The 63,532-nt window shown below is 46.3% G+C and overlaps 4 protein-coding genes and 1 pseudogene across 8 annotated transcripts; 1 reads left to right on the forward strand and 4 right to left on the reverse strand.

Annotated features, from left to right (window-relative positions):
* Positions 1 to 4,807: 4,807 nt before the first annotated feature.
* On the reverse strand, positions 4,808 to 9,342 carry LOC119533925 (annotated as a pseudogene).
* A 218-nt stretch (positions 9,343 to 9,560) lies between these two features.
* Positions 9,561 to 12,899, forward strand: RARRES2 (retinoic acid receptor responder 2). 2 transcript variants are annotated; one of them, XM_037835861.1, is made up of 6 exons: positions 9,561 to 9,666; positions 10,687 to 10,884; positions 11,140 to 11,244; positions 12,191 to 12,286; positions 12,449 to 12,612; positions 12,773 to 12,899. In XM_037835861.1, exons 2-5 carry the CDS (start codon positions 10,711 to 10,713, stop codon positions 12,566 to 12,568), a joined length of 495 nt encoding a protein of 164 aa, XP_037691789.1. In that variant the 5' UTR covers positions 9,561 to 9,666; positions 10,687 to 10,710; the 3' UTR covers positions 12,569 to 12,612; positions 12,773 to 12,899. The 2 variants fall into 2 exon arrangements, with proteins under 2 accessions (XP_037691789.1, XP_037691790.1); XM_037835862.1 differs by having other exon boundaries at positions 12,452 to 12,612.
* Positions 12,900 to 13,191: 292 nt separating this feature from the next.
* Positions 13,192 to 30,290, reverse strand: LRRC61 (leucine rich repeat containing 61). 3 transcript variants are annotated; one of them, XM_037835859.1, is made up of 3 exons: positions 30,212 to 30,259; positions 26,296 to 26,416; positions 13,192 to 14,757 (listed from the first exon to the last, which is right to left on the reverse strand). In XM_037835859.1, exon 3 carries the CDS (start codon positions 14,632 to 14,634, stop codon positions 13,855 to 13,857), a length of 780 nt encoding a protein of 259 aa, XP_037691787.1. In that variant the 5' UTR covers positions 14,635 to 14,757; positions 26,296 to 26,416; positions 30,212 to 30,259; the 3' UTR covers positions 13,192 to 13,854. The 3 variants fall into 3 exon arrangements, with proteins under 3 accessions (XP_037691787.1, XP_037691786.1, XP_037691788.1); XM_037835858.1 differs by lacking the exon at positions 30,212 to 30,259 and adding an exon at positions 26,906 to 26,921; XM_037835860.1 differs by lacking the exon at positions 26,296 to 26,416 and having other exon boundaries at positions 30,212 to 30,290.
* ZBED6CL (ZBED6 C-terminal like) lies at positions 20,353 to 30,267 on the reverse strand. Of its 2 annotated transcripts, none has more exons than XM_037835857.1 (3): positions 30,212 to 30,267; positions 26,296 to 26,416; positions 20,353 to 24,903 (listed from the first exon to the last, which is right to left on the reverse strand). In XM_037835857.1, exon 3 carries the CDS (start codon positions 24,207 to 24,209, stop codon positions 20,892 to 20,894), a length of 3,318 nt encoding a protein of 1,105 aa, XP_037691785.1. In that variant the 5' UTR covers positions 24,210 to 24,903; positions 26,296 to 26,416; positions 30,212 to 30,267; the 3' UTR covers positions 20,353 to 20,891. The 2 variants fall into 2 exon arrangements, with proteins under 2 accessions (XP_037691785.1, XP_037691783.1); XM_037835855.1 differs by lacking the exon at positions 30,212 to 30,267 and adding an exon at positions 26,906 to 26,921.
* Positions 30,291 to 48,701: 18,411 nt separating the features above from the next.
* On the reverse strand, positions 48,702 to 56,090 carry ATP6V0E2 (ATPase H+ transporting V0 subunit e2). Its single transcript, XM_037835863.1, has 4 exons — positions 55,778 to 56,090; positions 54,318 to 54,365; positions 51,867 to 51,982; positions 48,702 to 50,642 (listed from the first exon to the last, which is right to left on the reverse strand). Exons 1-3 carry the CDS (start codon positions 55,879 to 55,881, stop codon positions 51,889 to 51,891), a joined length of 246 nt encoding a protein of 81 aa, XP_037691791.1. The 5' UTR covers positions 55,882 to 56,090; the 3' UTR covers positions 48,702 to 50,642; positions 51,867 to 51,888.
* Positions 56,091 to 63,532: the final 7,442 nt, after the last annotated feature.

A 63,532-nucleotide genomic window follows, 5' to 3' on the forward strand; every position in this document is an offset into this window, starting at 1 on the left:
AAGCCAGTGAGTATCAGTTATTGGTGGCATATCTACTAAAAGCCAACCTTGAGGTGGAAATAAAAAAAAAAATTCTAAACAGAGTCTCACAGTCTTGGTAATTTAGTAGGAGCCAGGTGTATTTTCCAGTGTTTTGTTTCACATGGGTGGTATGTGCCGCTGTTTGTGAAAGCCATCTGTACGCATTTACCAAATAACTAAAATATTTCCTCAATCTTACCTCATTCCTACCCAGATTCCTTTCATATAAAATCACTTGAGTGACCTGGAGGAGTCAGAGTATAAGTCAGGCATCCTGGCTTCAATTCTGTGCCCTCAGATCTGCCTCCAACACCAAATCTGGGTCACAGTTAAGTTTGGTGCCTTCAGTATTGGCCATTGAAGTCTCAGATGTTCTCAGAACTGGTTCATCTTCACTTTCTTAAAACATGAGAAGAGAATTTTCTCTTAGGATTTAAGAAGACATTATTATTATTATTATTTGGACGTTAGAAATTACAATACAACATAATTTAACTACTAGATACTAACATCCTATTAAATTACAATACCCAACAAATAATATATTAAAAACAAGAAGGCTTGAAAAATATTTAATTTCACAGCAGCTAAACTACCCCTGAATACCCTCATGTTGCCGGGGGCGACGCAGAAATTAAGATTCGAGACAAAATATCTCTTGGAGACTGGGAGCAGAGGACACAACGCCTGTCTGGTGAGTGTGTCCGTCCCGTTTCCAAGACCCTTATTTATTATGCTTTTAGGATAGAGAAATGCTTTAATGTGCACATAGACATTTTCTCAAGGTGGTTTACATCATATCTGCAAAATGGGTCTTATCTTATTCTCAAGGACAATAACAGAAAAACAGTTCTCCAGCTGCATTCTCATGTCCACGCATACTTTAACGAGGCGTGCTTTGATAGTGTTCTATCTTCAGCAGGAACCCAGTGTTCCAGGCCCCCACCTCAAGTATGCAGGAAGGAGAGGAGGAACTTTAGGCTCTGTTTTCCACACCCTCCCACTGGCTGAGAGTCCCCTTACTATCTGCACTCTGAGCTGATTTAAAAGTTCTACCAAATACGTGTACGGCTTATAAAACCAATGCAACAAATTGGCATTGCTTTTGGGTCAAGATAGAGTTAAAAGAAGTTCTCAGGATTAAACCATGAATCAAAAAGTAATGCTAGGCTACCGCAAGTATGTAAGAAAAATAATTCCTCTGCCTTTTATTTAAAAAAATATAGTACTAGCTACATACTTAGCTTTTGCTCACTGTCTCTGTCTAGTGGTAGGGCCTTGAGTGAGGCTTAATGGGGACGTCATGGGATCTGTTTGAAATTGAATCCAGTTTGACCACTTGGATTTAGAAAAATATTTTTCATTCATGAAGCTGACATTTTTAATGTACTTTATAAAAGTTCAAGTTTCTTTTGTTATTTTGCTGAATTTCCCTGAAAGAGCAATAATACATAAATGTTAATGTTTATGCCAGATACGTCCACTTACTCAAATCCAAGTTTCATTTCCTGTCACATTAAAACGTTAAAAATGGCATCCTAATTTTTAAAAATCATTTTAGAAATAAATTATAGGATCCAGGTATTTGTTCTCAACAAGATAATTTTTGTTTTTTTCCCAGTGCAATGTTAGCTGTCTAGCCATGTTCTTCTGCTTGCAAAGCATCTCTGATTGTTGTGTAACACAGACAGAAATTTGATTTTTCAGATAATCAGGTTGAATGAGTAGCACCAAGTCTTAGGTAAGGATTTCCTGTCTGTGTGTGAATATATTTTTTATTTTTTTAAATGTTGTGTGATTTTTATTTTTAAGTAACTCATAGACTCTGGTTAAACATAGAGGACTGAACACTCGAGGTTATCCTACTTTCTCCCAAAATCCAATTTGAATGACAGTAAAGGAATAAAAACGGTAAGTTCACAAGGAGAAAGAAGGTTGGGAGATGAGACAGCAGAATGTGGGAGAGAAGACAGCAGCGGACAAAGCGTATGAACAGGTTTTACCAGAAGGTATGGAAGGAACAGCAGTAACTGAGCAGAGCAGGTTACCGCAGAGGGGGCAATCTCCAAGAAGCAAGAGCATCTGGTCCGGGAACCCTGCAGAGGCTCTGGCCTGGGAGGCACCAGGTGTAGGGAGAACCAGGGGTTAGACTGAGGATAACAGAGGGATGGGATGACCACTGACCCCTATATCCCCGTCCCTGCCCCTCCACCAGTGCCAGAGCCTGGAGGTTTTATTCTGTAGAAATGGAATGACAAGAGGCCCAGGCACAGAGGCAGGTGGGGGCAAAAGGCCTGAATGAAAACAGGGGTGTGCTGGTTTGAATCTGTTATGTACCCTGGAAAAGACATGTTCTTTTAGTCCAACCTTGTGGGGGCAGACCTATTGTGGGTGAGACCTTTTGATTAGATTATTTCCATGGAGATGTGACCCCGCCCATTCAGGGTGGGTCTTAATCCCCTTGTTGAAGTCCTCTATCAGGGGATAAAAGGTAAAGACACTTTGTAGAGAGTGAGAGAAGCTAAAACAAGCCCAGAGACATTTTGGAGAAAGCCACAGAAACCAGAAGCTAAACCTGGGAGAGAAGGACCAGCAGACTCCGGCCATGTGTCTTCCCATGTGACAGAGGAACCCCAAATGCCATTGGCCTTTCTTCAGAGAAGGTGTTATCCTGTTAATGTCTTAACTGGGACATTTTCATGGCCTTAGAATTGTAAATTTGTGAACAATTAAACCCCCATTGTAAAAGCCAATCCATTTCTGGATTCCGCAGCTTTAGCAAACCAAAACAAGGAGTGACCTGTTTGTCCATGTGAAATCGTGCACTCTCAGCCTCCTTCCTCCACTTTGTTCCCAGAACACAAAATGGCCTGGCTATACTCGAGAACAAAGGCTCAGACAATTCTTCTTTGGAAAAACGGTATAGCTCCAAAGAAAAGACTTATGATTGATATTTGGGATCATTCAAACTAAAAAATTAGGTTTACTACCTGATTACCCTACAAAAAACCCCACCAGATGACAAAGGCCCCAACCTCCCATAAAGCTTGCAATCCAGTGTTTGAACATTTGAACCTCCAACATAAAAGACCAAAACAAAAACAGAAATGATATGAGGAGCAGAATGGAACTTTTAAAAAAGAAATCTATAATTACAGGATGTGTGTTTTTTTTTAAAGGAAAGAGCTTTTTGAAATTAAAAATACCATAATTTAAATTTAAAAATTCAGTAAAAGGTTCATATTCAGATCTATTTCTTAACTTTCAATTCTGTTCCATTGATTTCTTTATGTATTCAATTTGATACCACTCTTTTAATTTTTTGAGATTCTTAATATTTAATAGGGCTAGTTCCTCACCATTACTCTTATTTTCATAATATTTCTGGGTATTTTTGCTTGTTTACTTTTCCATATTAACAGTAGCATCTATTTGTCTTTTCCTATTAAACTTAAACATTAATTTAGGGCAAATTTACATCTTTATAATAGCGATTTTTCCTATCCACATGTTTATTCAGGGTTTCTTTTATATCCCATGGTAGCATTTAACATTTTTCAATAGTCTTTGTGTGTTTTATTCTTGATAGGAATTTACCTTTTTTGTTGTTATTGTAAATGAGATTTTTTAAAGTTGTAATTTCTAATTATTTTGTGTATAGGAAACCTATCGATTTTTGTGTATTGAGTCCAGATTCAGTCACTTATTAAATTATATTATTGTTTTCCAAAGATTTTTTTTTGTTAATTCTACTGGATTTGGCAGTTGTACAATCTTATCATTTGCAAAATAGTGATACTTTTCACTCTACCTTTCATTTTTTTTAATCTTTGATTTTTCATGCGAGCCTAATTACACTGGCTATTATTTCCAGAAATACACAAAATAATAATAGTGATAGCAGGTGTCTTTGTCTTGACCCTGAATTTGATAAGAATGTTTCTTATTTTTCAAGTATGTTGGTGTGTAAATATATAATCATGTTAAGAAGGTATCCATAATCTATCTTATGAAGAGTTGTTTTTGATTTTTTAAGAGTATTTTTTTTTTAATTAGAAAAGGATATTGAATTTTCTCAAGTGTTCTTTCAGCATTTTTGGCATTGATAATATGATTTTTTCTCTTTTGATCACTTATTATGGTACCTACCTTAATGTACTTCCTAAGTTTTCTCTTTTCTAATTCAATAATTCCTGTTCTTTTTTTTTAACTTAAAAAATTTTTTTTACTCATTCCTTCTTTTTCCTTTCCATAGATTTTTTTGGCCTTTTCCTAGTTTCTCAAGTTAACACTTAATTCATTTATTTTCATTGTTTCTTTTTTTAGTTTAAAAAAAAGTAATTTGCACTTCTTGTGATACAGCTCATAGGTTCTGATGTATAGTGTTTTCATGACTGTTATTTTTGGGAATTCTGCAATGTCCTCTTTTATCCAAGAATTATTTGGAGGAGGTGTTTTGCTTTTTTTTTTAATTGGCATGTAATTCTGTAATTTCTACTTTTATTATTAACATACCTTAAAATAATCCAGTTAACGAAATATACGCTGTGATTAAAGACTGCACCTCAGAATTTAGCATTAGAAAATGTTACTTTTCAAAGTCTTCTCAGGACCACCCTTGTAGATCATCTGCCTGGGTTCTTAGTCACAAAGGACTCAAGTGTCACCATGGAAACTGTATATAATCAATTCTAGAGCAACATATGATTTGTTATACATGCCATCACTCCCCCTTTTTATTAAAATAAGCTCTGGCCAGTTTAACTTACAAAAATTTCTACATGATTTACTTTTTGCCAGTCTATTCTAGTATGCTTCTAATGAAACCAGAATTACCTGGATTGATGAGAGCCAGTGGCACACTCTGGTATTTTCTGCACACTGTGCCCAATTCAATATTATTGTCACTGTGTGATGGACACCAGTGTTGGCCAACATGGCACAGGACTCGACTTCATATTTCCGCCAGGCTGGGCAGGAAGGATGCCCAGTTTCACTTTGCCTTGCCTGATCATCTTTAGAGTGTACGTGTACCCCAGCACATACCTTCCACTTTTCATAAACTGTAGTTGGAGCCTAGAGTTGATGGCCTCCAGTGACTTTTTTGTCTTCTTTGCGGCCACCATCTTCCTGCCTTAGGTTCAGAACGGCCTCCAACCAAGAGCAGCAGCCAAGATGGCTGGGGAATGACAAAGGCATACGTTCCTTGTTATATTCTGAAATTCATCTTCAATAAATGCACTAAAGGAAAGAGGCTGCCCAGATTGCAAAAAAGAAAGAAAAAAAGTTGAAAAAGTAATACAGGAAGGAGAAGTATTGTAAAAGGGAGCATACTCATAACTATATGATCGTACTGTGAACAGTTGATAGTATACCATGGATGATTGTATGGTATGTGAATATATTTCAATAAAACTGAATAAAAAAAAAAATTATGGCTCCTCAGTTTCAACTAGATTGAAGCTGCACGTTTCCCAGGTGTATTGTAAGACCTTAAATTTCATGTGCTGCCTTGACATCTTTGAGCCTCACAGGGCCCCAAAGGCCTGTGGGTATCCTGCTCCTCACCCAGTAGGAAAAGCTCCATACCTGACTAATTCTCCTACAGTTAGGGCAGCTGCACTCCACCTGGTACTCAACCTAACAGGTTTCACCTCCTTGCCAGTCCATGGAATTATTTAAACAACTCAATCACATCCTCCATTAGGAACCAGGTACAGCATCCCCTTGTTACTACAAAGCCTGCTTTCTGCAGTCTGTGCTGGTTCACTCTCTTCCAAGTGCAACCCCTGCAAGGCTTGTGGTGTCCTTCTCCCCTGTGCTGTGAATACACATGATTAATAAATTGCTACCAATCTCAAAAAAAAAAAAGGGGGGGGAGCATACTTAGCCATGTTGCAAATGCTCGGGGGCCAAGAGAATCTCAGCAAAGCTGGGGTGGCACAAACCTATTGCATCTAATCCTACGGTTTCTTGCTTTCCCTCCTCCAAACCTGCCATTTAATATCTGGGTTCCATTCACTCCCATCCCAGAAAGCTTCCCTCATTGATTAATCTTTCTCCTTTGCCTAAATAAATAACACTCTTCCTTGGCCAAGCTTCTCCCCAGACCCATAAATTGTTACTTTCTCCTTTTCCTCCCCTTCACAGCCAAATGTCTAAGAGGAGATGCCCACACTTTCAGCTCATTTGCTCCTCTCCCAGGTCTTTCTCATCACATTCGGAGTAGCTTCTGCACCCACCCTCCAGTAAAACAGCTCTTGCTAAAGACTTGCTAAATCCAATGGACGCGTTTCTGTCATCGGTTTACTGGACCTGTCAGCACAGGCTGCTGACCCACCTCCTCGTCCCCTGGCTTCTGTGACACCCCACATGCCTGAGCTGCCTCTTGCATCTTGGGCCTCTCCTGCTTAGCTTTCTCCTCCACCCGGCCATTCAGACTTGGGTTCCTTCTAAGCTCAGTCCTCCTCCTTCTCTTTTCCCTCTGTCACCTGGGCACTCTAATCCCTGCTCCAATCCCTAATCTCCTCCCCGCTCTAATCTCCATCTATATGCAGATGACTCAGGAGTTTTTATCTGCTGCCAGGGCTTTCCATGGGATTCTCTCTTCAGGGGCTCTTCTGTCCCCTTCATGTTTTCCATCTCCCTGAAGGCCACCATCATCTGCAGAACTGTGCAAGCCAGATACCCGGGACCCATCCCCTCTCCAATAGCTGCCATGTTGGATCTGTTACCAATACCTCCTAGATGTTGCTGACATCCCTCTACTTTTCTCCATCTCCATGCCCCATTTGTGTCCTTCTCATGTCACAATCATCTCTCACCAGGAGTACCACAATTGTCTCCTCACATGGTCTTCCCTGCCTCCTACAATCCCCTCTCCACATAATTACCAGAATGAACTTTAGAGAGAGAGAAAGCAGATTTGTGACTGCCAGGGGCTGGGGGCAAGGAGGAAGGCAGAGTGACTGCTTCACGGGTCTGGGATTTCCATTTGGGGAGATGAAAAAGTTCTGGAACTAGATAGTTGGTGATGGTTGCACAATGTCATGAATGTACTTCATGCCACTGAATTGTACACATTAAAATGGTTAATATGGTTAATTTTTATGTTATGTGGAGTATTTTACTGGAATAAAAGTAATCCTAATGCTATTTGTTTTGTGATTTTAAAAAGATTTTGGTTATGTTCATATTTTAATAGACAAATTATTTACCAGATATGACATTTTTAAAGGACAAAGGGTATACAGTTTTTCTCCCTCACCTTTTCCTCAGCCAGACAATTCTCTTCTCAGAGGCAACCATAGTAACAAGTTTGTTTTCCCTTCTAGAAATATTCTGTGCATTTACAACATATATAGATACACACTGTTCACTTTTATTTTAATTTTTTACTCACATAATTGGCTAACATATGGTCCTATCCAGTATGGTAGTCACTAGCCACACATGGCTTGTGATCACTTGAAATGTGGCCAGTGGATTACAGTGTTGAATTTTTTTTAATTTTATTTAGTTTTAATTAATTAAAATTTAAATTTTAAAACTGAAGCAGTGTTTATTTTTCCACCAAATACTTCTTTATGGTTTAGGATGATATTTCATGTTACCTACTGCCCAGTCTATCTTGTTGAATTGTAATGTATGTGTTGGGCATGTCTATCCTTTCTAGTATTACATGTTAGCACGTTATGAATCTGGTTGTTTTCTCAAAGCAATTTACTCAATGATTTTTTTCTATGCACTAATGTAACATTGCAACATGTTTATTTGAATATTTTATGTAAATAGCACAAGTTACTGTGATACCTATATATGTCATTTTGTTACCAATCAAACAAGTGGGTTTCTCTGCTCAATGCATGTAACAGTCAATTCATGACATGGGGTTTCTAAGGGAGAAAGAGTTTATTGCCATGTGAAGCAAGGAGATCAGATGGCCTATGGGCCTGAAGTCTGTCTCTCCAAACTGCAGTAACTCTGAAAGTTTTATATTATCAAGGTGGGCAGGTTTTAGGATCATGAGTAGAATGGCTCGGGATGAGGTGAGAGATAAGCTCATTATTGAGCATGTGCAGATTGATTACATGCTTAGTCACAGAACATATGAAAGAAAATGGCCTTAACATGATGGTGTGATTTTTAGTATTATGAGGTATAGGTCACTTATAGGCTAAAGTTTAAGCTATTGGGCATGTCAGGCAGGCCACTTTTGGTTAGATCCAGCTTTGTCCAGCATAGGAACTCGGGTGGGTTGGTTCTGGACTGATCAAGTTCCTTCATTAATAAACAGTAAGGGGCTGTCTAGTGATCACAAGACCTCAAAGTTGTAAAACAGGATAAGGGAGTACAAGCGGGGTCACTCAGGAGCTTTTTATAATCACAAGATGAGGGTTATATAGTTATACAATTATTATCAAAGATCAAGGCATCTGGGTCATAGTTCAGTGGGTTTCAGTAATTTCAGGTATTTCCTTATGGCTATTCTACAATACACTAAAAAGTAAGAAAAAGGTATCTATATAATGATGCAGTCATCATAATTATTTAATTCCCAAGTTCTCAGTCACAATTTTACAGATAAGGAAACAGAAGCTCAGAGAGGCTCAGTCAGTTAAATGAGATCGCAGTGATTAGCATAGTGCCTAGAACTAGATAAATGTCAGTGGTGTTACCGTTAGGAAAAGCCCCAGAGCTTGTTTATATTTGCTGAAGGTCCCACGGGAGCTGTGCCAATATTCAGACACTGTTTTCTCTCTCTCCACACTTGCCTGATGGGTCCACCGTACCACGCTGACAAGCCTGAAGGCTCGGTGCTCTCCAAATGGGGACGCGGGGACAAGAGGAACTGGTCAGGAAAAGCAGCATGTGGGATCAGGACATAACCAAGAGTTTACTGGCGATTAAGGTTAGACACCAGAGTTCATCCCTAAAAGAGAAACTTCTCCCTCAGTATGGCTCTAGCGTGTGGGAGGCAGGGAAAGGCGCTGTATGATTCTCAAGGTTTCATCTGGCTTGAGGGAAATTCTGGGAGGAATTTCCTGAAAGGAGTGTCTCAGGGATGCTGGGGACTTGTTACCCAGGAGGGGCCTAAGAAAGGGCAGCAGCCCTACCTGGAGGCAGGGGGTGAGACAAAAAGACCTTTGGAGAGCAGAGCGTTGTCCCAGATGGAAAAAGCAGCCGGGCCCAAGTCGCCAAGTCTGGGAAGGAGGTGGGAGGGGCGGGCCGCTGGGCCTCAGTCCCCCCGCAGCGGCCCAGCGCAGCTGGAGAGCCGGCCAGCCTGCCAGCCTCGGCCAGGGTCACCGCAGCTGGACTCTGGAGGCGGGGAGGGTGGGGGGCTGGACAGGGGAGGGCGGGTGGTGGGATGGAGAGTGGGGAGAGGAGGCTCAGGGGAAGGGCGTCCTGTCCAGCAGGCCAATCCGAAACAGGGCTGAGTGGTTGGAGGGGGCCCAGGAGGTGGGAGAGGGAGGAGAGGAGGGCCCACCCCAGAGGGAGGGAGGAGCCGTGCAGGCGGGGCCGCTGGGGTGGGGGTGGGAGGAAGAGGGGAGGGCGAAGACCGGGAAGAGGCATACAGCTGATAGCCGTGGCTGATAGTCCAACCCCGGGAGCTTTAGGAGCGGCGCGGAAAGCACAGTAAAGAAGGTGAGGAGGGGAAAGCAAGGAATGGGGAGGCAAGGTGGCTGAGAGGAGAGTGAGCTGGCAACAGGGAGCAGCTCCAAGCGCAAACTTTAAAATTTGCCTGTGAGCCGCTTGCTTTTTCATGACAACAGCTCTGGTCCCTTCTCACTGAGTGGGGCTCAGCCCCATGTGTGTGGCTTTCTGGACTTGCCGTCACTGGTAAGGTTCTCTGGGAGGTTCTCTGTTTCTCTGGGGGGGTCAACTCCTCAGGCAGCCCCGACTCAGGGACTGGGGGAAGAGATCAGGGACAGTCTGGGAGAGGGGTCATGAGGAAGCCCCCCCCCCCCAAAAAAGGCAAGGCAGGGAGGCATCGGCCCGTAGCAAGAAAGCCATGGGCTAGGCCGAGGCGAGACCCCCATTTCTGGGGCTAGGGGGCGGGCTGCCCCAGCGCTGGGAGGGTTAAGCATCCTTGAATTTCTTACCCATCTACCAGGCTCCTTCCAAATGTTTACGTCCTTCCCCAAATATTCCATCTCCTGCCAGTCTCCTTCCCTGTGCCTGGGTCCGTCCTCCTCCCCTGCTCAAAGTCAAGGATGGGGACCAGGGGACTAGGATTTGTGGGAGCCAGGAGATCCCAGGGGGTAGGGAGAAGCAGTGGAGGAGGAGAGGGGGGTGTTACCGAGAGGGGAGAGAGTAGGGGTCAGGAAAGGGGAGCAGGGCTGGAGTGGGAGGCATGGTTGCTTCCCAGGCTGTAGGGAAATGGCTTGGGAATTGGTTAAAACGTCTATGGACAAAAGCCAATTCAGCACCTACCTAGGACAGGGCCCGACTGGGGCTGGGGCTGGACCCAGAGAAAGTGGAGGGTGATCAGGGCAGGAAGGAGTGGAAGGACCAAGGACAATTTCAGGAAAGGGCCATTTCCCCCTGTTCCTCCACCTCTGCCCAGGGTTCTGCCAGGTATGGCCCACCTGAGGGGCAGGGCCAGGGGAGGAGGCTCCCCCAGTTGGCATGGAAGAGCTGAGGATGGCCCCACACCCTTTGCAGGGCAGGCTGACTGAGAGGTGAAGCATGAGGCCGATGCTGCTCCCGCTCGCCCTGTGGCTGGGCACAGTGGGCTTGGGCAGGGCTGAGCTCTCTGCGGCCCAGCACCAGGGTCTGCAGGTGGCCCTGGAGGAATTCCACAAGCACCCGCCTGTGCAGTGGGCCTTCAAGGAGACCAGTGTGGACAGTGCCAAGGACACGGTTAGCAGAACGGGCCCTGGGGGCTTGGGGGAGATGTGGGTTGGTTTCGGGCCTCACCCCAGGAAACCAGAACATTCTTAGGAAGAGGTGCAAATGTGCTGTGGACTCAAAGCACCCAGCTCTCTGGAGAAGAGGCCACTACCCCAGCCACCCTCCTACAGATGTGCAGCTTCGCTGTGGGGAGCAGGGCGGCAGGTCCCATCCAGGTCTTGCTTTGAGCTAGATGCCTGCATTTCTATGTCTCTCTGTCTGCAGCCATTCCCAGCTGGGACGTTTGTGAGGCTGGAATTTAAGCTCCAGCAGACAGGCTGCAGGAAGAAGGATTGGAAGAAACCCGAGTGCAAAGTCAAGCCCAATGGGGTGAGCGAAGGGGTGCATGAGTGTACGTAGCAGGTTTGGTGAGAGATGTGTGCTGAAAATCCTCGCTATGGAGGAGCCTCCCTGCAGGCTGAACCAGCTCAGTCTAAGCCCATGATTGTGGTGGGCTGGGGGCTTGGGTAAGCAGGAAGGAGGGTTGGGTTGTCCCAAGGACATGTTTGTTGGAGCTGGGGTCCACTTCCACCTGAGTTCCTCCCTCAGGCTTCAAGTCACTGTTGGAAGAAGCTCATGGTTCAGGGTTTGTATGGACCCCACTCCACATCTAATGAATTCCCTGCTTTCTGAGTTTTCAAGTGGAGATGGTCCCAGCCTGGGCTGAATGATTCGTTAACAGGGCTCAACTCTAATCAGTCACCTCTGGGGCAAAAGCACTGCTCTGGGGAGAGCTCCCTGGGCTGGGAGTGCAAAGGCCTGGCTTCAGGTTCAGGCTTGGCCAACCACCAGCCCTGTGGCTTGGTGGGTTCTTCTAAGACCTCAGTCAAGAGGAGAGGAATGGGCCATACCAGTGATTTTCAAAAACTTTTGAGTCTCAGAACTTTTTTGTTCAAATCAAGTCTTAAAAGAAAATGTAGTTAGATACAAAAATTAGATATAAAAATGTAATTAGATATAAAAGGTGAAAACAGAGTTTTTCTGGTGGAAGTCAGGTGGGGAGAATCCATCTGGAGAAGCCCTGCCTTTACACACTCACAGACACACACATCCACTGAAGTTCCATAGTTTGAAAACAGGATTATTTGACTTCCAAAATATCAGGTGGGCTGCACCTGAAATCCACTGGCTGCCTGACCCTTCACCCCTCCATTCTAGGCTGCCAGGGGGAGGCCAGTGCCTCTGCAGCATGCAGCCAACCCCCAGCTTCCATTCCTGTGGTGCCACCTGCTCCCCTCACTCCTTTCCTCCCCTGGCCCCATGCTTCTCCCCTTAGAGGAAGCGGAAATGCCTGGCCTGCATCAAACTGGACCCCGAGGGTAAAGTTCTGGGCCGGATGGTCCACTGCCCCATACAGACACAGGCTCCACAGGTAAGAGCGGGGCTGAGCAGGAAGGTGGAGGGGTTGGGGGAGTTGGGAAGAGTGCTAGAAGCTGGGTCTGCAGGGTGAAGAGAGGCGCTGGGCCTGGCCCAGATCTTCCCTGGGGAACGTGGAGGGAGGGTGCTGCAGAGGCTGCAGGTTTGCTCCCACCAGCAGGCGCCTGAGGAGCACCAGGAGGCCCAGTGTGGCCGGGTGGAGCGGACTGGTGAGGATCCCCACGGCTACTACTTCCCTGGACAATTCGCCTTCTTCAAGGCCCTGCCCCCCCATTGAGCCCTGGACTAGGAGGCTAGGAGGGAGGGAGGACAAAATTCAGGGTAGGAACAGCAACCTGGAATGGGGTTTGGGGTGGAGGAGGGGTGGTGGTGCTGGGCTGTGGGGGGTAGGGAGAGGATGGAATTAAGAGGCTGGGAAGCTGGGACTAAGCCCAAAACAGCCTGCCTCATACACAAACCTGTTTCTTTTTTTTTCTTCTAGAATTCAGTTCCAGTTCCTGGGCAACTGCGGGAAGTAAAAAGTGAAAGAATCCCTTCCCTGCACCCAGAAAGGGCAAATCCTATTACATCTCAAGCTAATAAAACTGCTCTCAGAGCTGTGTTCTCTCCTTGCCTTGCATTCTCTCCTTTTCCCCTCAGCTCAATTGGCAGGAAGTCATCTGAATGAAGAAAGGCCCAGATGTTCCTTTTCTTGTTTGGAGAAAGCAAAGTCCCGAGGGGGTGCAATACGCTTCCTGTCAGACACCCAGAAAGCAGTGAGAAGTGGGCCTTGGCCCCAGAGGCCAGGATGAGTGGAGAGCAATCAAGTAACAATTTATGCACTCCTGCTCTAAAAAAAAAAAAACCATATTTACCCCCCCCAAAATGATAGGCAGTGATACAAATTAAAACAGAGATAAATATTTAATAGAGATTTACTGCAGGTAAGAATGGGCAGAGAAGGTTCCAGGGAAACAGAGGACTAGGGTGGCCAGAGCAGTGGTCATTTGGATACGCAAATGTGGAAGGTGGGTGAACTCCAGCTTCAAGGGATGTTCTTCCTCTGGCCCCTACACTCTGCCCACACCCCCTCGCAGGAACAGGGGAGGCAGAAGACATGCCCCTCCCTACTTTTCTTACCTTTTGCCTTAGGAAGAACTTTCTTCCACTGAGAGTCTCAGGCTTGGGCAGCCAGGAGTGGCTGTGGACACAGGCTCAGCCTGGGGCACAAAAAAGGCACAGGGACTCTTCCCCAGCTGCACACTGGCGGTGGCAGGAAAGCCCCACAGTCTGAGCCAGGAGGCTGTGGAGAGACCTCAGACTTGCGAGAGGCCACCTTGGAAGTGCTTCCTTGCAAGTATTTGGAGGGAGGAGGGTGTATTCTCCTTGAAGTTGGAATATGAAAGAGGGGGGCTCATCTTAGGAACAGAGATAAATGACAGCCCAGCTCACAGGGCCAGCGACACATGCTATGAAACCATAAAGACAGGTACAGAGGCAGGGAGGAGAGAGGTGTGCAGCTAGACCACAATGTGAGGATCCCATGGCCACATGCCAGGTTGTTCCAGGCCACAAGGACAAGACTCAGAAGATGAAAGAAGTGCTGGTGCCTGCAGGGCTCAGGGCCTGCTCAGCCCGGGCCAGGCTGTCGGTGGCCTGGAGGTCCAGGTCCCAGCACTCCTGCAGTGTGTCCTGGAACTGCCGGCAGGCCTCCTCCAGGATGGAGCTGCTCCGGGTAGGCCAGGACTCCCAGTATCCTGGCTCCACCCAGGGCTGGGCCTCTGTGGCTCTGGGGCCTGGGCTGGAGCTGGGGCGCAGGGAGCTGTCCAAGTCTCGGCAGAGCTGGTAGAGCTCGCTGCCGCGCCCGGTAACCCGCTCGCCATCAATGACTTTCAGGCCGGGCAGCAGCTCTCGGACCCCAGCCCAGTAGGAGGGGCTGGTGCAGAGGGGGTTGCTGAGCCGGGCCAAAGGGTCCCGGAGGCGCAGATACTCGAGGCCCCGCAGCCCTGCCAGACACTGCAGCTGGCCAGGCGAGGCCAGCAGGTTGCCTGCGGCGTTGAGGCTCTGCAGGTTCTCACAGGCAGCCAGCGGATCCAGCACCGTCAAGCGATTGTTGGAGACGTTGAGCACAGCCAGCTGGCGCAGGGAGGCCAGGGGGCCCAGGTGGGTGAGTGCATTGCCCGACAGGTCCAGCCACTCTAGGCCCAAGCACTCGCCCAGGCAGCCCAGGTCTGTCAGCCCCAAGCTGCGCAGCCTCAGCAGCAGGATGGACTCCAGGGCAAACTCGCCTGTGCGTGCCTTCAGCAGCTGGGGTGTGATGCGCACCCCTTCACCCTCTCCTGGCTTCTCACCCTGAGGATCCATGAGATGGGACTCAATTCAGATGGCCTGGGCCTTGGCAGGGTCCCTCACAGGGATCTGGGTGTCACCCAGGTCAGTGACGGGAGGCCTGTTTCAGATACCCCTGGCTCAAGGGCCAGCAGGTTCCTAAGGAGAGACAATGGAACAATCACGCAAGCCTTTCCCGGAGGAAGCGAGGGCACAGAGAAGATGACCCAGGCTTTACCACCAGAGCCACAAATCTAGATGGCCAGGCAAGATCTCAGCCGAGCATGGTCACACTGGACAGAATTCAGGCCCAGCGTCACCAGTTCCATATTTCAAAGCTGGATTTTAGGGCAAAATCTCATTTTAATTTACTTTTTCAATAACCACTTATGATCCATTATTCTTATTCATTTTAAAGTGCTTTAAAAATTTTAGATTTATTTTTTGATTTGATATCAGGTCACCACTATCACCAATTTCTTTTGTTTCCCACCTGGGATATTCGAGGCATATGCAAACATACATGTGAGCACACTGTACCTTGCTTTATTCACTCGGAAATATTATCTGTTGTTTTTTCAGTATTAGCAATGAATTCAAAATGGTTTCCAGAATATGTGGGTCAATTTGTGACCCCTGATTGAAGATGGAAGGGCTTAAGGGACCAATCTTTGGTCCTAGGTGAGGAAACTGAGGCCAAGGGAGGGAAGGGACAGTGAACACGGTGAGCACTGCCCTTCCCACAGCCCTCCACCTCATGCTACCCTCACCAAAGCAGCTCTTTTGCTTTCGTATTACCTCTTAATCATTAGTGCCAGAAAGAACAGTTCCAGCTGCAAATATGACCGAATTTCAAAAAAATAAAGGCTAGGGGAAGCCAGATAGTCCAGGAAGCCATCTTGGAAGAAGGGCCAGGCAGCCTCTAAGCTGGCTTCAGAAAGGTGTGGAAGGGCCACGTCAAGTCACCAAGGGGGTGGGGCAGTGGAACAGGTGCTGGTGCAGGACAATGAACCACGGGGAAGAGGGAGGCCTGCGGAAGGGCGATGACAACACCCACCTATAGAAGGGGTCAAGGTTCAGAGAGAAACACAAGCATGGAGCTCTGCTCAAAGTGGAATTTTCCAACCCTGCAGACGTTGGCTGGGTTCAGGGAAGGACAGGACAGGACAAGACAGGGCTCAGGAGTTAACTACTCAGGCCAGGCTGGGTGATTTCCAGCTACTCAGAAAATCTGTGGATTCAAAGTATCAGGGATTCCCAAGTCTGAGTTTACATAATCAACACCACTTTTTTATTTCCCCCTCTCCATGGTAACCAGGCCCAGAGCCTATTCCATTAGCTCCTCCCACACACCCACCAGCAAGGACTATTTAAAGAGCTCCACACCAGGGAGCTGGGAAGGCTGTTACTAGATCTCTATCCCTTCCAATCTTTAAGTATATCCTCCCTCCACCCCACCTCTGAGAAGAGGGGGAGGGTTCTTGACTTCATGATCCCTGTTTCTCTACCTAGCTCCCCTTCTAGGCTGTAAACTAGTCTACTCATTCTTTTTTTAATTTACATCTCATTTCCTTCCACAAGGGATGTGAAGCTTCTACTAAGAAGTCTGGATTCACTTCATGCGAACAGGGATCCTTTGGGGTTTTTAAGTAGGAACTCTGCTTTTGATCAAGATCGCTCTGGCCAATAGGCTGGAGGGTGCAGCCTCGGGCACCAGGCACTAGAAACCTGTTACAAAAGCATAAGCAAAAGTTAAGGGCCCTAAGAAGGGCAAGGAGGAGATGCAGAGGAGAATCCAGGATAATTTCCAGAGTTTTGCTTAAGTGACTGGATGCGGGTGGTTCCATTCACAATATACGGAATGCAGATGGGGCAGGTTGGGGGCAGGATGACATCCAATTATGAAGCACTGAGTTTGAGGTGACTGTGTGACATTTGTGTTTCAGAGGCACCTTAGGCTGCAGAGATCCAGGTTTTATCAACATAGAGTGGCATCCGGACACAAGGGGGAGAATGGTGCTGCCCGGGAGAAGGTGTGGTGCACAGGGTCAGCCTGTTTTGGGATACAGACCTCTCAGTATCTGTAGATCCCATACTTTCTGGAATGAAAGTAGTTAGGAACTCCTGGTGTACAGTGGAAAGAGGTAGAAGTCAAGGGCAAAACTCTGCTAGAACACTAACACTTATGAGGCTGAATAAGAGTTTGGAAAGATAGTGATCAGCCTCCAGACGGAGGAGAAAACATAGAAGCTTTCAAGGAGCAAGCAATGGATGCTGTGTTAAATCACCCCACCGAACCCACACACAATGAGGCCTGAATCGGGCCCAAGGGAACAGGCAGTTGTGGGCAGTGCTGAGGCCAGAGCTGACCGCAGAGGGCTCAGGAGGGAATGATACAAAGCACTGGGAGAAGGGAGGCAGAGAACCAGGGAAGTGGGTGGCTAGAGACACAGGATTCAGTAGTATGTGCTCATGAAGTTAAAGCTGGGAGGGACCCTTTGATTTTACAGGAGAGGAAAGCAGACGTTCAAATTGGGACTACAAATCAGGCCATCCATGCCTGAGTCTCACCTGGGCAAAGGGCCCAGCACTTGGCTCTGCATAGGTACATTCCTGGGTCCCTGCACTCTGGCTGGCAGTCTAACAGGCAGAGCCAGGTCTAACCGCCAGGCTTCTTGGTGGAAAGCTGAAGAACAGCATTGTGTGGTCGAGGCAAAACTGATTCTCACATAGGTCAGTGAACTCTGCTCTGCTCCCAGTCACAGGGCTGACCTCAAATCTGGACAAGGTTGGTCTGGGTAGGACTGAGGGAGCCCCAGTGCCAACCTCCTGTGTAAACCACACTAACGGTACAGGGTAACAGCAGACAGCATGCTCTTCATAAGCAAAGAATAGCTTCATAGACATCTGACTGCTTCAACATTCCTCTCTTATTATAAAATGGGAATATTCTTTGCACTAATTATGGAAATGAGATGAATAGAGTCCTCTTCCCACAACAAGTGAGTCTATAAAAAGGACTTAGTAATTACACAGATAAAACTATGACTTAAGATACAGTTGACACTGGGGTCTCATTCTGAGAGGCTAACCCCGAGCAAGGGAAGACAAGCAAATGCCCTTGCGGTCTCAGTTTACCTAACCAGGATATGGGGCCAGATAATGAGGTCCAAGAAATCAGCCAGGGGCAGAGAAGAACTAAGCCTGTGGGGGGAAACAGTTCAGTCCAGAGAAGCCATAGGTGAGCAGTCCCCAAATACTGGGAACCCTTCTTCTACCCCCTACCTACCCTCCCCAACCACTTTACAACAGGGTTTCTCACCCTTGGAACTACTGACATTTTGGGCCAGATAGTTCTTTGTTGCAGAGGTCTCTCCTGTGTACTGTAGGGTATTTAGCAGCATCCCTGATCTCTACCCATGGGATGACAGTAGCAACCCCCTACCCCTACCCAAGTCGTGATAATCAAACTGTCTCCAGACATTGCCAAATGCCCCCTGGGGGACAAAACTGTCCCCAGATAAAAACTGAAGCTCCAGAGCCCAACTCCCCTAGCAATACTTCCAAGAACAATCAGCATCTGTCACCCTCTTCTTTTCTCCTCCCACCTTCCTCATGCGCCCCCCATCCTCTCCCAGGGAGTGCTGGAGTCAGAGCAGTGAGGCCCTACATCAAAGCAATGCCTCCTGAGAAAACTAAAGGGATGGCAGGAGACCAACGTGCTTGCTCTACAGCAACTTCAGGGCACACCAGATGCCGGATCCTTATCCCAGGCCTACTGAATCAGAATTTCTGGAAGAAAGGTACAGAACGCTGCATTTTTAAGATGTCCTCAGGTGATTCTCATTCAAGTCTGAGAACCACTTACAACTTAAGGGAAGGGTGGCTGGGAGAGGTCCAGGGCTGGGTCCAGGAGAGCCAGTGAACACATTCCTTACCCCCATTCACACACACCCTTCCTAACATGCGCGGGTAGGGTGAGGAGAGGTGATCCAATCAATTTGAAGGCCAGGCTTGAAATCAAATCATGCTACTCCAACCATGAAATATGTTTACAAAGGTTTGTTTAATAATCTAAGATGCAACTGTTATACTGTTAAAGTGAAAATACAGCATTCTCAATAGTACGCATGGTATGATCTCAATATAAAAGAAAAGGAAATATGTCAAAGTGTTCACAGAGGCTGCCTCTGAGTCAAAGAACCACAGTTAACGTTAATTTTTCCTGCTTCTTTACATTTTCAGTAAATCCAAAAGTCATATAATGAATGAGTTATAGTAAAACATATGCCTGACCAGGGACACAAGGGTACAGGCCTCCAGGGTGTCTGACTCACCAGGTGCTGTTGGTCCAGTGAAGGGAAGGTTTGCTCCCTCATGCCATGGCCAGGGCCAAACCGCAAATCAGGCCTCGAGTGTTTGGCCCTGCCTTTGACTGCCTTCTATCTCATCAGCCACCTTTCCCAGTGACCGAGCCCCACAGGCAACCTGGTTGTATCTTGTGGCGGTGAGAGGTCAGCCTCTCATCTGCCCCACATACTCCCAGCTTTCCTGTTCTTTTTCTCCCCATTCAATCTCCCTGGGACCCCATGCCCTCAGGTTCTGCACTCTGCCCTAAAGGAACTCTGAGAAATCTGTATTACTAGTGGGTTCTGTACATATCTTTTCCTCTTCCAAATAAGGGATTTGCTTTTTAAAAAGTTGCCAGGACAACACAAAAGGACATGGGGGAAAAAGGTGACTAGGGACAAGAGGAGGCATGGGAGCTTTCAGTATGGGATATATACTCAGCACCCTGGAGCGTGCATAAACTATCGATGCTCTTCCTGAAATTGCTTTCACTGTGGAAAGAAAACCCAAGGTTTCCTGTAATCTGGAAACAAATTACTGGCTAAGAACAACATTTTGAAGAAGGGATATCTCAGCTCTCCTCAATTCCTACCTCCTCACTAGCTGGTGAGTCCCATTAATCAAGGGTTCTCGGGCCACTATGGGATCCGTGTGCAAGTGCAGACCCTAAAAAGACTGATGTGTGTGTATTTGCACTTGCTTTTAAACTGGCTCATCTGCCTTGTGGTTCTTTCTTTCTATAGTGAAAGCAATTTCGGAAAGAGCTTCACCCATGCCCCCTGTCCCTGGCCACTTTTTTTTTTTTTTTTTATTTTAATCTTCATTTTATTGAGATATATTCACATACCACGCAGTCATACAAAACAAATCGTACTTTCGATTGTTTACAGTACCATTACATAGTTGTACATTCATCACCTAAATCAATCCCTGACACCTTCATTAGTACACACACAAAAATAACAAGAATAATAATTAGAGTGAAAAAGAGCAATTGAAGTAAAAAAGAACACTGGGTACCTTTGTCTGTTTGTTTCCTTCCCGTTTTTCTACTCATCCATCCATAAACTAGACAAAGTGGAGTGTGGTCCCTATGGCTTTCCCAGTCCCATTGTCGCCCCTAATAAGCTACACCTTTATACAACTGTCCTCGAGATTCATGGGTTCTGGGTTGTAGTTTGATAGTTTCAGGTGTCCACCACCAGCTACCCCAATTCTTTAGAACCTGAAAAGGGTTGTCTAAAGTGTGCATAAGAGTGCCCACCAGAGTGACCTCTCAGCTCCTTTTGGAATCTCTCTGCCACTGAAGCTTATTTCATTTCCTTTCACATCCCCCTTTTGGTCAAGAAGATGTTCTCCGTCCCACGATGCCGGGTCTACATTCCTCCCCGGGAGTCATATTCCACGTTGCCAGGGAGATTCACTCCCCTGGGTGTCTGATCCCACGTAGAGGGGAGGCCTGGCCACTTTTTAAGAAAGCATGCCTCTCAAAGGCATGAATCCTTTTCACAGAGCTGGGCAAGCTGGATGCAGGGCCCTTATACTGGACCCAGAAACACACTAATGTTTCAATAGAGAGTTACAGTTTATATAACTGCATAGTACAATTCAGTTACTTAGGAACAGAGTAAACCTTTTTATGCACACAGTGCTAGCAATAAGTTAAGCAATGGGTGGATAGAAAAATGACATCTCCCTGAAAAAAATATGGCAATTTGTCAAAAACTGAGAAACTGTTCCTGTTTTTACCAAACAGGACTAAGATTCTGGCTGTGCCTATCTGATGTTCCAGCATGCAATACTGCTCTCTACTTTTATCTACTGCAGAGTTTTTAAGGGTAGATTTTGAGGGCACTGGACTTTGAGGTGTTCTTCAAAGCTCCTGAGATTCTAGGGATCCATGTGACACGATCACCACTACCTATCCAAACAGACTCGGCAGACTAAATGGTCTGCTTCTCCTCCTGAGTCAGGTCACTACTAGAGAAGACAAGGGGAGGTGGAGTGTAGTTGGGGAAATTCTCCAGGTTGGTTTTTAGGAAGAGGAGATGCTCAACGGTCTCTGCTTTGAGAGGGGAGTTTTGCTCTCTGATGGTGGGGCTATTCAGGGAGGCAAAGATACTTTTGGAGAAGGCTCCTGTGGGTGGACAGGAAAGATAGAGGATGGCCAGTCTTGCTAGAGCTGGCCAGACTTCACATTTCTTCTCCCAGTAAGCAAGGGGGTCCTCCTGGGCTCCAACTGTCTCATTCTCACACAGGTACTTCTGAACTATGATGCTAGCCAGGTGGTTCTCTGTGGAGAGCGAGGCTCCACTCTTCTCGGATGCCAATAGCCCTACACTCTCCAGCTGTTCCAACAAGCTCTTCTCCTTCTGGATGAGTGGGAAAGATCCAGAGCTTCTCTTTTGCAATGGTTCCTTCTGGCTCTTCCCCTTGGTCCTGGGGTTCCTGGCTATTCCGCCACTTAGGGCTGCATCCACAAGAATATCCTTGGGCTTCTGTATGTTCTGGGACTGCAAAGAGGACGAGGCTGACAAAGAGCATTCAGATACCATAATCTCCTTCACCTTGTACACTAGTACTTGCTTCCAGTGATCAATATCAGCTCCCAAGGGTAGGATAGCCTCAATCTTCCCCTTGAAACGGGGGTCCAGTAAGGTAGCCAGCACAAACTCCTCCCGGTGGAAGAACTCATTGATGGGAGGGTCTGTGGAGAGGTGCAGAGCCAAGCCCTCCGCCAGCCGGACAGCTGTACCCATCTCCCCAGCGCTCTGCTCCACAAAGTGCCCATGAACCTGCTCCAGGAAGATATGCAGGTAGCGTAGCTGGGGTAGCACCTGGCTTAGAGAAGCCTGGGCTGAGCTTGTCTCCAGGGCCACCATCTGGAAGGGCTGGAGGAGCTTGACAAGACTATCTGTCAGGCTCCAAAACATGGCAGACAAGGCTGTCCCAGCCTTCCCTAGCTGGTGTTTTTTCTCATACTCTTGCAGTGGCTGCTGCTGCTCCACCAGCCACTCCATCAGGTGGTAGGCTGAAATCCAGTGGTCTGAGATCTCCTGAAAGGGCTGCTGGGCTGTGAGGCCACACTGGTGCTGCAGCTGGGTGAGGAGCCTCCGGGCCTCTGCAGAGCCTTGGAAGTGGCCGCAGATGGCCCTGGCTGTGCCCAGGATGATCTGGGCACTGTGATGGTGACACAGAAAGTTCCTCACCAGGTTGTCGAGGTAGTGGGCAAAACAAGGGATGTGGGTATAGCCCTCTCTCTTCAGTGTCCGCTCTAAGTTGGGCCAGCCACCTGATACTAGGAAGCCTGGCCTCAGGGAGCTGCGGCTGAGCCACAGATTGATCTGTTCCACCAGCTCCAGCTGCCTGTCCTCTGGAGTTCTCTCCACGGGTAGGGCTTGGACCCAGAGCACAGCTTGTTTCCTCAGGCTCCCTGATGCCACCCGCCTGCCACCTGACTTTATCAGCCCCCAGTGGGCAGCGATCACTACGTAGTCTACTGCTGAGTCCTGGGTTGATATGGATGTGGTGAAGTGAACTCGGTTCCCTTCAGCCCACTGCATCTCCTGAAGCACCTGCTCACCTACAGCCTCATGAAGCAGAGGTAAGGCTTTATCTGAGAAAAAGACTGGCAAGGGAAGATGGTAGCAGGGGTCAACCTGGGCCATAAATCTCCTGAAAGGCTGGGATGAAACAAAGGAGAATGGTAAGGCCATGCTACAGAGCAATTCTGCAATGCTGTGGTTCCAGGTCTGTGCTCGGGGTTGCTTGGAGGCATAGCTACTACCCGAGTCCTTCCTGACTTCCTTGCAGGGAGCAGGTTTGTCTTTGGTGGCAGTGGGCAGAGACGCTGGGACCAGAAACAGCTGCTCCCGCCTGCCCAGGGTTTGCTCCCCATCACTATCTTCAAACAGGAAGGGATCGGAGTCACATCTTGGTGATGGGAGCCCCGCAGGGGCAACACTGGAGATCTCTTTGGGTAAACCTTTCTGCTTTTTCTCCTCAGCCCCTCTCACCTTCTTCCCTTGGCTGGCTGTGGTTTGCCTTTTCTCCCACTCCAGCCTGTGCTTACTTGCCAAGTGACAGACAAGTTCCGAGGTTTGGAGTCGCTCCTTAATTTTGCCCCATCTGATACTGGCATGACACAGCGTGCAAGTGACATGGCAGGCATTCTTGTAGTCAATGGCAAAGAACTGTCTGATGTCTGAGGTGGGCTTCTGACCCGTGGTGTCCAGAGGGCCTGGTGTAGGCCACTGAGAATCCAAGCCCTTGGTCTTTGGTTTTACACTTTTGATCAGCTTTTTCAAACAGGGCGGCTTCTGCTGACTCAGTTGGGGCCCCAACTTCTTCCCCATGCCAGGAAGCAAATGCTTTTTCTTACACTTCTTGAGGCGTCTTAGCTCTCTGGCCACATGGGCTATAAGGATGTCAGCCTGCCTTTCCTCCTCATTCTCATTAGCCTGGTTTCCCTGACACTTGCCAGGACTGGTCACCTGGGGGAACTGGGGGAGGGTCTGGACCAGAACTAGGCTAGAAGAGGCCTGGCCAGAGCTGAATGGTGGGCTCCTCAACTTCTTTCCTGACTGCTTTCCTTCCTCTCTCCATCCGGGTGATTTCTTCTGCTTGGATGCCTTCTTCTTCTTCTCATGCTGCAATGGGTGCTGCTGCCCAAGCATACACTGGAGGCCACAGATTCCAGAGTCTCCATTTAGCTTATTCTGCCCAGGGCTGGCCTGAGAGGCCTTTGGGAGGCTTGACAGGGCTGCATGGGACAAAGCTGGGTGAAGATCAGGCCTCCCTAGGGGGCTGGCTTTTCTCTTCTCGTTACAGGAAGGTAGGCTGAGAGCATCTCCTTCCTGCTTTTTCAGGAAAACTTGGTCCAGACCAGGTAAAGGGACTGATTGGCAACTGGGGAGGAGGCAGGGGCTGCCCTTTTGGAGGGACAGGTCCCTTTCACTCTCCATTTGGGAGCTGCAAGATCTTATCATCTTTTTCTTGTGACCACTGCCGGCCTTCTTCTCTTTGTCTACAAACTCAAGTTTGACCTCAGTCCCTGAAATGTCCTCCCTGGTGCCCCAGCCAAGTCCACGAGGAGTGTTAGTAGCTCTGGTATTGAACTCAGGGCAGGGAGAAGCAAGGGTGGCAGCTGGGCTCTTGGACCTGGTCATGGGGGAGTCAGCACACACACAGGGCTCCAGCTCCCCTGATCCTGAGTGTGTCTGTCTCTTGGAGGGCTTTTTTATTTTTTCCACTTTCAACATGTTTGGGTACTTGGGGAAAGGAGAAGATGGGCCCAGTCTGCAAAGCAAGATGAAAAGAATGGCTCTCAGCTGCCCTACTCAACTTTGGGGGACACTGAGGAGGAAGGGGTGGCCCAGATGGGAAAGGAGAGAGAAGGTGACAAGAGGAAAGGACGTAAGGAGTTACAAGATAATATGCAATCAGCCCCAGGAGAAAACTCTCAAGACCTCAGTCTTGCTGGCGAAACCTGACTCACCCTACTCCAGACCAAACGGCACACTCCCTCAAGGGAATTCCCCGCTGCCCTCTGGACAGTTAGTGGATTCTGTGTCTATCCGCTTTGACAAACGGACTGATTTTTCTCTTTTTCCTTTCAATATTTATTAGGAACTTAGGAGGCACTTGGCAATTGTTCTATATTTGCGGAGACAGCATAAAACAAGCAAGGTCCTGGTGTTCCCATGGCTTACAGGCTGGTGGGAGAGACAGAGGTGAATACAAGATTCATACAAAATGTAAAATTGGAGCCCTGGCAAGTGGGTATGAAGCAGAGGTATGTGGCACTGCAGGACCACAAGGAGGTGACTGACTTAGCTAAGGAGTCATGAAGTTTTCTCCGGAAGGGATGTCGGATGTGGCTGGCCAAAGTGCTGGACAGGAGGGCATACAGCTTATTGGTATCTGCATCCTAAGCATCTATACCGTATCTGGAACCTAATAGGGGTACAATAAATATGTAATGTAACTCAGAATTTGTTGAATAACACACCCCAAGGTTTCCTAAGCCAAAGACCTTGCTTATACAGTTGAAATTCCTTCTCTAGAAGTCAACCTCCTCCTGAGAACATAGGACAGGGGTAGATCCTTAACTCCAATGACCCTGGGACTCCTAGGGTCCTCCTTTCAATCTCCTGTTTCTTTCCTGGATAAACTTCTTGAAAGGTTTTTTTTTTTAATACTTCCTCATCCCCTATTTACTTCTTAACCCATTCCTATATGGCTTTGGTTTCCATCACTCCACTGACACTGCTCTTGCCAAGGTCCCCAGTGACCGCCTTGTCACTAGCCCAAATAGACTTTTCTGTACCTGACTACTTCCTCCTTTTGAAATGCTCTTTTCTCTTGGTTCCTATGGTACCACATTTTCTTGGTTTTCCTCCTACCTCTCTGACTCCTTTTCAGTCTCTTTCCTGGTCCCCTCTTCCTCTGCTTCTCCCTTAAATGACATTTCTCAGGGTTCCTTCACAGACTCTCTTCTCTATTTCTACACAATTCCCCAAGATGATTTATCTTCTCCCAGGATTTGAATTACCACTTCCATACTACTTCCAAGTCTTTCTCTCTAGCTCAGAACTCATTCTTAAGCTTCTCCTCTCACATGTTCCTCTTACAATCAATTCAGTCTCTACAAATGGCACCTCTCTCCACCCAATGCTCAGGTGAAGCCTAAGCATAATCTTTTATTCCTTTTCCCCTCATCCACCTTCCTAGAGATTCAAGACTCTAAAAAGAAGAGAAACATGGAAAAGTCAGAATAGAAATAGGTAGAAGCAAAGAAAATGATAAGGAAGGCAAAGTCCTATGAGCTGGGATGTATTTCCATGGGAAAAAAGACTGAGGAAAATGACTCAATAATTCAACCACAAATATCTGAAAGTAAATAGTCTCTGTCTCTTCAGACCAGAATAAGATGTAGATTAAATAGGAAGATTAAGATTTAAAACCAACACATTGTGACACTGAGTGATGTTAAACATTAAGAAGGGTTGCCCAAGATGGCAAGACTGCCTTTCAGAGATGACAAGCTGGCTGACGTGGCTCCAGTGAGACCTGGCCTTATAAAGGAGTACAGGCCACAAGATCCTGGTGAGCTCCTTCCAGTTAGGAGACTGTCGGAAGGATCAAGAGGCAGTATAACTTCAAGCCCACCACTCAAGAACTCAGTCAGCCAACAACAAAATCAAATGTACAAAGCACGCAAAGCTGCACATGAGGTGATGTGTGTGGAAGGGGTGGACAAAAGTACAAATGAAATGGAAGATCCTGTCCCTGTCCTGGAAGAACTGCTCTAGGGGAGACTGAATGTTAGAAATGGAGGAGACTCACCTCAGCTCTTATTTTATGACTGAAGAAACTGAAGCTCAGGGTGTTAAAAGCGGTGGTTAGTGGCAGGATGGAAGACCAGAGCCGGCACCAGTTCTTCAGAATCAGTTTCTAGGCTCCATCTCTATCAATGAGAATGTGGAATACGGTATTAAAACTAGGTCTGCACCTCAACTACCCTCACTGACAATGGTACTGAAAAGGGGAAGATGTGTTTGTGAGGATCACAGCCTGGGTCACACCCCAAAATCTTCATCTGAAGACCCCTTAATTTCCCCCAAGGGAGCAATCCTGTTCTGGTCCCATCAGTAATTCTGTGTTCTGCAAATATTCCTCACCCATTTGATTGTCCATCAAGTAATAAGCTAGGCACTGCGCCCTAAAGATACAAGAGTAACTGACACTCAAGGCTCAGGATGAGAAGAGAACTCGTAAACAGGCACACTTGTAAATAAGACATTACAGCAAGGTAAATGGTATAAGGTGCTATGAAAGCAGAGAGGGCTTCCCAGAGAAGTGGGGCCCCAGGCTAATTTAAAGACAAACAGAATCAATTAAATTGAAGAGTTCAGATTTTTATCTTGTAAGAGGTTGTTTAACTTAGACTACTTACTGCTTCAGGGCCTTAATTCCTGACAGACTCCCTGGTAGGTCCTGGATCTGGTGCAATCACTGGTCCCAACAGTAAGGCCGCCCCTTTCTCTTCCACTTAAGCAAGCTCACTGGAATGAGAATGAGGCTGACACTGTTAAGAGTTAAGCTTGAATATGTTCTAAAATGAAAAATTTTAAAGTCAATCATCTAAATATTCCAGCACTAACAGTAATAAACTACCATGACACATCTCACAATAGATCACAAACCCATATTTGAGGACTACAACTATGTGTTTCTGTAGAAAAAAGACTCTGAAAGTAAATAGTCTCCGTCTCTTCAGACCAGAATAAGATGTAGATAAAGTAGGAAGATTAAGATTTAAAACTAACGTATTGTGACACTGAGTGATGTTAAACATGAAAAAGGGTTACCCAAGGTGGTAAGACTGCTTTTAAGAGATGACAAGTTGGCTGAGGTGGCTCCAGTGAGACACAGCCTTCGAGAGTACGGGCCATATGATACTGAGGAGCTCCTTCCAGTTAGGAGACCCTCGGAAGGATCAAGAAGCAGTATAACTCCAAGAACTCTGTCACCAACAACAAAAGGACATTTCATTGGTACTTTTGTCCACCCCCTCCACACACATCACCTCATGTAAAGAACTTTTAAGCCAAGGGATGGCCCTCTCAGGTTGCACATGGAAAGCTCATACAAGCAGCAGTCCAGCCACAAATGCAGACACATCACTGGGAAGCAAAAGACAAGGAGGGCTAGAGCAGGGTAACAGCAGAGGGACTGGAGTGGAGGGGACAGCCTACAGGGCATGCAGGAGGTAGATTATGCCTGAATTGAAGTGCGGAGAAGGAGGTTTACTGAGTGACTCCCTAGTAATCCCATTTATAATACAGTTTAATTTTGGATGTACTGAATTTGAAGTTCTCTTGGAACAAATCTTCACTGTAGATTTGACTGCTAGATATATGGGTCAGAGGAAAGATGTTGGGCTAAAGATACAGATCAGGGTAAAAAATCTCTGTAGAAACTGAGGGAAAACATGCAGAAAGAAAGGAAAGTGGCAGATGGCTGCCCAGTCAATGCTGACAATAAATATGGGGAGGCTAGAAGTGGGGACACTTCAAGGATGACTGAGAGGCAAAGGGTAGAGACATGGAAAATCCAAGAGAATGATATTAGGGAAGAGACTTTCCAGAAAGCAATGATCAACAGGGGCAAATGTCATTGTAGTGGATGAAAGCGGCTCCTGAAGGAGGCAGTGAAGTATGAAGTGTGGGAGAATCAGGAACTTGGAATGGTGGGTGTAGGGTAAGCAAGAGTGGGTTCATTCTTTGAAACAGGAGGGAAAAGGCTTGCCTCCATCTCTAAACACAGAAATTGTGCAAGGGGAAGAGAGGGCGAGGATAAATACACAGGAAAGAGGAGGAAATTGATGGCACAAGCTTCCTGAGAGAATGGGATCCAGGACACATAGACTGGTGGGTGGGATTAGACTTGGAGACAAGAAAGAATATATTTTTTTCTGGTTAGGAAAGAAGTAAGGATGGTGTGGTAGCAGGCAAGTTCTTGAGAATGGATGGGGAAGGAACTGAGGCAGTTTATGGCTCAGAGCCTCTCAATTCCCAAGTGGAAGCCAAATATTTATATCTGCTGGCTGTATGATTTCCTAGCAGTGCTTAGCCTGGAATGGGAAGTACTTCAGCACTTACATATTGGTTTGCTCAGTCAAGTAGATTTTACCCTAATTGCTCTTGCCAATCCTTTCCCCATGTGCCTGCCCAGACTGTGTTCTCCAAGAGGAAAGGGCCACTTTTCTATTTCTCTTGTGCCTGCCTCACCCCAGGGCCTGGTGCAGAGTTCCCCTCTCCCTGGGCATTCGATAACTATGCTAGTTAGAACTCTCTCTGGGTTTTCACTTTGTTTGCTTCTACCAGCCCCCTTTTCTCTCACCTCCCACACTGTGGGGAGTTTGTTTCCCACCTAGAGGATTTTTTTCCAGCTCAAGTGTTTATTGAGTGCCAGGTACTTGGAATACAAAGATTAATAAGATATTATCTCTGCCCTCAAAGATCTTCAATATGGAGTAGACTAAAAAAACAGATTATAACAATATGGTAAGCACAATATGGGTATTATTTACAAGATGCTGTAGAAACACAGAAGGGCAACCTATCCCAACCTGAAATGGGAGATGGTTGAGATCAGGGAATGCTTGCAAGAGATAAACCACTTCCAGCCTCCCTCATTTCAGCTGATGGCAACTCCAACTTTCTAGTGCTTAGACCAAAAGTCTGCACCCGGAGGATTTTAAAGCACTTGCTGTATCCTCAAGTCCTAGGTTTCTCACACCCTCCTCTCCCACCAATCTGTGACCAGATTGAAAGGGGGTGAGGAAAAGGATGGGAAGAGAAGAATGTGTTGAAGGAAAAAGAGTAAAGCAAACCATTACATATTTTGCGGTTTTGTCCCATATGCAAATTTGGCTACTTAGGAAACATAAGAGAGATGTTTTAAATAAAAACCTGCATCATTAGATTTTACATTATGCAAAAGTGACATAAAATGATGAGACCTGTTTTAAACTACACATCAAGAGAACCATTTGCTCTTCTCTGAGAAGCTGTTTTCCATAATGGATTAAGAGCATGACGTCCAGAGTCAGTCAATCTGGATATTTAAATCCTGGTTCTGCTACGTACCAGCTGTGTGATGGTGGGCAAGTGAGTCAACCTCTCTGTGCCTAGAATTCCTCATCTAAACAATGATGGGGATAACAGTACCTAATTTATAGGATTGTGTTAAGGATTAGATGAGTTCATCTAAGTAATTACGTGCAATTCTTGGCACAGAATAAGTGATGTATAAGAGCTAGCTACTGTAGTAGAGATTTGGGTCTCACCTAGTGGGATTTTAGGCGCGGAGGCCACTAGGCACAGAACACTGGACTACGGAGTGGGTACGGCTGGGCCGCCACCGATGGGCTGTGAAAGCCGCCCTCACCCGCCCCTCAGCTTCCACGTCTGTGCAGTGGGAGATAACGACCCCCTCCGGCTTTACCTCAGGCCAGGGTCGGGGGACTCGGGTAGGCGGCCAGCTGAGACAGGATTCGGAAAGTTTAAAGCCGATGCACCAGCGCGCCTGCGTAAACTCAGAGTGCACAGAGCGCCCACCACAGGCCTGCACAGCGCGCGGAGGGGGCGCCGCCGGCAGGGCCCCGCCTTCCCCGCCGCGACCCCGGACAGCCCCCTCCTCCGCTCGGTGAGAGAAGTTTCAACCCCCGCGGTCCAGCTGCCCCGCACCAACCCACCTGCCGCTGCGCTTTCTCCCGCGCGGAAAAGGAGATCCCGGGGAAGATGCGAAGCGGCCGGGAGAGGGGCTACTTCCGGCAGCGGCTAGGCGGGCACCCCTGCTCGGTGAATGGTACTTGCCCGTGCCAAGTGCACAGAGATCCGAATGCGCAGGCGCGGGCGGCCGCGGGTCCGGCGGTTGCCTGAGGGGATGGGTTGTGGTGTGACCCGGGCAAGAAGCTAAGGAGCTGTTCTGACCCTGACGGAGAGATTACTTAGTACTAGTTCAGTGGTGTGACCTTGGAAGACCCACTTACACTTTCTTATTCAGTACATGTTTATTGAACGTTTATTCTGTGCCAGGCTCCAAGCCGGCTATAGTGGCCTAAGTTTTTCTCTCTTCTGTATTAAATTACCTCCAAGGGCCCTTCCCTGGCTTTCTTTGTTTCTTGAATCTGTTTTTCCGTATGTGACTCATCTGCGTGCAGACAGAAGGGGTTGGGGGTCTCCCCGCCCACCAAATAGAATGCCGACTCTCCCTTCAAGACTCACCCATCATTACGGGAAATCAACCCAGGGGTGTCTCTTGGGAGAGACTTCCGCTACGCGATGGCGACCTTTCCTGAGGCCTCTCAACCGTCTCCGGAGACGTCCGTGCCGGGGAATGCCCTCGAGGGCGCCTCACCCTGTCCGCCACGTCCAGTGGCACTGCCCAGCACAGTGCTGGGTTCTCACGCCTGCCCCGGCTGCACTTTCTGTGGGGGCCAAAGAGGCGCCGCGTTCCCTGAGCTTTGAAAAGCGCCAAAGCCAAGCTGAGAGAAGAACGCGACTTGCTCTCATATTGGGTCCTACCTGGGCAGCAAAGGGCGAAACTTTTGTCTCACAGACTACCTTTACTTTCTTTCTGCCTCCAGAACCAGACAAATTCAAGGACCTCGGTCGGGGACACCTTCAAACCTTGGGTGATCCTCTCTGTTCTCTTTCCCGGGGGTAGTCACGGTTCTCGCCATCTCTTCCCAGACCCCTATTCCAGCTCCAAGCAAATCAACTCCAGGAGGGATCCAATTCTCCAGCTTGGGTTAAAGCAGGGACCCCTGCAACAAGAATATACATCTTTATATTTTATCAAAATTATTTTTAATCTCATTTGATCCTCTCCATGCCTCAGAGGTGGATGTATTGGTTTCTATAGATTAGGAAACTGAGTCTCATTCACACGGGGTGTTAAAGTAGGAGATGGGACAGCCACAAAGGATTTTAGAGTTCAATTATGTAACCAAAAGTTGAGTTAAATGATTATAATTACTGAATCATTGTATAGATGCTTCCTTACTTTCTAGTGTATTGTAGACTAGCCAAAAGTAAAACCCTGAAACTACTGAAATTCATAACCATAACCCAGATAACCTTGATCTTTGATGATGGTGCTTTATCGTGTTACAATATAATCTTTATCTTGTAACTGGAAAGCCTCATGATAACTCATGACTGGCCCTGCTTATATCCCCGTATCTTGTTTTACAACTTTGATGTCTTGTGATCATGTAGAACAGCCCCTTAATGTTTATTAATGAAGGAAGTTGGATCAGCTTAGAACTAACCCACCCCAATTCCTAGGCTATCTTACTACACAAAGCTAGTTCTAACCAGAATTCGCCCACCTGACATGCATAGTAGTTTAAACCTTAACCTATAGGTGACCTATACCTCCTTTTAATACTAAAAATCACATCCATCATCACATTAAGACCACCATTTTCTTACATACATTCTGTGCATAAGCATGTAATCAGTTTGCACATGCTCAATAATTGGACTGTCTCTAATTTTGCCATCTCAAGCCATTCAAAGACCTACCTGTCTTTGAATACTATAAAACTCAAAGTTACTGCAGCTCAGGGAGACAGATCTGAGATCCATAAGCCTCTGTTCTCCATGCTTTGCATTTTGCAATAAAGCTCTTTCTCCCTTTGAAACCCAGTATTCTAGTTTGCTGATGCTACTGGGATGCAAAACACCCGAGATGGATTGGCTTCTATAAAAGGGGGTTTATTTGGTTACACAGTTACAGTCTTAAGGCCATAAAGAGTCCAAGGTAATGCATCAGCAATCGGGTACCATCTCTGGAGGATGGCCAATTGTGTCCAGGAAACCTCTGTTAGCTGGGAAGGCACATGGCTGGTGTCTGCTCCAAAGTTCTGGTTTCAAAATGGCTTTCTCCCAGAACGTTCCTCTCTAGGCTGCAGTTCCTCAAAAATGTCACTCTCAGTTGCTCTTGGGGTATTTGTCCTTTCTTAGCTTCTCCGGAGCATGAATCTGCTTCCAACAGCCGTCTTCAAAATGTGTCTCATCTGCAGCTCCTGTGCTTTCTTCAAAGTGTCCCTCTTGGCTATAGCTCCTCTTCAAAACGTCACTCACTGCTGCACTGAGTTCCCTCTGCCCGTCAGCTCATTTATATGGCTTCACTGATCAAGGCCCATCCTAAATGGGTGGGACCACACCTCCATGGAAGTATCCAATCAGAGTCATTACCCACAGCTGGGTGGGGAGCATCTCCAAAGAAACACTCAAGGAAATACAATCAAAACCGATAACGTCTGCCCACACAAGACTACATCAAAGATAATGGTGTTTGGGGGACACAATACATTCAAACTGGCACATTCCACCCCCTGGACCCCAAAATGACATTATCTTTCCATATACAAAATATATTCATCCCGCAGTATCACAGAAACTTAAATCATTTCAGTAACAATAGTTAAGTACAAAATTCCATCAAAATCAGTTATAGGCATGGGTAGTCCTAAATCATAATTCTCCTTTCGCTGTGGATCTGTGAACTTAGAACAAGTTATGTGCTTCCAATATACAAAGGAGGGACAGTCATACGATAAACATTCCCATTGCCATAAGGAGAAACAGTAAGGAAAACAGGGTTAACAGGACCAAAACAGTTCCTAAAACCTGCAGGACAAATTCCATTAGATTTCAAAGTCTAAGAGTCATTTACAGAACGACATTGCATTCTTGGGGCTTGAGAGAGCGGGAGTCTAACCCTTCCTGAGGGCCTTTGTGGCAGCCCTTTCCTCTCCAAATGCTTAGGTGAGTGCTCCAACATATCCACACATCGGGGAGACCACCTTCTCGGCCCCACCCTCCTCCTCAAACATCGGGGCAGCACCCGGATTCCCTTCCATCTCCGGAGCACACGCTCAACCCCTTCAGAACAGTGTGGTGGCAGCCAGGCTCTCCCCAATTCCCTGGGAATGTGCTCCGCCCTCTTTGGGACCGGAGGTGGTAAAACTCTGCCAGAGCATTGAGGCAGAAAGCCCACCCTCAACCTCCAGGGCAAACTCACCCTTTCCATGCATGTGGGCTGCTCCGCTCTCCCAGCCTGAAACGTCTTGACTCCAGACCTCAACCTCCATGGTTCTGTCTTTGAAGAAATTTTTCCTGCAGTTTGTTCCTTGTCTGTCTCCTCCAGTCCAGACTGGCAGTGGCTCTGTCTATAAAGATCTTGCAAAAATTCTGTTGGCTTTGCATGCGCCTCTGAATCAACAGGCAAGGAAGGGGATTACTGTACTGGCTGGGGTGATTGATCCTGACTATCAAGGGGAAATAGCACTGCAACTACACAATGGAAGTAAAGGAGAGTTTTCTTGAAATACAGAAGATCCCCTAGGCATCTAATAGTACTACCATGCCCTGTGATTAAAGTCAATGGAAAACTGCAACAACCTAATCCAGGCAGGACTACCAATGGCCAAGAAACTTCAGGAATGAAGGTTTGGGTCACCCCACCAGGCAAAGAACCAGGGCCAGCTGAAGTGCTTGCTGAGGGTAAAGGGAACATGGAATGGGTAGTGGAAGAAGGTAGTGATAAATATGAACTACGGCCACGTGACCAGTTACAGAAACAAGGACCATGATGACATGAATATTTCCTCCTTGTTTTGTTATGATTATGTTTGTATTTGTCTGTAAAGCAAATATCTTTGCTTTCTTCTCTGTCTTATCCCCTTATGATATGGCATAAGCTGTAATGTTCATTTTGAAGGTATGGTTTTAGGTAATATGTATAACTGCCAAGTTGACAACGGGTGGACTGTGATGGTTGGGTTCATGTGTCAGCTTGGCCAGGTGACCCAGCTGTCTGGTCGGGCAAACACCGGCCTGACAATTGCTGTGAGGACGTTTGAGGCTGGTTGGTGAACCAACAGGCTGGTTTATTAAATCATGAGTCAATTGACTGCAGCTGTGACTGATGACTCACCAAAGGGCTTGCCTTCCACAGTGAGAGAGTGCAGTTGGCTGGATTTAATCCAATTAATCAGTTGAAGACTTACAGGCAAGACAGATAGAGGACCTTCACTTCTTCTTCAGCTGCCCAGTGAAGCATTTCCTGAGGAGTTCGTCAAAGTTGCCGGTTCGTTTCCTGAGGAGTTCATTGAACACGTTCGTTGAAGATACCAGTTCATTTCCTGAGGAGTTCATCGAAGTTGCCGGTTCGTTTCCTGAGAAGTTCATTGGACATCTTCCTTGGAGTTGACAGTTTGCTGACTGCTCTACAGAATTTGAACTCATGCATACCTACACTTGTGTGAGTCACTTTTACAAATTTAATAGTCAGACACGCCTCTCATTGATTCTGTTTCCCTAGAGATCCCTAACTAATACACCCGGGTATCACAGGATTGGTCATTGTGCATATCGGGCAGCGTACCCATGCTTTGATTGGTATCAATCACATTGTTAATAGGGTCCATTATAATAGGGTCAGAACTGGTCCCTTTCCAGAGGCATTCTTGAATAAGGGGTTTCTTATTGCAAAAGAAGTCAGTTAAAACACCTGCCAGAGAAGGATTGGGAGAGGAAGAACAGAAGGAAACTCTGATCTGTAGATAACAGTTTTTCACTCCAAACAAGCCAAGTTTGAGAAGGGTGCATGTAAAAATCATCTTGTTTTGGTGGGTGTTGTACAAAAGAAGGATAATTAGGGACGGTGCTTGCCTTGAAAGCTTCAAAAAACAGCAGTCAGTTCCCTTTTGCATTTTTTAAAATCATATTTTTTTATTATAGAATATAACATATATACATAGAAGTGATAACTTTCCAAGTGCAATTTAACAAGTAGTTAGACAAATTGAAAGAATGTTATGGGTTACAGTTCCACAGTTTCAGTTATTTCCTTATTGGGAAATATATATATATATATATGAAAATAACATCTTTCAAAGTATGATTATATAGGAAATTTCCAAAAATGTTATGAGTTACAGCACCATAGTTTCAGTTATTTCCTTATTGTGAAATATAAATACAAAAAATTGACAACTTTCAAATTACGATTTAACAAGTAGCTATAGAACAATTTCAAAGGATGCTATTGGTTATAGTTCCACCATTTCAGTTCTTTCCTTCTAGCTATTCTAATACCCTAGCAACTAAGAAAAAGAAAATTATATAGATATTCAGTATTCATAATCCTTTGTTAAATTCCATCTTGTCTGTTGCTACCCCTTCCTCTAGTTTAATCACTTTCCCGAACTTCGGGAATGTCTAGGCAGTGACCACCCTAACTTGTTCATGTTGAAAAGGGGTGTCGACTATAAGCAAAAAGGGGACATATCTGGTTGATGTTCTTGAAGAGGCCATTGCTTCTGGATTTTGGGACTTAGCTGGCATAGGAGTTCTCTGAAGGATTTATCTTTCTGAAGAATAAACTTCGCGAGTGAAACTTTTTATAGAGTCTCAGATAGGGATCTGGGTATTCTTTAGGGTTTTCAGGACTACTGTTGACTTGGGCTTATCATACTGTGGTCATTTGGCATATCTAGTGGAAGCTTGCATAGGAGTAACCTGCAGGACAGTCTCTCAACTCTATCTGAATTTTTTTAGCCACTGAAACCTTATTTTGTTACCTTTCTTTTCTCCTTTTGGTCAAAAAGGCTTTCTCAATCCCTTGATGCCAGGTCAAGCTCATTCCCAGAATCTGTGTCCCACATCGCCAGGGAGACTCACTCACCTGGGGGGTTCTGTCCTACTTCAGGGGGAGGGTGATGAACTTATTTGCAGAGTTAGGCTTAGAGAGGGAAAGTCTATGTTTGAGCAACAAAAGAGGTTCTCTGGAGGTGAGTCCTAGGCATAATAGTAGGTGGGCTTAGCCTCCCTTTAACAACCATAAGTTTCACCAGAGGAAGCCTCATGATTGAGGGCTTGACTTATGATGTGGGGGTTCCTAAGTTCACATAGCATATGTTATGTCCAGGATAATCCCTTTTGCTTTTTAAAAAACTGTGTGGGGAAAATCTAGCCGGCCTCTCACCTGTCCTGAGGCAGAGTAAGCATGATAATAATGTAGACCATTTCTACCTTCCCTCACCCCTGCAAAAATAATTAGGTGGATGAGGTGCTTCCCCTCAAAATGTTTGAGTTTGCTATCCCTTCTCTACCCTGCACGTACCCACTTTGTGCAGGAACCTCAACCATCTGCTTGTTTTCCTCCATCTTTCATAGACTTGTGGAATGTCAGAGCTGGGCAGGGCCATAGAAGTCTAACCCCCATCCTCAATTTTGCAAATGCCTGATAGTGACTCAGTGTCAGAGTTGTGGTTCTGATGCCATTTTTTGGCATCAGAAGCTCAGTCCCAGGAAATGTCTTTGATCAAGAGGTGAAATGTAGAGTATTTGCATAAGTCTAAAAAGTACCACACTTTGCAAAGGAGTTGAATGCTTTTTGCTCCCAATGATTACATGTGGTAAGAAGAGGCATTATTATCCCTAGGTGACAAATGAGGAAACTGAGGCATAGTAATTTAACAAGACTTGCTCAGCAATGGACTAAGCAAGAACTAAATCCAGTTCTTAGTCAGCAAGCACAGAGATCTTCCTACTGCAGCATTGGTTTAGGAGACAGAAGAACCAGTGGAGAGCTAGTTTAAAAAGCAGCATACTGGGCTCCTATCAATTCTGTGAGTGTGGAATGAGCCCAGCAAATGACATTTTAAATAAGCCCCCCAGGGGAGTGAAATGCATCTTGCACAGACACTTTTGAAAAGCCCTGATTTAGACTTTTTAGTTTACTTATCTCCTTAAAGGATCTTGAAAAACTCGTAACATTTTAAAGTTGACATCTAAACATTTTTAATTTAAGTTTAAATATCACCGGTAATTCAGTCAGTTTATTGTAGATATTGAACATTTTAAAACTATACTTCACTCTTTTAAATATATCCAATGGACTCTACATATAACAGTTTGTATATCTACCATTATTCATTTAAAAATATATGAACAAGCTCTCAATCAGAAATTTTACAGTTTCTTTTTCTACTTAAAACTTATTTTCCATTTCACTTTCTCCTACAGAATTTTTAAACTATTGAACTATATTTTGTGCCTAAAATATGTTCTTGATCTCCCTATCAAAATATGTATGTACACTGAAATATTATTTCAATAATTTCCTTTGGCATACATTGATTGACTTACTTATTGTTAAAATGAGAGAGGGTTCAGTATCAATTGTGTCTTTCTCTTTCATTTTTATAAATGTAAGCCCAGAAAAACTATGTTTGCATTCATAATAGATGAGAATTGATAGAGTTTTGTCATAGCTTATCATTCAACTCTTTGAATTCTTTTCTGGTTGCCTTTTAATTCATTTTATTGAGGTATATTCACAAACCATGTAGTCATACAAAACAAAGCATACATTCAATTGTTCACAGTACCATTACATAGTTCTGCATTCATCACCAAAATCAATCCCTGACACCTTCATTACGACACACACAAAAAAACAAGGATAAAAATTAAAGTGGAAAAGAGCAATTAAAGTAAAAAAGAACACTGGGTGCCTTTGTTTGTTTGTCTATTTGTTTGTTTGTTTTCCTTCCCCCATTGTTATACTCATCCATCCATAAACATCATCTTCAAGATTCACGGGTTCTGGGTTGTAGTTTGATAGTTTCAGGTATTTACTGTTAGCTACTCCAATTCACTAGAACCTAAAAAGGGTTGTCTATTTTGTGCGTAAGAGGGCCCACCAGAGTGACCTCTCGGCTCCTTTTGGAATCTCTCTGCCACTGTAGCTTATTTCATTTCCTTTCACATCCCCCTTTTGGTCAAGAAGATGTTCTCCATACCACGATGCCAGGTCTAGATTCCTCCCCGGGAGTCATATTCCACATTGCCAGGGAGATTCACTCCCCTGGGTGTCAGATCCCACATGACGGGGAGAGCAGTGATTTCACCTGCCAAGTTGGCTTAGCTAGAGAGAGAGGGCCACATCTGAGCAACAAAGAGGCATTCAGGAGGAGGCTCTTAGGCACAATTATAGGCAGGCCTAGCCTCTCCTTTGCAGCAACAGTCTTGCCAAGGGCAAGTCCCGTGGTAGAGGGCTCAGCCCATCAAACCACCAGTACCCCATGTCTATGAACACATCAGCGACCATCGAGGTGATTTCCCTGATTATTAATGAAGCCAAGTGTAGTTTTTTACCTGCAGATTGACAGTTTCAGTTTCCCTTCTTGTGAATTGCTGGGAATATATTTGTCAATTTTTCAATTGTCTTTTTTCTTTTTCTCATTAATGTGTTAGTGTTATGTATATAATATGAATACCAATCTTTATGCACTATAAATATCTTCTCCCAGACTTATTTAGAAAATCCTTCTTTTTCCTGATTGTCATAAAGTCACTCTCTTATGTTTTATTTAAGACATTTTGACATTTCGCTTTTTACATTTAAGTCTTCAACCAACCCAAATTTCATTTTTTTGTGTGATCTGAGGTAGGGAATGAATCTTACCTTTTTCCATTTAGAGAGCCAATTCTCCTGGCAGCTCATCATTTCCCCACTGATTTGTACAGCTTCCCCCTTTTCATTCCCGTATATATAGGGATCTATTTCTAGACTCTATATTCTATTCTAATGGCTCTCTATTCTATTCTAGTTTTCTATCTCTGCATGAATGTTTTCATGGGCTTTTTAGACATAATTTACATACGATAAAATACTTAGGTGTACATTTCAATGAGTTTTGAGAAATTTATTCACCTGCTTAATCACCTTCACAATCAAGACACAGGTTTTCTATCCGCCTGCCTCCTGCCCCCCATACCAAAGTTCCCTTGTGCCCCTTCCCAGTTAACCCTGGCCCCAGGCAACCACTAATCTGCTTTCTGTTATTATAGATTAGATTCACATTTTCTAGAGTTTTATATAAAGGGAACTATTCAGTATATACTCTTGTATGTCTGGCTTCTTTTGCTTTAAACAATGTTTTTGAGATTCATTCATTGTTGATGTGTGAATCAGTAATTCATTCCTGTATATTTTTGAGTAGTATTCCGTTATATGCGTATAGCACAAGTTGTGTATTCATTCACCTGTTGATGGCCACTTGGGTTGTTTCCAGTTTTTGCTATTACAAATAAAGCTGCTATGAACAAAACACATGCAAGTTTTTGCATGGACATATACTTTCATTTATCTTAGGTAAATACCTAGAAGTGGGTATACTGGGCTGTATAATAAGTTATGTTTAACTTTTTAAGAAATTGCCAAACTTTTTTCAAAGGGTTTGTGTTATTTTATATCCCCACCAGCAATGTCTTGATTGTTCCAAATCCTTATCAACACTTGGTATTGTTGGTCTTTTTAATTTTAGCCATACTAATGGGTATGTGATGGTATTTCCTTGCGGTTTTAATTTGTATTTCACAGATGACTAGTGATGTGATTGCATTTTCATGTGCTCATTGGTCATTTGTATGCCACTTTTATGAAGTTCCAGGTCAGTTTCTGGCCCATTTTTAAAAATTGGGTTTGTTTTCTCATTGTTGGATTATAAGAGTTCTTCACATATTTAAGATACAAGCCCTTTGACAGATAAATGTTTTGAGAATATGTTCTTCTAATTTGTGGCTTACTTTTCATTTTCTTAACAATGAAGAGCAGAAAAAGAAATGGGACTGTCTTATCTCATGTCCTGCCCCCCACCTCTCCTTCTCTCTTCTGTGCTATTACAAATAAAGCTGCTATGAACAAAACACATGCAAGTTTTTTGCATGGGCATATACTTTCATTTATCTTAGGTAAATACCTAGAATTAGGGGGACTAGTAGCGAACATATGTAAAGAATTTCTATAAATCAATAAGAAAAACACAAACAACTTAATAGAAAAGCCAGGAAACTATATGACCAGGCAAATTACAGAAGTGAAAACCCAAGTGGTCAATAAACAGATAAAAAGAGAGTCAGGCTCACCAGTTACTAAGAAACTGCTAATTAAAACAAGATACTATTTCACACCCATCATCTGATCACAAAAATTAAAAAGGCTAAATAACCAATGAAGTCCAGGAACCCATACAAGGTTGTTAAGAGTATAAATTGAAACAATCACTTTGGACAGCAATATCTAGTGAAGTTGAAAGTAAATGTCCCCACAAGGCAGCTATTTCACTTCTAGATATATACTCTAAAGAAGTTCCAAGACAAGTGCACAAATAGACTAGATATGTAGAGGGATGCTCACTGTTTGTAATAGGAAAACCTGGAAGTAATCCAAATGTCGTAATAGGGGAGTAGACAATAAATGAATCAAATAGATTTATATGCAACAACATGTTTTCAGTCAGTTATGCCACAAAATGCTGCATGATAAAACTATGTGGCTTATAACAACAAGCATTTTTTTTTCTTTTTCTCAAGTGTCTGTGTCAGCTGGGGTTTGACTGATCTACCCTAGACTTGGCCAGACTTGATTCCAGGTTGGGTTCAAGTCTGCTCCATGTTTCTCATTCTCTGGGGCCAGCAGGTTATCCAGGGCATTTCCCATGGTGAAGGCAGAAGCACAAGCCAGCTACACGGTGGACAACGGAGGTGGGGAAACTCTGGGCCTTAGCCCATGCATCAGCTCCCATCAGTCACTGGTTGAAGACTGTGGTGGGTGAGCACTCACTGGTTTCCAGCCTGCTGCAGTTGGAAGCCAGGTTGGTGTGTACTAAAGTGTTAAGGGGAAGGGGAAATGCATGGAGCATTGCCAGAGTCTACCTATAGCCTATTATCAATTTTTTATCTCTGCTAATATGATAGGTAATAACGGGGTTGCATTGTTGTTTTAATTTACTTTTCTTGATTATAAACAATTCTTAGCATCTTTTCATGCTCAGAAGTCGTTTATACTTCATTTGTGAATTGCCTGGATGTCCTTTGCCTATTTATCTATTTGTGATTATTTTTTTCTTGTTGATTAGCTCTATGTCTGTTACGATTTGCAAAGTTTTCCTTGTTTGTCATTTGTCTTTTTTTTCCCCTTTTTTCCTTGCAGAAATTTATTTAAATTTATAAAGCTTTACATTCATAGCTTCCGGATTTCGTTTTTCTCCTCTTACAGAGGCCTTCCCCATTACAAGAGCATTAAAAACATTCTTCTGTTTTCTTCTAGTACATTTATGGTTTCATTTATATCTCTGATCCATTTGGCATTTATTTTGTTGCCAGAAGAGAGGTAGTCACGGCACTGTTCATTGCTTCACCCATCCTTTTCCCACTGATTTGATTTGCCTTTATCAAATTCTTAATCACATTCTTAATTCTTAGTTGCATTTGAAAACTCAACTTTCTGGACTCATTTTCTTCCATTGAGTTGTCTGCCTACTCATTTGCTGGCACTGTTATTTAAATTTTTGTGGCCTCCTGAATTGTAACTTCATAATACTTTTTAATGTCTGGGTAGGCTAGTGTCCCTCTTGATACTCTACTTTTTCAGAAATTTCCTCATTTCTTACATGTTTATTTTTCCCTGAGAACTTTAGAATCAGGGAACGAGTCTCCTGTCCCCATCCCACACTTCCCCTCCAAAATTAGTGTTTTCATTGACAGGGCACTACATTTAGAGATTAAGTTAAGGGAATTTGACATGAAACACAAGAGCAACACAAACAGGCCCTTCCCAGGTCCTAGCACCATATCAGAACACACAGGGTGGTTGCTGCTTCCTTCTCCGTGAGGTGGATCAGCACGGTGCCAGCCATGGGGACAGAAAAGGGGAAGGATGCTGAGATCCTGGCAGGATAAAGCGTGGCATGGAGCTGAAGAGTTAATATGTAAAAACAACATGATGAATGATGACATTTATGGATGCCACACTTTAATCCAAGACCTGGGTTAATAATTCACAATCCCTGTGAAGTAGCTGCATTATTATTATTATTCCAATTCAGCAATAAGGAAACTGAGGCTCAGAAAGATTTGCTAACTTTCTAAAAGGTCACCCAAATAATAATGGGTGGAGCTAGAATTTGAACCCAGGCGATCCACGTCTAGATTCTGCACTGGCAGCCTCCACTGACCTGAGCTGCTAAATGAAGGTGAATTGCATTTTGGAGACTGGGAAGAAAGAAAAAAGAGGAAAATATGTTTGCTGAATCAACTGCTGCACACCAAGGGCAAAGCAATTGCACCTGGTATCACTGAATAATGTAGCAGAGTCCACAGTGGATTCTTCAGAATCCAGTACTCTTGCTGTATAAGACAAACTAATTGGGAGGTGAAAAGAATCACCACCCTGTCTCCCAAGTCTTTGCCTGGGAATGAAATGCTGGCCTTTGCAGTAGGGAGGAGGACTCTTGCTGCATCATGGCCCTTAATCCTGAGGGCAGGGGCCAGGTTGGGTTTCGGTGGGTTCTGGAGATGACCCCTCCCAACCATACCCCACTTCAGAGAAGATGGCTGCAGGGCGAGTTCAAGGTTCTGCTAAGCATCAGAGCCCCCTTAGGATGTCATGTCAGAGCCCCCTTAGGATGTCACATCAGAGCCCCCCTCCAGTGAACCACCAGCCTCCTCCTGGACCACATGGTGCTAGACATAGTTTAGCTATTGCATAGTCCCCTAAGGCTTGGGCACTTCCTTCTCCCCAGTCCATGGCCACCCAGTCAGAAGCTCCAGATCCTGCTGGGGAAGACCAGATGAAAGGCTCACAAGGCACTCTCGAGGTACTCATGCTACAGCTTCCCTCAAGTTTTCCAAACCTCGTTTCAAAAGGCTCTGGGTTGATAAACTAAGTTTGGAAATCATTTGAGGGGTTGAGGTTCTAGAGTCGTGGTTCCCAAATGTGGGGGCCAGGGCAGGGAGGAGAATTGGCCCCCCAGGGAACATTTGGTAATGGCTGGAGACACTTGTGGTCATCACAACTGACGCCAGGGGTTCTAGTGGTGTCCAGTGCGCAGACCTCCTGCAACGCACAGGCAGCTCCCACAGCAAAGATTTACCTGCCCCAAATGTCAATAGTGCCAAGTTGGGAAACCCGGTTCCAGAGGGTTTCAGTCAGCACAGGAACCCTTGGGAAGCTTGTCTAAAATGCAAAGCCCTGAGTCCCATCTAGGAAATTCCTAATCCAGTAGGGTTGGGGGTGGGGGGCAGGAATCTGCATTTGCAAACATCCCAGGTAATTCTGCTATAGTTGGCCCGTATACCACATTTTGAGAAATGAGCCTAGAGGATGATTCCAAAACTCTGGGCCCTAGACCTGTGGGGGCCTGCCTGCCCAAGAATCACCTGGAGAGTTTCTTTAAAGCCCAGGTCCTCAGCTCCATCCCCGGAGATCCCATTTTGGTAGATCTAGCGTAGGTCCCTGAGTTCTATGGAGTTTGTTTTATGTTTTGTTTTGTTTTGGGTGATTCTCGTACAGGTTGATTAACCAGGAGTGTGGCCTGCATAAGGATTGGACTTTGGTCATCTGCTCTCACTTTTTTGGTGTTACAAGTCAAGCAAAACCTCGGTGGCTGCCAACTGCTTTCTTTCCTGGAAACCTGCGGCTTTATAAACAGAAGGTCACTTCCAGCATGGTTACCAGGGGTTACTGGGATTATCTGGAGAGGCGCCATCTGTAATTGCCCACACTCCCAGAGTACCAATGACCCTATTTCCGTTCAAAGCAATCACGATTAATCAAGGGCAGTGCTTTGGGGGCTTCAGCAGGGAGAGGTGACCCTGTGACCAGCCTATTAGAACCAACCTCCTGTATGTACTCCCATCCCCACCCCACCCCAATGAGAATCTCCCCCGATGGGTGTCATTACTATAGACTGGAATGTGTCAGATCTCTCGGGAATGTGGAGGTAGGAAAGAGTAACAGAAGATTGTTTGGAGGGACTGAAATCAGAGGAGTATCAAGTCGGGCAAGGTACTTTATCTCTTTGTCCTTTAGTCTCCTTAAGTAGTGCCCGGCACATAGTAACTGCTCAATACATACTAGCTGTTATTATTACTAGATGTGCTTGAAGGGCATTTCTTCCAGGCTATGGTATTTTCTGGAGGATTCTCATTGTTCCATGCTAAGAACCGCAGCTCTGATGCCAGGATCTCCAACGTCAGTGCAGTACAATCTCCCCCCAGCGCATGCCCAGTGATGTTGCACAAACTGGACACTCTTGAGGTTTCTTTCCCGGCTGCTGTGCAGGCACTGCCCTCTGCTGGCCACACTCCTCGTGGGCAGCTTAACTTATGTGGGTCACATTCATCTCCTTCACAGGCTGTCCTGTTTTGCCAGGATGGGCCCCAAGGCTGCTTCTCCCTCTGCCATTTGGTTTGGCTCAGGGGATAGCCTACTCTTGGCCACTGACCATTTTCAAAGAGATCTTTTGCTTTGTGTAAGGTTCTGGCAGGTTCTGCATCCATTTGACATTTACTGAGGCACTGCCCACAGTTCGGGGGGAGATGCCTTTTGCTTCAAACCTGCTCACCCTGCAGGTCCCTGTCCTGGGGGTGGAGTGCAAGCCTCGGCAGGAATGCAACACTCACACGGGTGTGGGAGGCCAGGCCCTGGGAGGGTGTTGAGCAGACAGGAGTTCTTGGCCCCCTCTCTTTTCTCGCAAGAAGGAAGGAAAACTTGGGAAAGGCTGCCCGACGGTGGAAGTCGCTGCCAACCCGGAGCTTGACAGAGGCTGCCCAGAGCACAAGGAGCAGCTCTCCAGGACTCCACCTTCCCAGAAACGGGCTCAGTAAGAATTCAGGGACAGACAGACACATCCTGCAGAAAGCGCCTACAGATGAACTAGAGCAATCCAAGTCTTGGAAGTCAAGAACTCAGAGGACAGAGCCCCAGTGGGGAAAGCAACTATTTGTGAGACTCTCCCTCTTCCCTGTGCTCTCCCTGCTTCCCCAAACCCTGAGCAGGGAACAATGGTGTGGATTTGCCTTAGGCCCAGCTGGGTGGGCCTGGGACCACAAAGATTCTCAAAGACCCAACCAGAGGCTCTAATGGTGGGAAGGCTGCAGAGGTGGAAGGGCAGGGGGTCCCAGGATCTGGTTTAAGAAGAGTTACAAGGAAAGTGGCTGGAGCAGTGTGGCTGCAAGGGTGAGTGCCCCAGACCCAAGGCCTGACTCACAGGGACCAGAGTAAATGAACCCAAGAAGGCCCCGCCTTGCTTAATTTCCTTTTGTCTCTCTGGGCCAAACTTGAGGGGGTCCATGGCCTCACCTCCCACCCCCAGGCTGTCACTTGTCTTTCTCTTCTCCCTCCCTCCCATTCACTCTTCTGTCCATTAGAATCTGACTTCATCCACCCCTCTCCCCAAAGTTGCCAGCCGATCTTGGCTACTCTGGACCATTCCCTCCTTCTGGAATCACTCTTCCTTTAGATTCCATGGCATAGTCACCCAGTTTTTTCCTGCCTCTGGACATTTTCTCAAAATCCTCACTGGGCTCATCTTTATCTGCCTACCCCATAAATGCTGGCCTTCCTCAGGGTCCTTTTCTGGGCTTTCCTAACACTCTGAACTTCCTCTGGCAACTCCCATGGCTTCAGTTTTCATCAATTATTTTATGCTGATGACTCCCAAATCTGTATCATCGGGCCAGATCTTTCTCTTGGCTTCAAATCCATCTATCCAAACACTTATTAAACATCTCCCCTTGCATGTTCCATGGATCACCCAACTCGACATGAGACAAACGAAAAACCCAAGGTCCTCACACCCCTCTCAAGCCTGCTCCTCTTCTGTGCTGTCAGCAGGCTGCTCAAGCCAGCCAGGTGCACAGGTATCTTCCTTTGTCTGTATTGCTCACTGAAGCATCTCCAACTCCAGAATAGTCCCGGGAATAGAGTAGGCAGAATAAATTGCTGCCTCCTACTCTCCCCACAGCCAAAAGCTGACACATTCAACTCCAAATCACAGCTTCAATCTGCCCCCTTTTCTCTGTCCTCACCAGCACTAATATAGCTCACACCATCACCTTTTGCCTAGATCACAATTAACAGACTTCTAACCAGTCTCCTATTATGCATCCTGTAAAGACATTTCTATAAATCACATTCCCCTGCTTTAAAACCCTTTCATGACATTGGGTATCTGTGTGACACCTGAAACTCAGAGCTAGAGCTCAGCAGATATGAATGTCAGTATTAACACATACAGCAACTGTTAAAAAAAAAAAAAAAGCTGAAAAAGAGCCCAGACTTCAATTAGAGATATGAATGAAGCAGATCTGGTTAAGACTAGGGCAAACTGGGCCAAAGGGTAAAGGTTGAAACTGACTGTGTGTTAAAACTTCAACTTCCATGTGAGACCAAGGGAAGAAATGTTTATTTGGTGTAGGATCTATATTTTCTAAACAGTGTGACTTCTACAGTTTGTTCAAACACCACAATTACATGAAACTTTGAATAGGAAGTGAGATATGGTAGGTCTGTATAGGTTAGAGTGAAATAGTGACACATCCCAAAGTAATATGGGTGGAGAATAAATATATATTCGGGCGCCCCTGAGGAGCTGGGGTAGGATGTGGAGGTGTTCGACTTCCTCACCTGGATTGTTGCTGATGTTCTCACAACCACTGGGGACTGATGGCTTGATGTGCTGAGCCCTCTGTCTTGGCGCTGGCCCCCATGAAGCTTGTTACTGCAAAGGAGAGGCTAAACTTGCTTATAATTGTGCCTAAGAGTCTCCCCGAGTGCCTCTGTGTTGCTCAGATGTGGCCCCCCCTCTCTCTCTAACTAAGCCACCTCAGCAGGTGATCTCACTGCCCTCCTCCCCCTACATGGGACCTGACTCCCAGGGGTGTAAATTTTCCTGGCAATGTAGGATATGACTCCTGGGGATGAATCTGGACCCGGCATCATGGGATTGAGAACATCTTTCTGACCAAAAGGGGGATGCGAAATGAAATGAAATAAAGCTTCAGTGGCCAAGAGATTCCAAATGGAGTCAAGAGGTCACTCTGGTGGGCACTCTTATGCACAATTTAGACAACCCTTTTTAGGTTCTGAAGAATTGGGGTAGCTGGTGGTGGATACCTGAAACTATCAAACAACCCAGAACCCATGAATCTCGAAGACAATTGTATAAAAATGTAGCTTATGAGGGGTGACAATGGGATTGGGAAAGCCATAAGGACCACACTCCCCTTTGTCTAGTTTATAGATGGATGAGTAGAAAAATAGGGGAAGGAAACAAACAGACAAAGGTACCCAGTGTTCTTTTTTACTTCAATTGCTCTTTTTCACTCTAATTATTATTCTTGTTATTCTTGTGTGTGTGCTAATGAAGGTGTCAGGGATTGATTTAGGTGATGAATGTACAACTATGTAATGGTACTGTAAACAATCGAAAGTACAATTTGTTTTGTATGACTGCGTGGTATGTGAATATATCTCAATAAAATGAAGATTAAAAAAAAAAAAGAGGTCACTCTGGTGGACATTCTTACGCACTATATAGATAACACTTTTTAGGTTTTAATGTATTGGAATAGCTAGAAGAAAATACCTGAAACTACCAAACGCCAACTCAGTAGCCTTGACTCTTGAAGATGATTTTATAACAATGTAGATTGCAAGGGGTGACAGTGTGATTGTGAAAACATTGTGGATCGCACTCCCTTTATCCAGTGTATGGATGGATGAGTAGATAAATAGGGACAAAAACAAAATGAAAAATAGGGTGGGATGAGGGGGGATGATTTGGGTGTTCTTTTTTATTTTTATTCTGATTCTGATTCTTTCTGGTATAAGGAAAATGTTCAAAAATAGATTGGGGTGATGAATGCACAACTATACAATGGTACTATGAACAGTTGATTGTACACCATGGATGATTGTATGGTATGTGAATATATCTCAACAAAACTGAATTAAAACAAAAACAAAAACAAAAACAAACCCTTTCATGGCTGCCCACTGCCCTTGAGATTAACTTGAATTTGTTCACCTGGCTTTGGAGGTCCAAATGGTCTGGTCCCAGCACATTTCTCCCGTTTCTTGTGTAAGCACCTCCTACACCACCACCACCCCCCTCCCAGCCACACCCGATTTCCAGTAGCTCTTCCAAGAAGCTCTACTCTCTTGCACTGTGTGCCCCATCCCCTCTGCCTACCACCCCCACCTGCCTCCGCAGGCTCCTGAGCCTCCAGGAAGTCCCTCAGGCCACCCCGGACTAGGCCTGGCGCAGACAGACACCACGTCCTCAGGACAATTAGGAAGAGACAGACTCAGGAGAGGTTGGAGACCCGATTTATTGCACAGTCACACTTTCCATTGCAAGAGGAAGTCATGCACTCTACAGTCCAGGGCACAGATGAGTGGGGGGCAAGGTTCCCTCTGAACAAATCCTCGCTCCTCCTCCTGCCAGGCCACGGTTCTGGCACAGTGAGCAGGAGCCTGTATTTTCTTCCATGTCTCAGAAAAATGTCGTTCTCAGTGTCCATGTTCCAGAGCTGCCAGCCCCCTTTGCTGTCCTCCAAATCAACCCACTGAGGAAATGGGAATCTGGTGGGTGGGTGGGCGGCAGCCAGGACTCTGCCACCAAACACAGTGAATTTCCCACCACTCACTATTCACTAAACGTAAGCTGGGGTTTTCAATACAATTCACACCCTCACACCCTCAAGTCCACAGGAAGGGCCACAGGGGGCAGAATAAGAAAGGTTGGAGTGGGGTTTTGCTAGTGGGTGGGGTGCTAACGGGGGCCCCAACCTGAGCTCTGAGGAATGGCCATGCTTAGAGCCAAGAAACCTGGTGAGGCTCATATCATAGTCTGCTGCCTTTCCAAAATGATGCCCACTAAAGGGGAGTTTGGAAATGCTAATAAATAAAGTCAATAAATAATTGAGGTTGGCTTTTCCTCCCTCTAGAGAGAAGTGTGGCAGAGTAGAAAGACTGTCAGCTAGGAGTTGGATAATGGGGTGGAGCCTTGGCTCTGTTCTAATTAACTCTGACCTTTCTGCAAGTATGGAACGTCTCTCAGCCTCGCCTCCCCCCTCTGTGGGTCCCCAAGTTTCCTCTGGCTCACAGCCCTTGTCAGCTCAGGTGACAATCCTCCACCTCATTTGGGGGCAGAGACCTGGTGCTGGCCTCAGAGAGGGCATCTCACACCACACCTGGCTTGTCTTCCCTCAGCACAAGCTCCACACCACCTGCATGTGGCTGCGAGGCTGAATGCTGCCACCCATCGTGGCCCAAATGAAGCCAAATCTAGCCTGTCGGTGGAGGGGCTGCAACTTTGGCTTCTTCTGACTCCTGCTGTGCTCACAGATGGACTGACAGAATAGCTCTGGAAAAGGGGGGTGAGCTCATTTACAGAGGGGAGGCCCAGTGAGGGAAGGAAGGTGGAACAGAATATTCTGAGGAGAGAAAACTTCTCTAAGCAAGCCAATTTAAGTGACTTTATAAAGGATGCTCAATATGTAGGTTTCACTCTTGACTCAAACTACTATTTCACTTTTTTTTGTGAATGTTTTCCCATTACTTCCACATCTTTATATATTTACATCTAAATGTGTCAGAAATTAAAGAATAGTTCTGTGCCAGAGCTGGAAAGGCCTTTGGCATAATCTGGTACAGGCCCTCTGTTTCATGGCCGAGGAGGCCCACAGAAGTGAAGATGCTTACCTGAGCTGGCACACAGAAGGATGGTGGCAGAGCTGGGAAGGCAGCCAGGTCCCCTGAATCCCCACCCAGGGCTTTCCCTCTGACCCAGCCCCACCCCAGGCTTGGAGCACCCTGGGCTGGATGCCCCTTCTCCTTAAGGGCCTGCTGGACACATGTCCTTCCTCTGGCTGGGCCGAGTCCTGGCCTCTGCCTCAGCTGTAAATGACAGGTCCACTCTCATCAGCTCCTCAGCTAGGATCTACTGGACAGGGAGAGAAAACTCTAGAGCAGTGAGAATTTAAAGGGCCAGAAGCTCCTGCTCCAGCCGGACTCTGAGCTCAGGGCTTTCCCCAGCCTTCCCCAGCGCCCAGCGAGGGCCAGACTGACCGGGTTAAGATGATAATTCCTAGAACTAGGCCAGGCAGTGGGGGCGTGGGCCCAGCTGTCAGCAGGAGAAAGCACTGAGGGACGTTCTCACAGCCATGGTTGGAGTGGGGTGGGGGGGTGGAGTGAGGATGAAGGGGTCGTCAGGGACGGTCCAGACAAGGTCATCCAGAGAGCAGGGAAACCTGAAAAGGGCATCATATTAAAGGATTAGCTCCTACTGTCCACAGGGCTCTCCACCCTTGCCCAGGCTTGCCCCAGGCTCCCTCCCACAGACCCTCCCTGCCCAGGCCTCTGCCTTGGGGTCACTCTGCTTACCCTCAACTATCCCTCTGTCCAGATTAGGGTCTCAACTCCTGTGCCTCGGCCCTCACCTTACTCAGAACTCTCCCCCTCTGAGGCCTGGCAAACCCATAGCCAAGGATGAGCCTGCAAGTGCCTGGGAGGAGCCAGCGTGGGGCCACTGGGCTCCCCTGGAGTTTGAGAAGTAGAAAGAGGAGGTGATGTGGCCGAAGCCAGGCAGCCAGCCAGGACACCAGGCACTGGCAGCTCAGTGCTGATGCAGTCCTCCCACCGTCCCTTCCTCTCCGTGTCTGCCTCTTGGGCCATCCCCAGGGAGGTCTGCTTCTGAGCCCTTCCCAGCCCCACTGAGGAGTGGGAGTGGGAGCACCAAAGGGGTCTGATGACCTTGGTTGTGGAATCACAGCCACCTACATCCACTTGGCTCCTCCAAGACATCTGCCTCTTGTTGCCAAAGCAGTCTTTAAAAGATTCAGACTGATCGCACCATTCCCCAGCGAAGCCTTGGGCGGTTCTCCACAGCCCTCACAAAGAACGTCAACCTTCTCAGCTGGGCTGACCAGGCCCTGCAGCATGGGAGCCCTCCTGCCTCCTGTGCTGCCCTCCTCCCGGCCCCCCTCCAGCCACACTAGCCCTTTTCCTATTCCTGGGGCCACCATGAGCCTTCCCTTCTGCCTCTGCCAGGGTGTGCCTCCCCCCACCCCATCCTTCCCTGACCAGCTCCCACAGTCCTCAGGTCACTATTTCCTCCTGAGCCTTCCTTCCCTGGCCAGGCCCCTGTCGTGGCTCTCACTGCTCTCTGCATAACCCCGACTATAGCACAGTTGTCTCCTGCCTTGGGATGAAGCAATACGAGGACAGAGCCTGTATCTATTGTATTCTCCACTTCAGCCCTAGTGTCTGGCCCAGTGCTAGGTGAGAAGGTAGTAGGTACTGAGTAACTTTGTATTTTTTTGTTTTTTTTTTTTTTCCTAGATAAATAAACAAAGGCCTGCCTCTGAATGAGAAATCTCAACATGGGCCCTGCCTGGTTTCTTCCTCCACACAACGCTGCCCTTCCCCACCCATGGAGGGCCCCTGCGGTCCTCACCCCTCCACCCTCCCAGTACCTGGGGCCAGAAGCTGAGCCGGTCACTCCCACAGGAAGCGCACATACCAGATGGTCTCGTTCTTCAGCTGGGGCCCGAACAGGGGGTTCAGCTGGGCCAGGATGGCAATGAGCCAGCTGCCAGGGACAGCACAGTGAGGGTAAGCCTGGAGACTGAAGGAAAACTACCCTATGCTCCAGAGAGGAGGTCTTTTGCCATAGTCTTTTCTTCTTTCCCAGGGAAGATGCGACTAACCCACCAGATAGCAGGGTCCTTATTCTCAGGAGCAAAGAGGGTTACAGGGAGCACGTGGGGGTCAGTCTGGAGTTTGTGTTTTGATTTGATTTTTTTTTTTTTTTTTTTGGTAGATTTATAAAATCCTGACTTGCAGCTGGATTCTGGTATCAGGGCAGAGTTAAGACTGCACTGCCAGGCATGCTTTTGGAGTGACCCCCAGCTATGCCCTAATAAATCACTAGTCTGAGTCTGTCCTACTCTTTATGCCTCCAGGAAGCAGATCAGGGCTGGTATGATGGGAGGCAAGTCAGAATCACCTCCTTTTAAGAAGAAGATGAAGGATCTATGCTGAGATGTGAGGAGCTGATGACCAAAGATCCCCCAACCCGACCTACTTCTGAACCACTCTGTTTTTCAAACCAGTTTTTCACTCACTCGACTCCCTCCCTCCATCAGCATGCTGGACTGTGTGGGTGATGTCTGGCCCCATCACTCATGACGAACAGTCCCAGCTTCATTTGCCCCATGGCAGCAGCCCCCAAAAGAGTCTCTGGAAAAAGATTCCCAAAGCCTTACACGACCATATCAATGATATGTGGTCTCTATTTTTACAGGAAGGATGACTCTCTTTGCCCTTTGAGCCCCCATAGCAGCCAGTGGAGTGCCTGCCACCCAGAGAGCTGCCAGAAATCATTACCTGCTCTATATCAGTATTATCTCCAAGATTATGTTTTGTAAATACAATTTTTAGGCATGGCATTTTCTTAAAATATCCCCACCTTTTTGCCTGTATTCATCTAATTTGCAACATGTTTTCCATCTCCCATCTGTCGATTCAGGGTTTGTCATTAACCCCATATATGTGTAAACTCAGTCTCCGCAGAATCCCACCCACCATTCTTCAAATCCTGGTCTCTGAACCATCGAATCCCAGCCCCTTGAGGCCCTCCCTGGGGCAGGTGAGGACGCTCTACCAAGCCTTGAAGGACTGAGAAAAGCATTACAAAATGGGCCTTAGAGATGCTCTGTCCACTGGCCTTCTTCCTTTTTGTCCTGTGTACTGCCTAAAGGATTCTGAAAAACCATGTATTTAAGCTAACATCTAAGAGTCATCTTTATTTTTAACAAATTTATATTTTGTTAACAGGAAGCAGAAAATATTAAACATTATATACAATGAAGTAAGAGAGAACTGACTAATAGGAATAGTTTATGACATAATTTAATAAAATAGGTTTTAACTACAATAACATGTACCAAATCTGAAATCATGTAGATTTTTTAAAATGTGGGTTTTATCCTATGTGCTTTGAAAAATTTAGCAGTGCTAATATTCCAGTTACTTTAAAAAAGAATCTGCTATCTTTTAAAGAATCCAAATCCTATACATCATCTGTATTATTTCAATGCCAGGCTTACCCTATAAAGATAATGTATAATACACAAAAAGAAGAGGCCCTACAAACTTAAAGTGGCTTGACTCCTCATGAAAGAGGCCTCTCCCCAAACCAAAACCTGGACTTATCCCTTGGTTTGCTAGCCAGGATGATTTACACCTCTGAGCAATGAACATAGCAGGACTGGGGATGGATGCAGGGGGTAGCTTTCTTTTTTTTAAAGTGGGGGAAGGGCCATTGTTAATGGGTCTCAGACAGCTTTAGAAAGAGGACACCGAGGACCTGGAAATTTATTCTTTCATGCTGTCCCTTGGAAGGTTTTCTTTATCCCCAGGGTACCTCTTCCAAGATTGAAGACCCTGCTCTCACCTAGTGGTTGCACACTGGCTGCATTACAATCACCTAGGGGCACCCACTGAAAAGATGGGCTCCCAAGTGTAGATCATGAGAATTGTGATGTACTGGGTCCAGGGTGCAGCCTTGAAAGCTGTGTTTTAACAAATCTCTCTCTTTCCTGTTCCCAGGTGATTATGATGCACAGTCAGATACAGAAACCACTGGACAGGCCCAACTCATTCACTTCACAGCTGGGAAAACTGCGGCCTATGGAAGTCATAAGGCTTGCCCAGGTTACACATTCACGGCAGAGCCAGACCAGAGCTTGGAGTTCTTGCCTTCTGGTCCATTGCTGTTTTTACTATCCACACTGACTTGCTCTTGTGTTTTATAGATTCAGCCTTTCAAGAGGTGTTCACTACCAGGACAGAGGGGAGAGCAGGGAGGGAAGAAGGGAGAATCAAGGAAATCACTGATTTTGAGATGGGAGAGACATACTTACAAGAGGTAACAGCAGACAGCAGTGGTTACCAGCATGGTGATGACCACCCTGAAACAGACAGGGATGTCATGTCAGGGTGAATGGGACCAGTGCCCTCAGGAGGCCTGGCCAGGGGCTCAGAGGGGGCTCCTGTTGTTGGCCCCTTTCCCACTGGCCTTTCCAATGCCACCTGTACACAGGAGACTGACTTCTACTCAGTGTAAGAGTTGCAAGATGGAAAATAAAAACAAAACTATAAGTATACCTCTGGGGGAGGCCAACCTTGACCACATCCCAGTTAAGTTACAAATGCTTCCTTCACCTCCCTTCTCCATCACCCATTTCAATGTAGTATTTCCCATTTTAACGTAGACATGTTGAGAAAAGACTATGCATAGAGCTGTGTTTGTGGCAACCCACTGTGGAATGGTCTCTGGAATTCTAAATTCATTGGGTACAGAGAAGGAAAACAGTTGACCAGCAAACAGGGAAGGAAGTGAGGAGCTTGTGAGCCATCTCCAAGGCAAAGTGAGTTGTAAAAAGTTCAAAGAAAGACTGGAGACAAAAAGCTTAAAATGTAGCCAGACAGACTTCAGTCAGACTAACCAGAGAACCCACCAAGGTATGCAAGAGAGGTACCACACTAAAGTGGTTTACAAAGTGCAGCTGTGGGTCTTAGCCCTGCACATCTTTAAGTACAGAGGCAATGCCACATGTCTGCAGCCTCCAGCCAAAGCTAAACCCAATCCAAACCAGGGTCCATGACTCCTGATCTAAAACACTTCAAGCTGGTACCAGAGAAGTTAGCACTTGATCCAGTCTTTCAACATTACTAAGCACCTTGGACCAGTCCTGTGCTGTGACAGGATGAACAGGACAATCTCTGACCTCAAGGAATTTGCAAGTCAAGGAGGAAAGAGCATTTTGTAACTGAGGATAATATAAAGCAGAAACTGCTGAGTAGCATAGCAGGTACGGAAATCTGCTAGGATATCTTGAAAAAATAATGAGACCAGTTAAAAATTATTCAACACATAATATGTGCCATGCAATAAGTGTTTGATATGCATTGTTTCATGCCATCCTCACAGCAGCAGACTCAGAAAGCAGGTATTATCAGCATTCCCGTTTTACCTGGGAAGAAACTGCACCCGTGCCACCACACCCTTTACTGGCTGGAGGCGGTGACACTTGAAGTGTTTGCTAGCGTCGGCCAGGTCTTCCCCTTTCTTCACCCTTATCTGCCCTGGCACCCCGACTTCCTGCCTGTTCGCGGGTGAACACGGTACAGGCACAGGTGCAAAGACCTTGGAGAAGGATGCTGGGGGCCTGGCGTCCCTCGTGCAGCGGCGGGGTGCCGAGGCGAGTGCTCGCGGCCCCATGTGATGCCACCCCCCGCCCCGGGTCGGCGGTGGGCCAGGCAAGCGCGCTGGGGAGGAGGCACCCAGAAGAGAAGCCCGGGGCCTGCTCGCGCTTCTTACCCGCGGTTTGGTCCTTTCGGCACAAACCAGGGCCCCGCGATGCCGATGAGGCCCCAGAAAGTGGTGAAGATGATGACCGGGAGGGCGAAGGAGTGCGCCGTCATGGCCGGGCCGAGAAGATGTCCAAGGTGGGATTCCGGGCTGCACCAGGAGAGCGTACCGGGGCGCGTGGGTCTACAGCCGGCGAGTGGGGCGCGAGCCCGAGCATGCGCCGCAGGAACCCGAGTCCGAGAGTCGCGCAGACCAACCACCCGCTTGGAGCAAGCGGGCGCTCCGCCAGGCCAGACCCGCGCACCGCTAGCGCCAGGGCGTTTCCTGACTGGCTCAGCGCGGAGCAAGCTCCGGTCGCTGTCACTCAGGGGTAGGGGGCGGGCTTTCTGAGAAGCCCGTTCGTTGATTGGCTGACGTGAGGCTGCAGAGCGCTAGAAAGGCCAAGGTTGTGGAGGTGCAGCAGCCGGTCCTGGATTGGGTTCCAAGGGTTGTTGTCAGCTTGCGCGCGTGTCCTCGTCACCCCACCCTCCCCCTTTATTCCGAAAGACCTATAGAACTTGGAGAAGCACCCCAAAGGTCATCTTGAGCATTCCCTGGCCCCGGTCACACCACTGCGCCGACTCTGAGAGCGCGCAGGGGACCCAATTTTTGGAACCCCTCGAACCATCCTCAGTTGTTAGAAAAAATGAGAGATATGTCCTTTTATCTAAGGTGAATAAAAAGCCCCCCAAACTCGTCTCCCTCGCCGCTCTGCACCTCAGCCCCTGGCCTTCCCTCCGCTAGGCTCTACTCGGTCCCTAGCACTGGGGTGGCGTGGGTGGGGCGCGGCCCCCGATGGGCGCGGTCGGAGGACCCCCAAGTATTACCCAGCAATAGCGGCTGGAGGCGGGGCGAAGACGGGGCCTGTCGGTCCACCCTCGAGCGGGGGAATGACCGGGTTAGATCCTCCCTGTGCAGAGAACTCTGCTCTTCGGTTGCCCTAGTCTTGACCCCCAGGTTAATTCTTCTGTTCCCATTCTGTTTTCGCCCACTTCGAGGAGCAAATCTTAGCTCCTCTCCTGTTTTTTTGTCCTTAGATCCCACCACCCACGAGGGCGTGGACAGGTTCGGGGGTTGGAAGAACTGGATAGTTGGAACCGAGGAGGAGACGCGGGAGGAAGGGCGCGGTCGGACCGACTGCCATGTCCTCAATTCAGGCAGGACCCGTGGCCTGCCAGGGTCGGCAGCTCCCGGGAAGTCGCCAGACGCATAATCCCGGCAAGAGCTGGGAACATCTGGGGGAAGGCAGGGGACTTCGCCTGGAGTCAAGGATCTTGGGGCTCCCTTCTCAGTGGCTTACGCCATGAGAGGTATGAGTTCAGGGCCACGATGGAGGCGCGAGAGCTGACCTACTAGGCAATTCCACACTCAGCAATCATGTCACCTTCTCCAGGCATCAATCTATAGCAAGACAACAGCAGGGGCTTTAGTATTAGATCCCTGACTCCCTGTGTAAATAGCCACAGATTGCTTAAATATAAAATGGAAATACTGATTCTTTCACACAAGATTGCTGGAGGATTAAATGAAATAAACATGTGGAAAGCACATAGCATATTAAGGGGCTCAATAAAATTTTTCTTTGCCATGTGATACAGATGCCAATGTGCCTTTCTTTGTACTGACCCACTGTGAACAATGCGTGTTTGTCCTTGTTTTCCCATCCCTGTTTTCTGGTCGAGGCCTCCTTATCCATTCTTTTAACATTCATACAATTTGGGGGTGGACATCTTCAGCATATCCCCAGCTCACTCACAGGAGCTGGTGTCCAGGCTGAGGATGCTATTTTATGAAGCATTAATATGAGGCAGACCCCTCACAGACTGTTCTCAGACCCCTCCCTCCCAGATGGGCCCCTGATGGTTTAGCTTTGCATTCTACTAGCAGTCTGTTCCCATTGCACCCACCTCCCACTTCCATGGTGACTTTTGGTTGACATCGGTTCCACTAACTGCACTGTCCTGGCTCTCCAATGGGTGCTTTGAGGCACCACTGACAAATGGATGGTGCAAATCAGGTTTCCAGATTGACACAGTACCCACCAGTACTCTCACATATGGGAGTTTCAGATTATCTAGGCTGTATGTTTCCATACAGTATGACTTGCTGACAAACTAGAGATTATTTGTAAATTCAAAAGGGAAGAAGAGCTTTGGGTGAGGGATCCCCAGTTCCTCAACAAAGGCAAAAAAGCCACCACTCAGTCACTAAGTCCTAATGCAGTGTCTTCCTGAAAAAATCCTGCTCAAAGCTCATTACTCACTGTCTTCAGAAACCCATTCCAGCTGTGATCAATCCATTAATCTACATTCCTTCAGTACTTATGTGATTTACATTCAGTTTCTGTACATTTTTGTTTTTCTCCTTTATAGTAGGAGTTTGGGTAACCTTCTGAGAAATATGGGAACACTTACAAACCTCTAGAGACAAGCCCCAAATCAGGGTGCTGAGCCATAAAGCTTGACTGTTAGCTCATGGTTACTCTTTCAGGAGTATATGTCTAAAAGCCAGAAATCTGAAGTCTGACATGTTTAGTCTTAAAAACTCCTAAATACCCAAGCCCTTTTCTACAAACCTCCATCATTCCCTTTCTGATATTCTATAGAATGAAGGGAAATAAGGATGAATTTTAGGAAATAAGGATGACCTACTCAGGCTTGAAGGGATGAAGCAGAAGATCCATCATGTAAATTTCAGGCAGACACTTAACCTGGTTCAATGAACTTGGCAGTCAAGAGTGAAGGGTCAGGTACTGCTCTGTCCATCTCCATTCATGAGGGACTCTGACATTTTTCATAAAAATGACTTTCTGACTTATCTATTAGAAGGCTTCCCAAGCTTGTCAGCTAGCAGTGGATGCAAGGAAAATTAAAGTGGTAGCAAAAGAGGCCAGATTCTCCAGGCAAGGACAACACCTGCCAAGCTGTTACAATGAAAGCAGGAAGAGCATTCGCTAGAAGCCCTAACATAGGGCTCTGGGACTTCAAAAGTCTCTGATCTCAATGGTCTCAGGCTGTCTGTGCCACACCTGAGTTGAGATGCTGGGCACTTCTTGGTCCCCCAGCTGTAGCATCCACAGGAGTCTGTGTTTAGTGGTACCCTCACTGGGGATGGAGGATGAGAGAGGTATGTCCCTGTTGCTAGACCAACATCTGAATTCTCTTTTCACAGAGTTTGGTACCAAAGTCAGAAATAAGACTGAAGATGATTCTGGAGGCAACTGGGAAATCCCCAATGTGGTGAAGTTAGAGATGATTCCTCAGCCTTCTATGAAGTTGAAAGAACACAGGACCAGAGAAAAGAAAGTCCGTCCAAGAGTTAACTCTGAGAATGCCTCTATGTCCCCTGAGATATTCACAGAAAAAGTCAATGCAAAGAGAGAAAAAGGATAAGGAGGGAAAACTCTTCCAGGGGCAAAGTTAATATAAAGCTGCTCCCAACCTCTGCCAGGTGTGGCAAGAGCTTTAAGAGCCCTGACCATCCATGAATGCAGTCACACAGGCAAGCGACCCTTTAAATGTCCCGAATCTGGCAAAGGGGGACCTCAAATGGCATTGGATGATCCACGTGGGGATGCAGGACAGAGCTGTGGTCACCAAAAGCAAGGACCCATCCATTGCTAGGTGCACACCAGGTGAGTGGCCATACAGGTGCCCTGAGGGTGCAAGAGTGACAGTCAGAAGCAGCATCTGTGGGGCCATCAGAAGGTCCACCGTGCAGCAGGGGCCCTGGGCTGAGGCAAGTCCCAGGAGAGGTCGTGTGAAGAGAAGCCCCACCACTGCTGCTGGGATACGAGGCTTCAAGAGCCACACCAAGGAGGCCCTGCTTAAGTGTTCCCCAGTCATGGGGACTGGGCATCTTGAAAGTTAGCTGTTGTGGGGTGTAGTGTTCTATAAGTATCTGTCAAGTCGTTCATGTATCGTACAATTCATCATCTCCGTTTCCTTATTGATCCTCTGTCTAGATGTTCTGTCCATTGATGAGAACGGTGTATTGAAGTCTCCCACTATTATTGGAGAGGTTATCTGCTTCTCCTTTCAGTGTTCTCAGTGTTTGCCTCATGAATTTTGGGGCACTCTGGCTCGTGCATAAATGTTTATGATTGTTATATTTTCTTAATGAATTGGCCCTTTTATTAATATATAGTGTCCTTCTTTGTCTCTTTTAATTGTTTTACTTTTGAAGTCTAATTTGTCTGATATTAATATAGCTACTCCTGCTTTTTTCTGGTTGCTGTTTGCATGAAATACCTCTTTCCAACCTTTCACTTTCAGCCTATTTTTGTCCTTGGGTCTAAAGTGAGTTTCTTGTAGACAGCATATAGATGGATCCTGTTTTTTAATTCATTCTGCCAGTCTGTGTCTTTTTATTGGGGAGTTCATTGAGTTGATTTTTGACTTGATTTAGATTTGTTTGACCATCCTTAATTAATTCTTCCCTGAGTTCATTGAATTGATTTAGCATTAGTTGTCCCAACTCCTGTATCTCAGTTGAATTATTAGTTTGTTCCTTTGGCTGATCCATATTTTCGTGTTTCCTAGTATGGCTTGTTATCTTAAGCTGTCTAAGCATCCAATTTTCTTGAATAGTTTATTTTGGACTCGTTTTCATTCTTTTACCTAGGGTTTTTTTGTTGGTTGGCTTTGTTCTCTAACCTTTGGTGTTCAGTTCAACTTATTCTAGACCTCTAACTTAGGTTCTATTTAGTTGATCAGAGTTTTTCACCCCTTGTTTTTCTGTTTCTTTCCCTGCCTCTATGTAGCCTTTTTGTGAGAGGGTCTCCTCAGATATGATCAACCCCAGTCAGGTTTTCCCAGTCCAGAGAGGCCCAGGACTCAGGAGGAGGGTATGGAGTTTCCCTGAGAATGAGACCCTCCTGTGAGGCCTTTAGATTCTGTGCTTTTCCTGTCCTGTCCAGCAGGTGGTGCTTGCCAGCCCGCTGCTCCCCCATCAGTGTAAGGAGGTGCAGTGCCTTTAGTTCTCTGCAGACGTTGAGCCTGTTGGGGGCGTGGCTGACTGAAGCTGGTTTCTGAATTTCAGCCCCTGGGGTCTGAGTTCTTTGAAGGAGGGCTGCCAATTGGGCTGGATCATGCTCCACCCCCCCCACCCTTGCTCCGTTTCTTGAGGGAGTTATACCCTTTGGGGAATTGTCTCCCCCACTAGGTTGATTGCTTTGTCTGTGAGGTCTATTTCAGCTCTCCATTGCCTGTGTTCAGGGGCCAGTTGCAAATATCTGAGGCTTTCTATGCCCTGGCAACCCTGGTAAAGTTCGCTCCCAGGCCTGTTTCCGTTCTCCCCCAAGGCTGCTCACCAGATGAGAGGACTCAGCAGATCTGGCCAAACTGGAGAGGGCAGAGGAGAAGCTGGCGGGGCCTGCCCCTCTGGCTCTGATTCAGGCGTTGGGGAACTGAAGGCTGTTTTTTCATCATGAGAGGTAATACCTAACCCTAAGAAATGGATACTAAGGGAGAAGCTCAGGCACCTGGCAGGTATGGGGTGTGTGGGTGTGTGTGTGCCCACATGCACACAGAGCCATTTTTAAAGTATGGTTTGTCTTCCTGTTGCCCCTCAAACTGTCCCACAAGCATTCACCTATGCTCCAAGCCAGCCCTATCTGCTACTACAGATGCCCATATAGTCTACACCCTTTTTCACTCCCCAAGTACTTACTATACATAAAGTCCAGTTTAACTTGATTCCACTGTACCTCATCTGGTCCCTGGTGCCCCCATGATACCCGCTGATGACCCACAACTCTAAAGGGGCTTTAATAACCCAAGAAATGTTTCTAACTTCACCTTACCAGTGAAACTCCAGGTACTATGGAAAGGCCCAGGAGAATTTATTTTCTGCCTGGGGAGGGCCAAACTAAGGATTAGGTGTTAAGACAGAAATTAAGTTCCCCTTGCAACCCACCTCCACCACATTCCTAACCCTCCCCCTATGCCCCCCCCCCCCCACATGCACTGCTTAGCAGGTATATAAGTTTTAACTTTTCTCAAAGAATCCTGGTCTTGGTGTCTCCTAGTCCTCTTGGGAAACAAACAAACAAAAAAAGTGAAAATGCCCAAGAGGATGAAAATATCTATTCCCCTCTCAAGGACAGAGTGAGATATTGGCCCCTGTTGACAGGGACAAACCTACCAAGCCCAGAGGTGAAAAGAAAAACATTGCTCAGAAGTTTCTTTGTTGATCTCTTAGGAACTGTATTTATAATAAAATCAGGTCTAGATTTTAGGCACACATTATCCTTTTATATCAGTCTTTCAGCTGAAGTCATATCTCCTCCACCAAATGTTCTCTTTCTCCAAATAATCTCCCTCTACTGAGCTCCCACAGCACTTTTACTTATATTCCACCTCACTATTAAAATATTTCAGCTGATTTTAAAATACAGATAATGTAACAGCTTAAGACAAAAAAAAAAAAAAAAAAAAAAAAAGGCAAAGCAAAGAGAGAAAAAAGATAAGGAACTAAAATTCTTCCGGGGCAAAGTTATTACAAAGAAATACAAGTAAGGAAAGTGCTGCATAAATTGTTTAAGATGGATTGAAAAATCAGTGCTGAATTACAGCATTTCCTTCTATATTGCTCACTTGGTGCTTATCATAAACTACTTAGTAGTGTCTCTTCTACTATTGTTATATTATAATTATTTGACCACTGTGCCAGTTTGAATGTATTATGTCCCCCAAACTCCATTATCTTTGATGCAATTCTTGTGGGGCAGACATTTTAGTGCTGATAGATTGGAATTCTTTGAGTGTTTCCATGGAATGTGCCCCACCCAACTGTAGGTGATAACTGATTAGATATTTCCATGGAGGCATGGCCCCACCCATTCAGGGTGGGCCTTGATCAGTGGAGCTACATAAATGAGCCGACAGGCAGAGGGAACTCAGTGCAGCTGTGAGTGATGTTTTGGAGAGGTGCTACAGCCAAGAGAGACACTTTGAAGAATGCACTGGAACTGAGAGAGGAGCTTCAGCTTACAGAGACATTTTGGAGAAGGCCTTTGAAAGCAGACTTTTGCTCCGGAGAGGCTAAGAGAGGACAAATGCCCCAAGAGCAACTAAGAGTGACATTTTTGAGGAGCTGAAGCCTAGAGAGGAACGTCCTGGGAGAAAGCCATTTTGAAACCAGAACTCGCAGCAGATGCTGGCCACTTGTCTTCCCAGTTGACAGAGTTTTTCCAGATGCCATCAGCCATCCTCCAGTGAAGGTACCCGATTGCTGATGCGTTACCTTGGACACTTTATGGCCTTAAGACTGTAACTATGTTGTTAGGTTCGCAGCCGTTCAAGAATTCATACTGTGCAGCGAGTCACAGTTTAAGTATAAAGTTTAAGATTTATTAGCGGAAGAAAGCAGGTGGGAGCCAGAAGAAAAGAAGAAAAAGATAATGGCTCCCGCTCTCTATCTGAGAGCAGCATTCTTTAACGAGAAAAGGAACCCACGTTGGGTAGGGTGTCTGCTGTGATGTTCTGTGCCTCGATTGGGTGAGTGCCTATCTAGTTTTAGGCTGATTGGTCGGTAGTATTCTGAGACAATATTCTTTTTAGGAAAGCAGCTGCATTATCTAACTGGGGAGAGCAGGCCTTTTTGGTTGTTTGTTTTTACAGGTATATCTGACCTTGCCTTACCTGCCTTGGAGATGCTGCTGTGACTGAGACAGCCTTGACTAGCTTTGTAGAGCTTCATTCTTTAGTTTATGGGGCACCTGTT

This window comes from Choloepus didactylus, chromosome 5 (genome assembly GCF_015220235.1).
Source record: "Choloepus didactylus isolate mChoDid1 chromosome 5, mChoDid1.pri, whole genome shotgun sequence".
In the NCBI taxonomy this organism is placed as follows: domain Eukaryota; kingdom Metazoa; phylum Chordata; class Mammalia; order Pilosa; family Megalonychidae; genus Choloepus; species Choloepus didactylus.

Coding starts and splice junctions, on each gene's coding strand:
- ATP6V0E2 (XM_037835863.1), bottom strand. CDS start 55,881: ATGACGGCGCACTCCTTCGCCCTCCCGGTCATCATCTTCACCACTTTC. Junction 54,366..55,777: donor CCGAAAGGACCAAACCGCGG/GTAAGAAGCGCG, acceptor TGTCTGTTTCAG/GGTGGTCATCACCATGCTGG. Junction 51,983..54,317: donor GCTGTCTGCTGTTACCTCTT/GTAAGTATGTCT, acceptor TGTCCCTGGCAG/CTGGCTCATTGCCATCCTGG.
- RARRES2 (XM_037835861.1), top strand. CDS start 10,711: ATGAGGCCGATGCTGCTCCCGCTCGCCCTGTGGCTGGGCACAGTGGGC. Junction 10,885..11,139: donor TGGACAGTGCCAAGGACACG/GTTAGCAGAACG, acceptor CTCTGTCTGCAG/CCATTCCCAGCTGGGACGTT. Junction 11,245..12,190: donor GCAAAGTCAAGCCCAATGGG/GTGAGCGAAGGG, acceptor TTCTCCCCTTAG/AGGAAGCGGAAATGCCTGGC.
- ZBED6CL (XM_037835857.1), bottom strand. CDS start 24,209: ATGTTGAAAGTGGAAAAAATAAAAAAGCCCTCCAAGAGACAGACACAC.
- LRRC61 (XM_037835860.1), bottom strand. CDS start 14,634: ATGGATCCTCAGGGTGAGAAGCCAGGAGAGGGTGAAGGGGTGCGCATC.